Raw genomic sequence first — 72,089 nt, 5'->3', positions numbered from 1 at the left:
AACTCCGTTTCTCCAGAAAACGGTCCTTCCTTAAGTTGAACCAAAACCAATCTCCTGGTTCATTACTACCTTCTTGCGCCCTTGTTGGCTTGTTGGACATATTGTTTAGTCCTCCTTTTAGTTCAACCGTGCCTTTTCATGAATCATCTTTACAAATTCTGCCTTCTTTTTGCCATCTAAGTTCACACGTTCACTCAAAGGTAAAGGAGTTAAATTGAAAGGTGACAATGGGTTAAAGCCTTAAACAATTTCAAATGGTGAAGACTTAGTTGCAGAATGTATACTTCTATTGTAAGCAAATTCAACATGTGGCAAACAATCTTCCCATGTTTTCAAGTTCTTTTTGATAGCACGTAACAAAGAAAACAAAGTTCTATTTACTACTTCAGTTTGACCATCCGTTTTGCGGATGACAAGCAGTAGAAAACAACAACTTGGTTCCCAACTTTCCCCACAGAGTCTTCCAAAAGTAAATCAAAAACTTTGCATCCCTATCGAAAACAATGGTCCTATGCATGCCATGTAACCTAACAATTTATTTGAAGAACAAATCAGCTACATGTGATGCATCATCGGTTTTATGACATGCAATGAAGTGTGCCATCTTGGAAAATCTATCTACCACCCCAAAAACTGAATCTCTCCCCCTCTTAGTCCTAGGTAAACCTAAAACAAAATCCATAGAATTATCAGTCCAAGGTTCTCTAGGTATTGGCAAAGGGGTGTACAAACCATGGGGTTTCAACTTAGACTTAGCATGTTTACACGTGATACACTTCTCACAGATTTTTTCCACATCACGTTTCATATGAGGCCAAAAAAAAATGATCATGCAAAATTCCTAAAGTCTTAGCTACACCAAAATGACCCATCAAACCACCACCATGAGCTTCTCTCACAAGCAAAGAACACATAGGCACACAATTTATTTTCCCGATACTAAAATCCATCATGCCTATAAAACTTACCAAACGCCACTTTTTCACATGCATTGAACACATCACCAAAATCAGAATCTTGTGCATACAAATCCTTAATGTATTCAAAGCCAAGCAATTTTGTATCTAAAATGGAAAGTAAAGCATACCTTCGGGACAATGCATCAACCACCACATTTTCCTTACCTTGCTTGTATCTGATCACATAAGGAAATGTTTCAATGAATTCTACCCACTTGGCATGGCGTTTGTTCAACCTTTGCTGTCCTTTCAAATGCTTCAAAGATTCATGATCTGTGTGAATCACAAATTCCTTTGGCCATAGATAGTGCTGCCAATTTTCCAAAGCCCTTACCAAGGCATGCATCTCCTTATCATAAGTGGGGTAATTTAGGGTTGCCCCACTCAACTTTTCACTGAAATAAGCAACTGGACGGCCTTCTTGCATCAAAACAGCTCCAATACCTATTCCTGAAGTATCACGCTCAAACAAGCAAAGGTACATTAGTTAACTTTTCTTTGATCAGATTAAATGCCTTTTCTTGTTCTTTCCCCCACTTAAACGGCACATTTTTCTTGATGACATCGGTGAGAGGGGCGGCTAAGCTACTAAAATCATGCACAAACCATCTATAGAAGTTAGCTAAGCCAAAAAATAATTAAATGACTAAATGTAATGTATTTAACATAACCATCCAAGACCAAGTTCATTCCCCTATTTAATATCCTTGGAACTCAACAAGTTCACACCCTTTAATGGTCAAACCATGCTGGTCACGTTTTTGCATGCTAATTAGCCTCTTCAATTACTTTGATGACATGGACTAAGCCTTGGTTATTATTTGAGCCCATCTCGGTCTTTTTAGAATCAGCCCAATTCTATTGGATTAGCCCATTTAATTCTTCCTTGAAACGTTTGGCTCTATGTCTTGTAATTGGGACACTAGGAAGTGACAAAGGATTTTGTGCAACTTTAGCTCCATTCCCATGTGTAAGATCAGCATGTCCAGCTCCCTGGTTTGCATCATTAGCTCCTTGGTTTGCATCACATCCTACCCTAGCTAAGGAGGATTAATTGTTTTTATTTGGTGTTTTGGGTGTTTATTTTGAGACAATTTATTATTTTGTTTTGGATAATTTGTAAACACTTTATAACTCTTGGATTATTTTTTACTTTATTTACCCTTGTCCTGCTGAGACAATAAGGGAGAATAATTAAAAACACTTCTTTGTAATGATGCTAATGAAACAGGGATGCTGATTATATCCAAAGTCTACACTTCTGTTATGTACTTCAAGAAGACTCTGTGCAGATTTCAAGACAGTGAAGTTCAGTCTCTTGCATCCGTCCAGACGACGTGGTATTCCGTCCGGATGCTCATCTGTCTAGCATCATTCGTCTGGAGGACGAGAACTTTCAATCTGGACTCCAATCTATGTCTAAAAGCTTCGAACTGTTCTCAGTTGCATCCGCTCGCACGTCTCAACAACATGTCTGGACGCCTTTCAGTGTTCAACAGGTAAAAAGATTTATTTCCAAAACATAGATATGGGAAGAGAGCTACAACCGTCCGAATGACGTAGTTATTCCATTTGAACGCTATCCTTGATAAGGCAAGTCGTGCAGAAGATGTTCAAATGTCCGGACGGTAGTCTCCACTGTCTGAACGATCAGACCTTGTTATGGAAATTGCGTACTACAGAAGTGCTACCGTTCGGATGCTAGGGCAATATCATCCAGACGCGGCTCTATTCAAGAAAAAATTTCAGCAAATTTGGAAAGTCGGTTGCACAGTTATCCGTCCGGACGCCTCAGCTACCGTCCGGGTGCCGCCTAGAGGAAATTGTCGCAGACTCGATTTAGGTCTTCTGTAGCCTATAAATAGAGGTTCCTAGGCTTGTAATTTGTAAAAATTCGATAGTGCGTTCCATAATGCTTAGAGATAATATTTTAGGAGTCGCCTTTAAATTCTGCATTTAATATTTTGTTACATATTATCACACACACGGTTAATTAGAAGTCATAGTTTATTTTCTAGTTGGTAGATCTACAAAGGGAGAGGGGGTTTCTGAAATGGCCCGAATTACAAGAATCCAAAAGGAGCTTCATTCTCTGTTGGAACAGGAAGAGATTCAGTGGAGACAAAGGGCAAAGGAAAATTGCCTCAATCATGGAGACAAAAATTCTAAATACTTTCATACATGGTGAAACTGGTTGGACTAAGCCAAAGGAGACAAATCAAGAACTAGTTTCTGAAAAAAAAAAAAAAAAAAAAAAGTTCACGACTTGCTAATGATAAAGCCCTCTCTTTCACCGTCTAAATCTTAGAAACAACATAAGAGGGCGCAAAACTTATTAAATCTGCCAAGCTCCAAATGTTGATTTTCTAGATTTGAAGAGATTAAGATGCTTGAAGATGAGACATTTAGGGAGTTTTATACTAAGATGAGCGACCTGTGAAACTCGATGGTGAGTCACGAGAAGTTTGTCTCAGATGTTGAAAAATAAAGTTGACTTTTAATTTACCAAGCGTGTGATAGTATGTAACAAAATATTTAAACTACAGAATTTTAAAGAGACAAATATTTTGTTGATGAAGTGAAAACTCAGTTAAGAGTAAAACCACTTCAGGCCTGCCAAACCCAGGATTTCCACTATTTAGAAGACAAACCTAGTACATAAAAAGTAACACTCACATTCCCTGGTGCAGTGATCGTTCCTATTACTCTGACCCGAAACCCATCGTGCACGCTTCCCAACCAAGTCTTCTACTTGAAGGGTTTTTAGTGGAATCCTTTACCTTAGGGTTCGTCCCTAAGATAGACTTCACACGAACACAGCAACGGTACTTGGCAACAACTAGAGAGTAAGCGGATTAGCACAAGACTCCTAAAATATTCTCTCTAAGCACTGAATTCTTGCAATTTACATGCCTAGAAGCCTCTATTTATTGAAGACTTAAATTGACACTGATTCGGATTGCATGGCTAGTCTAGGCGCCACTTTCTTTCCTTTTATGTTGTCTTTTGTTTCCTTCTATATGACTCTAGGCGTCCAGCTCTTCTTTCCTATTCTAGCTCTTTTTTTTTAGGCAAGTAGGGATTTATTTTAGCTTTGATTAGGAGGGTGGGCATCTAGCCTTTATTGCCTTATATGTCTTGTGTGTTTTAGGAAGGTAAGGATTTCTTTCCTTACCCATTTTCGGCTTTAATTAGGTTTCAGGGTGTTTATTTTTTATTTTTTTTATTTTTTATTTTTTTTATTTTTTATTTTTTTTTTCTTTTCTTGTAATGTTTAGCCCTTTAAATAGGTGCATAAACAATGGAAAAGGCAGACATTGATTATTCATAAAACTTGTGAGGTTTATTCTCTTTGGTTCTTTGAAGAACTACGCGAACTTATCGGGATTTCCCGTGGCGTTAATCTCGACTTATCAAACGGAATTTCCACCACCGTTTGTGGTGTCTTCCTTATACGGAGGTTCTTGTTTGTTATAAACAACGGGTCGAGGTCTTCCATTTGAATCTGTCCATAGAACGATCTTGGGTTCCCTTTCGTTGTTGGGTCTCGTTATTCTTGACGGGGTTCACACCAAAGGAGGAACATACCCAAGACCAGTCTTGTTGGGTAAGCCCTTCTGAATAGAGAGCATGTGTGTCAGCTTCTCGTCAGTAACCCTCTCCAAATGTAGCTGTGTTTCCAGAAGCCTATCATCTAGATCATTGATTGGTATCAGCGTAGTGGTCTTCTCAGTCTTTAGGCTGTTTAGCTCTATGTATTGAAGTTGATAGGCTGTCTTCATATCTTCTTCATCACTGTTCTCAGAGTAGTTGGATTGAGAATCCTCCTTTACTTCATAAGGGGCCACAAAAGTTAGAAACTTTTCTTCCTCAAGAGTTTCTTCTTCTTTCTCAGACTCATCACCGAGAGTAGTATTAAAGGCCTTCCCCTTTATTTTCTTTAGATTTTGCACATTCAATCTTAATATGCTCGAAGCCTAAGCATTCATAGCATTGAGGTCCCCTTGGATCCTCCTTCTCAGCTTCTTCCGGCTTAGGTGTTTGGGGAGCCTTCTTCAGTCTATCAAAGAGCTTCTTCCTGAACTTATGAATCTCTCGAAGTTCTTGGCTAACATTACCAGACCATCTTCATCAATGTTAGAGTCTTCATTAGATGAGACTCTAGTCTTCTTCTTGGATGCCTTGGCAATGGTCTTTGCCTTTCTAACTGGATGTAAGGAATATTCATATGTTTGAAGAAATCCTACCAACTCTTCAATCTTCATCTCCTCCAGATCTTTGCCTTTCTATGGTTGTCACCATAATCTTGAAATGCTCAAGCGAAGATCTTAGTATCTTTCGGATGAGTTTTACATCCGAGATTGACTTCCCAAGACTCACCATCGAGTTTCTTAGGTCGCTAATCTTAGTGTAAAACTCTCCGAATGTCTCTTTTTCGAGCATCTTATGCTCCGTTTGTTTCAACGTAAAATGATTTCCTTCGTAAAATGGTTTTAGGGAAGTCTTTTTTTTGAAAAAAAAATTTCACTGAAAACATTTTTCGGTGTTTGGTGCGTACGGAAAATCACAAATATTTTTTATATTTTTATTCAAAACATATAAATATTAATGTAAAATAATATAAAAATCACCAGAGACGAGATTCCGTCACTGACCGACAGGATTCCGACCACTTTTACCGGATTCTAGCTATAGGATAAAGGTCGGAATCCGGCCCAGAACTGCCGGACTCCGGCATACTGACTGGAAACTGCCAGAACCGCTGGAATCCGGCCGTTCTAGCCTGGCTATTTTGGCCAGATCCGGCCAGCAGGTCGAAATCTGGTCTTTCTGGACAGATTCCGGCCAGCCGGCCGGAATCTGGCCGTTCTGGCCATATTCCGGCCAGGTGGCCGGAATACGATCAGTTTGGTCGCCGAAATCAGGTCCGACTGGATTCCGACGACATTGACCTGAGGTCGTCGGATTTCGATACTGGAGAGTCGTGCGCTTATTTGAGTACCAGTAATTTCGTCTGTATCCTCTGGTTTAATCCAACCAGTTTCAACAATTTTCCCAACGTCAATTGATTTTAAAAAGAAGCGCATCCAGGCTTTCCAATAGCTATAGTTCGTCCCATCAAATGGCGAAACAGAATTAAGATTTTGAGGCATGATAAAAATAAAATAAGAGAAGTAGAAGTCAAAGAGATTACACTTAATAAATAAATCTTAACCAGAGTGTACCAAGCTCTGATACTAATTGAAAATAAAATATGACTTCGAAAATACCAAGTGTGTGTTCGTGTGTAACAAAATATTTTAAATACAGAAAATAAAGGAGACAAGATATTTGTTGACGAAGTGGAAATTCTATGAAAAGAAAAACTACTCCGGGGCAGCCAAACTCAGGATATCCAATATTCAGAAGACAAAACTAGTAAATTGAAATTAATACTTGAAAATTATAGGCCTATTCACAATGCGGAAAATAAAGAGACATATTTTGTTGACGAAGTGGAAACTCAATCAAGAGAAAAAACCACTATGGGATAGCCAAACCCAGGATATCCACTATTTAGACGACAAAGCTAGTACATACTTGATGCAGTGATCGTATCTAACACTCTGATGTGTAATCCAACACGAACACATCCCAACCAAGCCACCTACTTGAAGGGGTCTTCAATGAAATCATTTACCTTAGGGCGTTAGCCCTAAGATAGACTCGGTTCAGCACAACAACAGCAATTGGCAATGGCTTGAGAGAGGACGCTTCAGCATAATAAATCTTACAATAAAACTCTCTAAGTTCTTCCGAATTCAATACCGAATTCTTACAAACAACATGCCTAAGGACCTCTATTTATAGGCTATAGGAATCCAAATTCGTGTCTGACTTGAATTTACCTAAGCAGCGTCCGAACGGCAGCTGAGGGCGTCTAGATGGACAACTGTGCAACCGGCTTTCTAAATTTGCATGATATTCTTTCCTAAATTGAGCCGCATCCGGACGGTGTTGCCCTAGCGTCCGGACTGTTGCACTTTAGTTGCACACAATTTTTATATCAAGGCTTTGAACATCCAGACTATAAAGGCTGTCATATGGACAGTTAATCTGATGCACGCAATTTCCATATATGAAGCTTGAGTGTCCGAACCATGAAGACTGATGTCTGGACGGTTGAACTTTGTATGCAGGACTTGCCTTATGGAGGAGAGCGTCTGGACGAGAACACACATCGTCCAGATGGTTGCAGCTGTCTTCCCATATCTGTGTTTTGGAAAGAAATCTTTCATCCTGTTGAGCACTGAGATCGTCTGGACATGTTTATGAGAAGTCTGAAGGATGTAAGCTGAAACAGTTCGAAGGTTCTCGACACAGAGGAAGGTCCGGACGAAAAGTTCTCGTTGTCCTGACGGATGATGCTTGGATAGTTGAGCGTTTGGACGAAATATCACATCGTCTGGACAGATGCAAGGGATCCGATTTTTTTTAACTTGGAATCTGTACAGAATCTTCTAGAACCATAACTCATAAGAAGACTTCTGAAAATGATTGAACCCCTGTATAAAAACATCATTACATGGGACAAAAAACTCCCCCTTTGGCCATTCTGGGACAAAAACACTTGATCGGTTTAAAAATACATTCTCGGTTCAAAACAAAAATTATTTTCCGTTTTTGTCACAAAATGACAAAGGGTAAAACAGAATAATAAGAAAAACCACAAAACAATTACTTCCCCAAAATGTCTCAGGAAGATAAGGGTAAACAGAATAATAATTATTCAAGAGTTAAAATATTCAACAAATTATCCAAACAAATAAAATGTCTCAAAATGACCATCATCCTCGTCATCACTACTACTGCTGGATGGATGATGGTGCTTAAGGCACTCAAGGATGTCTAGCTGACTCTACTCCACACAGAGGTTGACCGAGTGAACCTCTTGCTGCATAGTAGAAATGGATTGCTGCATGGATGAAACTTCCAGCTGCATGGAACTATACCACCTTGAAGTGTAGCTAAGCCTCAAGGATCTGAGCATATCATGCATCCTGTTGTAGAGGCGATGGAGCAGTTTGAGAGGAGGATCCTATATCAGGTACCTCAATATGAATAGGAGGGGGCTGTGGAGAGTCATCCTGATCCACTCGCCTCAGCTGGGCATTTGACTTCATCAATGTCTGCTTGCTGATGGGATCCTGTATCTTTATCTTCGGCTCTCCAGCTATATATCTGCTTGACTGCAGAATGATCTGAGTGAGCAAGCACCCAAAGGGGAGGCTAGTATTATTCTCATCTCTGGCCTCTAAGATAACACCCATAATATGCTTACACAGGTAAAAAGGCAAGTGCAGACAGATGGCATATACAAACTATGCCCTCTTGAAAATCAGATTACTCCGCCTAACAATAGGCCAGAGATTGTGGTAGATGATCTTTGCTAGCATGCGGTGCGGGGAAGACAAAGCACTAATCTTGATGGCAGTAGATCGCTCGTCACCCTGGGGAACCTGGGGAACCTGGGGAACAACATGAAAGAATTCCCAGAGCTTATCCAGAGAAGGAGGGCAATACATACTTCATTATAAGAACTAGTAGAGATTTGAAGAACTGGCACTCCAATGATCTGGCTGATAACCTGAGGATCAACCATAATAATATGCTCAGCAATGGTAGACTGTAGGATAATCCCATTGTCATCATTCCGAACCACCTCGAGATTTGCATAAAATTCTCTGACCCACCTGGTGAGCACAACACAAGCACAGTTGTGGAGGTAGCCCCAATGATAGGTTTGGATGATCTCATTTGATACTATCTAGTGGAGCAACCATATGATCAGTACAAATGACATTCCTCTCTGGAATGACTACCCTATTCATAATTCTGGCTCTAAAGGCTGCCACATCCTCCTCTGTCCTTTGTCGGACTCTACGCTGTAGAGTGTCAGGAGACATGGTTCTTAAAAGAATTAGATTCTTGTTAGTAAAAAAAAGTCCAACATTATAACAGCAATAAAATAAACTTTCCAAAAATTTCAAATAGTAAATAACTCAATACAGTCCAAAAGAATGCCAAAACAAATAGTCCCAACACAGCAGATATCACAGATATGCAATTTTAATCTCAAAACACATTCTCCAAAAGATTTTATATTCTAACAGTTAATAAATCACTGAAAAGAATAAAAGGAACTGAAAAAGTACCTGGAATGGAGAGAAATAACCACAAAAAGACAAAAGAGGCCGAGATTATGCACTAACCCACGATAAAAACGCATAAAAGGACAAGAAAAGTGCAAGAAAAACGAGACAAAAGGATGAGATGCGGTGGCTAGGTCTAATCCTGTGATATATAACCTGTACGTTCCCCGTCCGGACGCCCGTTGCCACATAAGCATGCGATAGGCCGCGTGCGTCCGGAGGTGTAATCTGACCATCCGACCGTCTTAGCCGCCGTCCGGATGCTTCACACTGAAAAACAAAAACTAAAGGAAAATTTGCAAAAAAAATTATTTTCCCTATTTTGTCAGCTCCAGAATATGCAGAGATATAAATGAGAGTTTTAGAGTTTAATCAGATATGAAGTTCACTGATACCTCAAAAAGCAACCGGATTTTCTAAAACAAGAGAGAAAATCAAAGAAAGATCGGTCAAAAGTCAAACCTTACTAGGGCCTAGCCACCCTCATCTAATACACTCTCCCTAAGATGCGGCACCTAAATGTTTTACTTGTACCATGAAGGACAAGATATAAATTCAGCATAGAAGCAGTGAATATAAGCATATAACAAGTAATTCAGAAGAATAGCTGCTTGTTTCTTTTTTATGCTACCCAGAGAGAATGCTAGAATTTTTAAACTCTAGGTTCAACTAGCATATTGGTCAATTTGACCATCTTATCAAAAACACCTCTTTCATTAGAATTTTTAGAAGCAAGAAGTCAGAAAGGAAAAAATATACCTTAGGGGAGCCTTACATAGTGCATATTTTCATCGCATGAGGAAAGTAACTATCCAGCTTTTACATGCACAAGAAAAACTTGACAAATATATGGACATAAACTCTCAATCATACCTAAGCATGGTCAATTAATGCACAATAAACTGAGTCATCAAGCATAAATACAAGCAATATTTGACATGCCAAGAAAAGAGAAAATAAAATTCCCTGCATTTTCTCCCCCAATTTTATTTTTATTATTATCATTATTATTTATATATATATATATATATAAAAAAAAAAAAAAAAAAAAAAAAAAAAAAAAAAAACAACAACAACAACAACAACAAAAACATGCTATATGGAAACAACATCATAAAACTAGCATGCAAGGCAGAATCAAACCTGTAAAGGATAAAAAATAAAAAAATAAAAAACCAATACAGATAAAAGCTTGACATGTTTTTTGTCTTCCCCAAATAGTACCAGCAAAATTCTCTCAAGAGAAATAGGGGGCAAATAGCTGTGGTTCCAAAATTGCACAGCAAACACAAGATATGACAGGTGAAAGATCATGCAATGCAATTAAACCTAATGCCCTAGGATTAGGAACCAAACCGTAGGCATAAAAATTCTCACAAACTAGGTGAGTCCATTCTCCCTCAAGGGGTGAATGTCTTATTTCTTCCTGGCCCATGCCTACCTTCCTGTCTGTGTTTGTTGGCAGGACTTCATCTAATGATCCATCCACTGAATCATGCTCTGCATCCAAATAGGTAGCTCCTTGCGGTATTGATCATTCTCCACTTTCTGCGACTTTTTAAGGTGCTTGGATTTGCCACTTTGATTGGCAAGAACAAATCTTTGCTGAGGCCGGGGAGCCTGGAGCCGTGGGGCATGATGCCTTAGGACTTGATGCCATGGGGCTCGATTCCATGGAGCCTGATGCCATGAAGTCTGATACTGGGCCAGAGGTCCTGTGCCAAAATTTGCTTGTCTGGGCTTTGACAAGGGAGCACTAGGGTCGGACATGCCCGCTTAATCCACAGTGATAGCATATGGGAGATCTTCTAATGGTAGGAAACTTTTGAGTGATCGGAACATCTCCATTGATTTTGTCCTTCCCTTTATCCACGATAGTAGTTGGAGGCTCGGGGACTGTGGGCTTTACAAAGATAGTCTTAGAAGTATAAGGAATGTTAGAGGGAGGAGCTACATACCCGAGTCCAGTCTTGTCTGTCGGACTCTTCTGGATTGACAACATATGAGTCAGCTTTTCATCATTGACCCTCTCCAACTGTAGTTGTGTCTCTAGTAGCTTCTCCTCTAGTCCCCATATCTTGAGCAATAATGAGCTTTTTTCTGTATGTAAACTATTCAGCTCTTGAATGTGCTGCTTGCGTACTTCCCTCAGCTTCTCGAACTCTACATAGATGGTTTTATAAGCCTCCTTGAGTTCTTCCCCATCTTCATCAATGTGCTCTGTGTAATAAGAATTCCCCTTTTCTACATATGGAGCCACAAAGACTAGTAATTTCTCTTGCAAAGGAGCTTCTTCTTCAGACTCATCACTGAGAGTCGCATTGTAAGCTTTCCATTTTCCCTGCTTGAGATTCCCACAGTCAGCCCGTATATGCCCAAACCCTGAGCCTTAAAAACATCTTGGGCCTCTGGGATCTTTCTGCTCAGCTTCCTCAAGTTCAAATTCCTCATTAATCTTCCGAAATTTTTGGCTAGCATATCCACAGCTTTTTCTTCATCCTCAATGTTGTCTCTAGATGAGATTTTGACCTTCTTCTTGGAAGCTTTCAGGGCAATGGCCTTCACCTTTTTGATCAGGGGCAGGGACAACTCATCAATCATCATTTCTTCCAAGTCTTTGCTTTCTTCAATTGTTGTCACCTTGATTCTGAAACACTCAAGCAAAGATCTTAAAATTTTACGGATGAGTTTTACATCTGACATGGGTTTCCCAAGACTCACTATTGAGTTTCTTAGGTCGCTCATTTTGGAGTATAACTCTCCGAATGTCTCTCATCTTCCAACATTTTAATTTCTTCAAATCTAGAAATCAACATTTAAAGTTTTGCAGATTTAACAAGTTTAGTTCCTTCATATGTTGTTTCTAAGATTTACCATGCTTCTTTGGCGGATTCATTGTTTGACATAGAGCATTCATACGGTGAAAGCGCTTGACATAGAGCATGGAAGGCTTTATCATTGAGAAGTCGTAAGTTTTTATCAGTGACTGATTCGGGAGTTGCATCTGCTGGCTTAGTTCAACCAGTTTCAACAATTTTCCAACAGTCAATCGATTTTAAAAAGAATCGCATACGAGCGCTTTCCAATAGCCATAATTCGAACCACCAAAGGCAGGAACATTATTAAGATTTTGAGACATTTGAAATATAACACTCAAGAATTGAATCTTAAACAGAGTGTACCAAGCTTTGATCAAATGTGCGTAATAGTGTGCAACAAAATATCACAATGTGGAAAATAAAGAGAGATATTTTGTTAACGAAGTGAAAACTCATTCAAAAGAAAAATCATTCATGGGTAGCTAAACCCAGGATATCTACTATTCAGAAGACAAAACTAGTACATATACAGTAACACTCACATACCCGATGTTGCGATCGTATCTAGCACTCTGACATGTAACCCAATACGAACGCTTCCCAACCAAGTCACCTACTTTAAGGGGTCTTCAATGGAATCCTTTACCTTAGGACCAACCTCTAAGATAGACCTCAATTCAGCATAGCAATAGCACTTGACAACAGCTTGAGAGATGAGGCTTCAACACAATAACTCTTACAATAGAATTCTCTAAGCTCTACGGAATTCAATATCGAATTCTTACAAACAACATGCCTAAGCGCCTCTATTTATAAGCTACAGGGTTCCAAATTAGCGTCTGACTCGAATTACCTAGGCGGCATCCGGACAGCAGCTGAGGGTGTCCGGATGGACAACTGTGCAACCGGCTTTCCAAATTGGAACGATATTCTTTCTTGAATTGACTCGCATCTAGACAGTGTTGCCCTATCATCCGGACGGTTGCATGAAGTCCGGAAGGATGTAAGCTGGAACAGTTCGAAGGTTTTCGACACAGAGGAAGGTCCAGACGAAAAGTGAATTTCGGGAGACTAATGAAAAATGACAAATTCAAGAAGAAGTTCATTGAAAGACTTTAGGCCCCTAGAGAATCTGAGCCCAAAGAAGCTGAGAAGACCCTAGAGGTCCCAGATGTTTTGAATGCTCAGGCTTTGGGCATATTTGAGCTGACTGTGGGAATCTCAAGCAGGGAAAATGGAAGGCCTACAATATGACTCTCAGTGATGAGTTTAAAGAAGCAAACGAAACTCTTCCTCAAGATCAAAAATTTATAGCCTTTGTGGCTCCACATGAAGACCAGGAGGATTCTCAATCCAACTACTCTAAGCACAATGATGAAGACGGGGGAGAACTCTAAGAGGACTATAAAGTTCTATGTATAATTCTTGAAGTTGAGGGAGACGTGCAAGCAACACATTCATGAGCTGAACAGAGGAGAAGCAATTGGAGAGGGTCACTGATGGGAAGCTGTCAATCCAAATGAGCCCAATAGACAAGACCAGACTCGGGTATGTAACTTCTACCTCTGTTATCCCCTCTACTTTTTAAGACTGTATTTGTAAAGCCCACAATTCCCGAGCCTCCATCCGTCTTCTTGGATAATGGAAAGGAAGTTATTGGTGGAGATATTTCAACAAGTGCTAAGGCCACTCAGAAGCCTCCTACCATTAGAATGCCTCCTATATGCCACTACTATGGGTTAAGTGGTCACATCTGACCCCAGTACTCCCTTCTCAAAGCTCAGAGATTAATGGTCAAGAAAGAGTTGCCAAGACATGCTACATTTGGCACTAGACCTTAGGCTCGGCATCAGGCTCCACCGCATTAGCAGGAACAGCAGTGATTTGTTCCTGCTAATCAAAATGGCAAATTCAAGACAAACAAATCAAGGCATTACATGAAGAAGCCACAGAAGCTTGAGAGCGACCAATTCTATAAAGGGTTGCTCATATGGATGCAGAGCATGATAAAGTGGATGGACCACCAGATGATGGTCTGTCAACAACCACCACCAGGAAGGCAGGTATGGGTTAGAAAGGATGAAGACATTCACTCCTTGATGGGGGGAATGGACTCACCTAGATGGTGACGGTACACTTGCCTAGAATTTGGTTCCTAATCCTAGAACATTAGGTTTGATTGCATTGCATTACTTTCTTCCTGACATATTTTTGTTTGCCTTGCAATCTAGGAAGCATTATTATTTTATCCCCCTATTTCTCTTGTTGTTCTTGAGAAACTTCTACAAGTACTGTTTGGGGATGACAGAAAAAGCACGTCGGGAGGCTGCTTTTCTGTCTTGGTAATTTTGAACATCTCTCCTTGGGGGAGAAAATGCAGAATTTTATTTTTTTTTCTTCTTTTGATAGCTTTTCAGATATTGCATATGTTTTTGCCTGATATCTCAGTTCATTGTGCATTGAATTGACTATGCTTATATATAATTGAGAGTTTATATTTGATATCTGCTAAGTTTTCCTGTGCATCTTAATGCTAGATAGTTGTTTTTCTTATGCGATGATAATTTGTGCACTATCCAAAGCTACCCTGAGGTACATTTTTTTTTTTAATCTGACTTTTTAGCTTCTGGAAATTCTTATGAGAGAGATTTGTTTTTTGCTGAGATGGTCAAATTGACCAACTCGCTAGTCGAACCTACAACCTATAAATTCTAGCATTCTTTCCAGATTGCAGTACCAAGTGATAAAAAAACATTCAAATTTCAGATATATGGATATACAAAAAGATCCAATGCTTATTATGCTATAAATCTGTTCTTAAACTTGTCCCAAAAGAAAAGTCTTGCAGCTTAGGGGGAGTCTATCAGATGAGGCTGGCTAGGCCCTAGTAAAATAAAGTTTGACTTTTGACTGATCTATCTTTGATTTTCTCTCTTGTTTAGAAAATTCAGTTGCTTTAAAGTCATATCAGTGAACTTCATACCTTATTGAGAAAGCTTTCATACCCATATGCATTGCATAAGTTGAGTAGTCTATTTAAAATTTCTATCTACATGGAAATTTATGCTGATTGAATTCTTCACTTTCAATTATATCTTTGTATAATTTTGAAATGCTATTTGGTTACTTTATCAATTGATTATACATGTGTTTTTCTACAACTTTAGAGAACAATATTTTTCTACAAATTTTTCTTCAGTTTCAGACTTTCAGTGCGAAGCTTCCGGACGGACCTCCTCTTGGGTTCGAACGGTTGCGGCTCAATCGTCCGAACGGTTAAGTGACTCGTCCGAACGCATGCAGTTCTGCTGAGTGCTGATTTGGCGGTGGCCGTCCGGACGGGTACCCTACAGGTTTTAAAACTGCGCCTCTTTCTCTTTTGCGCCTCACCGCTACCTTTTTCTTTGGATTTTTCTTGAGTTTTTGCTTGCTTTGTCTCATGTCTTCTCACGAGTTCTCAGCCCTTTTGTCCTTTTCTAAGTTTTTGTCTTCATTCCAGGTACTTTGGTATTTTTCTTATGTTCTTTTCAATTTTATGAACTGTTAGAATATGTTTGAGATGAATATTGCATGAAATTGACTATTTTCTTTGCTGCTGAGATTTGGATATTTGTTCTGTCAGTTATTTGGACTGTTTTGGGATATTTATTGAGTATATAATTTTTTTGGGAAGTCCAAATTACTGCTGTTATAATGCTGAATTTTTTTTTTTTTGGACTAATAAAATTTCAATGGGATTATTTTTGGCAACCTTCTGAGTTAATCTTTGTAGAACTATGTCTTCAAGCAGTTCTAAGTGCAGAGTCCGTCAAAGGACAGAAGAAGGCATAGCTGCTACTAGGGCTAGAATAGAGTCCAAGCAGATGTCATGGTGGCACCTCTAGACATTATTGCTGATATTATCCAGACATATGACTGGGGATATCTCTACAACTATGCATGCATAATGCTTCCCAGGCTGGTGAGAGAATTCTATGGGAACCTGGAGGTGGTACAGGACGATGACAGTGGCATTATTCTTCAGTCTACTGCTCAGGTGCATGTTTTTCAGGTTGATCCACAGGTTTTCAGCAGGATTCTTGGTGTACCTGTACTTCCCATATCAGCAAATCCCTTCAACGAGGTTTTGGAGCCTCCTACCTTGGAGCAGCTTAGGGATTTCTTTCATGCTCATCCATAGGGCGAGGTGCGAGCACAAACTCACATCAGAATCGATTTCTTTTCTCCCATTCACAGCCTGCTCGCAAAGATTATTTAGGACAATCTCTGGCCCACTGTTCGCAAGAGTGAGCTTTTATTGAAGAGGGCTTAGTTTTTATATGCTATAGTGATGAGGATGCCTTTTTGCTTACGCAAGCACATCATCAACCTTATGCTGGAGATGAGAGATGATCATTCTATAGGGCTTCGTTTTGCGTTCTTAGTAACGAATATTATTCTTCAGTCTGAGCTAGACGTCTCTGCAGAGCCCAAAATGAGAGTACAGGACCCTCTTGGCAATTAGACTCTCATGAAGTCAAATGCCCAACTGCAACATGAAGGTAATGATGAAGCTCCTTAGCCTCCTCCTGTTTAGTTTGAGATGCCTACTGGAGCTTCCTCTTCTCAGACTGGTCTTCTGCCTCCTCAGTATGATGCAGGATTTGCTCAGATTCTGGTTGCTTTGGATTTTATTCAGGGGGGGGGGGGTATGAGTTCTATTCAGCAGGAGGTTCACTCTATCAACCTCTAAGTGGAGCAATGCCAGCTTGACATTCAGGAGTGTCTCAAGCACCATCATTCGTCCCTTAATGACGAGGATTGATTTTTATTCTTTTTGGTGTATTGTTGATTTATTTTGAGACAATGTTACTGTTTTCCAGTTTTGCATATTTGTAAACTTTTATAACACTTGTTTTATTTACTTTGTTTACCCTTTGTTTACCCTGGTTTTTCTATACTCTTTTTTACCCTTTGTCATTTTGAGACAAAAAGTGGGGGAGTATTTTTTGTTTTGGACCGGAAATGTATTTTTAAAACTAGTCAAGTGATTTTTGTCCGAGAATAGCCAAAGGGGAAGTTTTTAGTTTGGGTTGGCTGCATTTTGTTTGACAAAATCACTATTATGTAATGTTGACATTTCTCTAGTCAACCCTGAAACGAATTTCTCTATTCACCGTTCGGACGCTCTCTACTACCGTCTGAACGCCGACTAGAGAAATCCGTTTCAAACTTGTTTTAAATCTGCTGAGTCTATAAATAGAGGCCTCTAGGCATGTATTATTTACAGAATTCGGTATTTAATTCTTTATAACTTAGAAAGTATATATTATGGAGAAATTGTGAAGATCCGCTACCTCTCAAGTTGTTGCCGTTGTGCTGCTGGTGTGCTCATAATTGAAGTCTGTCTTAGGAAGAAACTCTAAGGTAAAGGAATCCATAGAAGACCCCTTCAAGTAGGAGACTTGGTTGGAAGGCATTCACGTTAGGTTTCGTGTCATAGTGCTAGATACTGTGTGTACATTCACATGGTGTGCTAATACAAAAGAAAATAAAAAAATAAAAAAATCGCACACTCAAACATACCTTTTATTTTGGATAGCATTTTTGTAAGGACTTTTCTTGCTTTCAAATAGTTTGTAATTTATACTCCGTTGTTTCGGCGTAAAATGATTTCGGCATTTTACGGTGTTTGGTAGGGGCGAAAATAATGGTCAACGAAAATCATTTTCGGTTTAACCGTAAAAGCTTCTTTAATTTTTGGAAAACGATTTACGGTTTTAAAAACCGTAAATCGTTTTCCGAAATTAAACTTTTAATCCTTGCACGCATGTTTGATATCCGATTGCCAGAATCCAGCAATGGTTGGTCTTCAGAATCGAAGCGGCGCTAGAATCTGGCAACATCCGACCAGCGGAATACTGACGGCACCGGACTCCAGCGACTTCCGGCCACCGTCGCCAGATGCGGCGAACCAGATTCCAGCCAGATCTAGCCAAAATGGCTAGAATCCGGTAGGATTTAACCGAATTCGGCCATTGATCCAGCCAGATCTGGCCAAAATGGCCAGGATCCGGCAGAATCTGACCGGATCCGGAGGAGTCCGGCCAAACACGTTCGCCAAATTCCGGAGACAGTTGCATTTTCGTGTTTCATGATTTTTTCGTGGGTAGCAAATGCCAAAAAAAAAATTTTGAGAAAATTATTTTTTCTAAAAATGATTTCGTCGAAAATATTTTTCGACGGAAACCATTTTACGTCGAAACAAACGAAACACTAGAGTATTTACTTTAAAGTTGGCTCGGGAGTATTATTTATAATGGATATCATCCCAGCTATCATTACTTTCTTCAATTCATGTATGCCCCCACAAAATTAATTTTTATTAAAATAAATATGTGTCCATAATATTCTTTAATGAATCAAGAAAAGTGGATCTAAAACTTTTAATTAAATATAATAAAATTTAATGATAATATGAATTAATTTGGTATGTTGAAGATAATAGAAGAAAAAAAGAAGATAAATTTTTTGAGCAAACATGTTTTGATATAGCTTGATTAATGATTGGAGTTTTAAAATAGATAAGTATAGGTTCAATTCCTTGGTGCATGTGACGCATGAAGAGCCGAATTACCTCCTTGTTTGAAAAGAGGAAAAAAGTTAGAGGGTGGAGATAGAGATGAATTTGGTTGGTCACTTGGTCCAATCACCACACTCGGCCTCCGACGATGACACAATTATGCACTCACCACCATCTCCACTCACTTTCAAAGTCTGATACGGCTCTTAACACCTCAGGATGGACAACTACTTTTTCTCTCGATAACCAATGTCATGTCGCCAAGACCCCACGACCACTAATTCCTTCCCTTTCACTTCTTACAACATAAAACATCCTTCCTTCTTCTCAATCATTCAACGTAGTGGTCCACTGGATTCCTCAACTTAGGTTTTTCATACAACATACTACTTGATAATTAATTTATCTTAATCAATTTAAATTGATAACAAATTAAATAATATGTTCAATCATTTAACCAATATATTATTATTGATAAGAGACCTATTATACACCACATTTTTATGTTACAATTAACTATCTTACAATACTAAGAAAGTCTTTTGCTAGCTAGTGCTCTAACAAAGAACCGCACTGACACCAGTCGAGAATGCTGGTTTAGATCGTTCATTTTTTTCTCTTCTTCAAATTACAATTTAGAAATATTTTAGAGCGATAGTGAGTAAAAGAGTGTTGCCAATTTGTTTTAGAAAAATTGTATCAATTTATAGATGATAATGTCAATGTTGACTTTGCCTCAATACTAAAGAAGAAACGGTCGCAATCTTGACGGAACGGTAGTAAAGCAAACTCATATCTCGTGGTGGGTTGTGTTGGATAGGTGAGTGGCTCTCCAAGTCTATATTGTTTAGGCGAATTTCTTTTAAGGTTAAGGTGGGGTGAATTATTTATCCATTTTTTATTTATTTTTGTTCATTGTAGTTGGATGGGTCTTACTTAACCTTGGAGTTATGTTGAGATATGTTAGAGGTTGTTTGGTAATGGGAAGTGTGCGAATTATGACTTGTAAATCTTGGCGACAAAGCTTGAAGCATAAGTATTATGCTTGGTTGTGCTTTTTGTGACAAGTACAAAATCACATTTTTATTACATAATTAGCTCATGATACTGAACACATGCATATTATTTTCAACCAATTTTTAGATTTTTTTTTCCTTCAAGTAACAATAATAACTGATCTAATAGTTAATTGAAAATGAAAAATGAAATTTGTTGTTTGCTTGCTGTTTGTTTTTTGTTTGGGTTTTTTTGCTTCACCAGTATTAATTACTTTATACCCTTATTTTCCCCTTGCCTTTATATAGTCTATTGCCTAAGGTACCTTTGAGAGCTAAAGTTGCCTAACCTACCCTCTATACCTACCACTCAATTGCATAACATCATGATCATCATCTCTCTCAGCTAAACTTGCTGGATCATTGATTCCATTTATAATATTGAATAGTCGATTTGTTACACTAGCAAGAGAGAAATGATAATTCCCTCAAATTATATGACGATCAAAAGTAGTAATTGAATACTTTTTATTTAGTCGATCGATAAGCATAGGTAAAGTAAGGACTATATATATAGAGAGAGAGGAATGTGTTTTTTGTACAATTCAAATGCACAATTCTTACACAATATAAAAAAATCAATAAGATTTATGTATATGGGTCCTACCATAGATGAATCTCACCAATGTATTTTGTATTGTATAAGAATTATATATTTGACCAATATGCATGAATCTCACTAATATTTCTTATGTTGTGTAAAAATTAAGAATTTGAATTGCATAAAAAAACATTTTCAATATATATATTCTGTTGCGTGCAGTACTTCCAATAAGGTTAATGAATGAGTCATTGTGATGTCATTGGTGGAAGGGCAGATGCGGATATGAATTAGGTGCAACCAAACAGTAGCATTCTTGGAAAAGGGCCTCTACGCCTACGCCCTCTTTCTCCTTGTTTCAACTTTCTACTCCTTTTCTCGTTATCACCCCACTACACTTTTTTGGCTTTTTTACATACCCTTCTTCCTCCACTGTCCACACATTAATATTTCAACAATAAGAAAAAATATATACAATGACACATGAACTGTGATCTCCATAATTCCCAACATTTTAAACCTAAGAATAAGGTGTAAAGTAGGCTACAAAAGTGAGTTACTTTCTAAAATCTATTTAACCGTTAATTACATTATATATACCTTCAAATAGAATTTTCTCCATTATTGTTGCTACTTATCAGTCATTTAATCTAGTTTTAGGGATAGTGACCTCTACTCTAAATATTTTACATGACATTTTAGTTTTAATCAATAAAGTTGTTTATTTACTGATTTATTTAACAAGTATTGGACATATAAACGGTTTAGATGTATATTTTAATATACATAAATCTTGCGACTTATAAAATAATGTTTGTAGTTGGTAATAAAATATGTCATTTTATTTGATAAGACTGCATATAACACATCAATCATGATAATTTATCTTAACCATGTGAAGTACAGACTTCATATTGATGTGTTAGTATGGATAAAAATGCATTAAACAAATCACATGAATTGTCATTCTTTTATAACACTGTCAAAATAATGATGTGAAACTTGCGACTACTTATTACATTAATTTTAAATCCTAAGTGGATCATGAACTCAAATATGAAGTGTCACTTTAATATAATTAGGAGTGAGATTCTCGACGATCAAAATTTCTGTGCGTTGGGTGGTCAAATATAATATTGTAGGAAGCCACTTGTCAAGAAGGAATCAAAATCTTTTGGTTAAATCAAAGACATAAGAAATATCCCCTTGAGATAAATTTGTTGAAATTAATTATGCTTAGGCCTCGTTTGGTTTGCGGAATGAGTATTTCATTGGGAAATGAAATAGTTATTAAAGAATAAAAGAGACTAAAATGGAATGATTATTCCTACTCTTAGTTTGGTAAGAATTCATATACTTTAATTGGAATTCAATCAAAATTACTAAAAAAAACTCAACATTATTCTTTTTTTAAAAAAAAATAAAAAAATTTGAAAACCTGTGGGTGGGTGGTCAACCACCAACTAAAAGGGCCAGGGGTGGCTACAACCACCCCTTAAGTAGTCTCCGGGGATGGTCGTTACCACCCTTAAAGCCAATCGGGGGTGGACAGGACACCCCCAGGAAGAATCAAGGGTGGCCTGGGCACCCTTGAGGGACTTTGGGGGTGGCCTTTGCCACCCCCAAATGGTCCGGGGGTGGTGCAACCACTCCCGGCTCCTTATGTGGCTAGCCAATTACTCATTAGGATGGTTGGCCAGCCACAGTTAAGGGGTTTTTTTTCATTTTAAAAGAAGAAGAGAAAATATAAAATAATGAGTGATTTTTTTAAGAAAAAATAGTCTGTTCCTGTAGGAATGAATAACTATTCCTCATTTTTTAAAGGAATAGGTATTCATCTTTGTATGAGAATAGATATTCCAATGGGAATAACTATTCCATGGAATAAACACTTACCAAACAAAGGAATGACTATTCCATAAAAATAGTCATTCCAATCCAATGGTCTATTCCGCAAACCATACGATGCCTTAGTCTTTGACCAGAACATTTTAGTAAGACTTACTAAAATAATTATGTACATAGTGAAATGAGATTTTCCAAGTACAAAAATAATTAAGGGATAAAATTTGGTGCTCAATGATAAGATGTAATGAATTAAGTGATAATTATTCTATGACTTTAATTTGATTACAGAATATTTCATGAAAGAGTCAAATGTAAAATATAAGTATAGTTAAATGATTAATTGAATAATCAAAAATAAATAATTAGAGTGCAATTACAATTGGTTAATAAAACTAATTATAATTAATAGTAACTTATGACAAATCATGCGATGACATAAGCCTATTAAGTCCTTCAAACCAAAGGAAATTAATTTCGTGACACAAGTCTTGTAGAAGCTTCTTGGTCTGTATTGCACAAGAGGAGACTAAGATGAAACCCTAGGCAGCCGTGTTTTTAGCATGTGGAGGCTAGGTATATGCTAGCATCTTCCACAATCATACATGTGAAAGAGAAGACTTAGAGGTTCTAACACCCCACCTCCCAAAGCCGTGTTCTTGAACAGAAGAAAGAAGACAAGAAATTCAGCCATTGTTTTTCTAAAGGATGCCGAATACCCTTTGGTATGTTTTTTTTTTTTTATAAACATAATCTATCCATGTGTTCTTGGTGCGTGATTGAGATTATTTTGATGTGCATATAATGTAGTACATGATCCCAAAAAATGGTATCAGAGAGGGCTTGAAAGAAGACATGGCACAAATGAAAGTTTGTGAAACTTCATACTTGAAATTACTGTTTCAAGGTTTGTTTGTGCTGCTGTCCGGAATTGTTCTGACAACCTCTTACTCGAGGTTGACCTCCCTTATAGAAACTGAGTTGGAATCCATGTATTCCAACAAAGTCTTAACTTGTTGAAAATAAATAAATAAATAAAAATATAAAATTGTTAGGATTTAGGTATTAGTAAGAATTTAACAGAATTCGCAAAAATACCCATGTCTAAATGTTTGAAAATTTTTATAATATTTTTTTAAAAAAAATAAACATATTGGTATTTTGAGAATTTTGATAGAATTTAATAGAAAAATTCTAACGAAGGGTTGAAATTGAAAAAAAAAAAAAAAAATTTGAAAGATTATCCTAAATTGACAATTTTTAAAGTTTGGGTACACTTCTTCAAAAGTAATAAAAGATCAGTGGTTATAAGTGAAATTTTTCCCATGAATATATAATAAACATGATGGTTAAAAATTAGGGAAAAATATAAAAAAAAAACCCCGTGAACTAACGGTAAATTTTAGAATAGCCCCCTGAATTTTTAAGTGTACTAATGTGACCCATCAAACTACCAAAGTATGCCAAAAATGCTACTTTGTCGAAATATTCTTATAATACACTTATTCTCTTAAAAACTAAAATATAAAATGAATAAAAAAAAAAACCATTTTTTTAAAAATAAATAAATTTTTTTTAAAAAAAAAAAAACTATTAATATAAAACTAAAAAGTTAAAGAAATTAAAAACTTCAAAAATTAAAATTTTTTAACGAAAAAATTAAATTTTTTTCGTAAGAGTGGCTCATGTCATTATTTTATTGGTATTAACGTTGAAGACCTTTGAATTGTTTTTTATTCCGTAGTGAGCGATTTGTAGACCAACCACATGGATTGATTTTACATTTATTCTTTCTTTTCTTTTTCTTTTTCTTATTATTTTTTTTTTTTTAAAAAAAGTATAGTTTAGTTTTTTTTTTTTTAGTTTTTAAGAGAAAGGGGTATTATAGAAACATTTCGACAAAAGTGACATTTTTGGCTTACTTTGATAGTTTGATGTGTCACATTAGTGCACTTGAAAATTTAGGAGGCTATTCTAAAATCTAGTTCTTTTTTTTTTTTTTTTATATATATATATATATGTTTTCCTAAAAATTATCGTTGAATTATAGAAAGTTATTGTAAATAAAAGATGTAATTGATAAGGAAAAAAAAAACACAGAAATATATGTTGGTTTTCAAATGCCTTACTCAAACATTGATTACAACTTTGGGGGCGATGCATTTAAAGGAGGAAAGAAAAGCTAGTCCAAGTCGTTTAATACTAAAATTATGATTATCATTATTTGTATATCGGCACACTCCAAGCTAGGGGTGGGGCACCCAGTTCATTATGGTCCACGACCAAACCCATATATCCATGTGTGCCACGTGGATGCAGCATGTAGATGATATAAGCATGAAGTGTGATGATGACCCACATTATGATATAAATAAAAATAAAAATAAAAATAATTTATATAAATTAGAAAGAAGTGAATGAATCTGACACTCTCTCCAGCTTTCTCTTAGATCCCGTTATTTGGAAATTATCTTATATAACACGTTTTCCGTTATTCCGTTACCCCGCCGCCTTGAAGAGAAGAGAAAGCACCCCCAATTCTATTTTAAATTAAACTCGATCAGAAGTGTCAAACGCCTCTGATGATAGCCACCTTCTATCTCACGTCAGAATCTCTCTCTCTCTCTCTCTCTCTCTCTCTGTGTATATATATATATATACATACACATATATAAGCAATATCATCCATAGCCAAAACCAACCATCCCATTCTATCATTACTAAAACTACTTTTTCTTCCATTTCTTGTATTAATGGGAGATAACAATGTTAACCTGCCCCCCGGTTTCCGATTTTACCCAACAGATGAAGAGCTTGTAGTTCATTTCCTTCATCGCAGGGCAACTCTCTTACCCTGCCACCCAGATGTCATTCCCGATCTTGGTCTTTATCCATATGATCCATGGCAACTTGATGGTACGTGCAGAGATTTGTAACTTCATATATATATATATATATATATATATATATATATATATATATATATTCTACATTTATTTTTTGATTTTTTCTTGCATGCATGGAATGGAAGCACTTTCGATAGAAACTATTTAATTTGGATCAGTTTGTAGGGAAAGCTTTGGCGGAGGGTAACAAGTGGTACTTCTATAGCCGGACGACGCAAAATAGAATGACAAGTAATGGTTATTGGAAGCCAATGGGCATTGAGGAACCGGTCGTCAATACCTCTGGCAACAAGGTTGGAGTGAAGAAATATTTTGTGTTTTTCGTCGGGGAAGCTCCATCCGGCATCAAAACCAATTGGACAATGCAAGAATATGGTCTCTCAGATTCCCCTGCTTCTACCAGTACTACCAGATCATCCAAAAGAAGAGGGCATTCAAAAATAGTTAACTACTTCACTTGTTTCACTCTAATTCCTAAATTAATTCAAACAAGGGATCCTTTATTAATTATCAATTCGTTGTTTGTTTTGAATTTTCCAGGATTACAGTAACTGGGTAGTATGCCAAGTGTATGAGCGTGACGAAGACGACGACGGAACAGAGCTCTCATGCTTGGACGAAGTTTTCTTATCATTGGATGATCTTGATGAGATTAGTTTGCCAACTTAAAAAGTTCCAATAACTCCATGTGATCCAAGTGGTCCGTTATCCAAATGTACATCTTCATTAATTATTGCAAATTAGTTAAATGAGATGTCTAAATTAATACCATTTGCCGTATCATGTCATATATTTTTCGGTTGGCTACAAAGTAGAATAGAGTACTAATTAGTCTTATACACCATTTTTTATCTCTTTTATCTCATTAAAGTTGACGTGGTTTATAAAATTACCATTCCAATCATAATTTAAAAAGTCAAATCAACTTTAAAAGATAAAAAAAGAAATAATAATAAAAAAAAAATAAAAATAAAAATAGTGTATAGCATTAATTGCGTGATATCGGATTAAATTTTAATCCCTTACTTTGTCTTTGTCTTATATGAAAAGTTTTGAACTATATATGTTTGGGATAGGGACTAACTAGGTTGTTCAAGATTGACTTCACTCCATAAAGTATTATTCAGATAATGATCTACTGTATGAATCAAGTTTAAATAATCTAGCGATTTGAATCAATTTATTATTGTCAAACCAAATTAATCCATGTTCTCAAGATAAATTTATGGTATGAGACTATGATCGGAACAACCTCCAACTACTCTATAAAATGACCTAGCTCTTACATTTGGAAAGTCGAACAATCTCACATCTGACTTCAAAGATGGGAACAACCTCTGCACTCTGGCGCTGCAATGAATAACAGTTCTCTGCCCATCACTCAGAAATGGGGGCTTGACTTTTTGGAATTACAGAAGAACTACTTTGGGTGGTTCAATTCGATGTTGTCCAAAGAAAAGTTAGAATACCTAACTGAATCAGTGGATAGTTCCCTTAACTTTTGATAATGAATTCCATATATATATATATATAAAAAGAATTGCACAAGTAACATTGTGCCTATGATTGATTCTTAATAGAGAATAACTTCTATTAGGCATCGGTGCAAACCCACTCTTTTTCAAGCTCCAATTGGAGTTTGACACACCAACTGGAAACACCAAATAAAATGAACATGAAAGCACGATGTTGGTATAGCTTTCGGTTTGGTGACATGTTGCATTTTGATTCGCTTTCTCCAATATCTACAAAATAGTAAATCGCTTGTTGGGGTTGCCGACTGGATCACACTCTGATGCCTAAGTTATATTCTGATAGACAATTTCAAGAAGTATCGAGAGCAGAGTAAAGTCAGAGAAATTAGAGTAATTTCGTACATGGGTTACCAGCATATTTATAGGTACACAGTTCTGAGATAATTAGAATTCTCTGATACAATTCCATTAGGAGTTTGATCCCGTAAAGACCAAGAAATTAAGTGGGGAATTTAGCAATTAATAAATCATATTTATTAAATAAGATGGATTAATATTATATTCTAAGTGATGTTTATGTTACTGAAATAAAATAAGTCTAGGATAAAATAATAGAATTATAATAATAATAACAATAATGGATCCTAATGGAATAAATAATTAATTGCATTGATAAAATATAATTGGATTAAGTGTGGTGTTCTATATTAGTTACTAAAAGATAAGATTTTAATATAGTGGGGACCCTGTTGTAAATATTAAAAAAAAAAAAATGGGGCTTTAAAATAAAAAATGTAATCACTCTTGTCACGTGTCAGCATCCGGTTAGCTGAGAGAAGATACCATTATCTTCTCCCAACCACACAGAAATTGCCACGTGTCCTCTCTCTTTTCCTCTTTCCTTTTCTTTTCCTTTTCTTTTCTTTCTTCTCCTCTCTTCCCACGCACACCCGCACGCCCTGTTCTTCTCTCCTTCTCTCTTCTTTTTCTTCCCCTCTCTCCCACTCGACAGTCCCTTTTTTCTCCCTACTCTCCCTCCTCTTTCACGCGTAGCCCCTCCCTTGTTTTCCTCTCCCCCGCTCGGCCGGAACTCTTCTCCCTCTCATTTCTGTTGCACGCCCGGCCAGCATCCCTTCCTTTCTCCCATTTTCTCCCTTCTTGTCTCTTCTACCCAACGAACCGGAAATGGAGATTGAGACCGAGATTAGGAGAAGCTGAAACACTTGGATCGTGTGAGAGTGAGAGAGAGAGAGAGAGAGAGTAGAGGATGGCCTGGCTAGTGGTGGTGCGATTTTGGAACTCGGTGGTCAGGCTACTGTCAGGATGTTGTGGCAGCAGCAGGGCCGTGAACTTCAGCCCTGAAAATTGAAATTGACTTCTAAAAATAAATAGCAAGTGTGTGCACAAAGTGTCAACAAAAATAACAATGCGGAAAATAAATGACACAAGGATTTTTGTTAACAAAGTGAAAACTCAGGATGAGAAAAACCACTTCGGGGCAGCCAAACCCAGGATATCCACTATTCAGAAGACAAAGCTAGATACAAAGCAGTAACACTCACATACCCCTGATGCAGTGGTCGTACCTTGCTCTCTAACGTGTAACCCAACACGAACGCTTCCCAACCAAGTATCCTACCTGAAGGGCTCTTCAATGGAATCATTTACCTTAGGGCCAACCCCTAAGATAGACTTCAGTTATAACGCTGCAACAGCACACTTGCAATGGCTTGAGAGAAAACAAATCAGCTCCGATAACTTCACAAAACAACTCTCTAAGCTCTGAAGGAATTCAATACCAAATTCTTGTAGTTCTAAATGCCCAAAGGCCTCTATTTATAGGCTGAGGGTTCAAATGGGCGACTGCTGTAATATGTATGGACACCGTCTGGACGGTGAACCTGAGCCGTCCGGACGGACATCTGTGCAACTAGAATTTTCGAGATTTTCGTTGAAAATCTTTCTTGTTTGAGAGCCATGATGAGTGCCAAATATTGTGTATTTGGACCCCTTGATTTACACTAGTTAGACCTTTAGCCTTGTTATTTTATGATGCTTTGGATAGTTTTTGTGTTTTTATGTTCTGTAGGTCAATAAGTGAGGAATGGCAAAAATTCATATGGAATTGCTTGGAAAATTCAAAAGTTCTGAAGAACTCGATCGATCGAACTTAAATTCGATCGATCGAATTTTGCCCGAACTCGATCGATCGAATTAAAGTCGATCGATCGAAATTTCCCAGAACGTATTTTTGCAGAAGCGCGCCAGAACACCCAATCAGGAGCTTCTCCATGACAAAAAGCAGTTCTCCCTCTAATTTTCACAGCAGAACACGTTGGTTTCATGACCTTGGTTGTCTCTAGCAAGAGAGGAACCCTAGAGGGGGTTAGAGGAGTCATTTTACATGGGTTTCTAGCCCTAATTTCCTTCTATAAAAGCCCTCATACCTCATTGTTGGGAGAGTTCAGAGAACAGTAGATAGGTTTAATTTCGTGCATTTTGTTTATCTCAGTAGCTTTTGTTCTTAGACACTTTCTCTTTGTAAAGCTTTTCTTTTATTTCCATGTTTGTTCTTCATTTTCTTGTGGTATTCTTAGTCATGGAAGGCTAGTAACCTCAACTAAGGTTGAGGATGAAACATTTCCATTGATGACACTCACACTCTTGTTATACTACTTGCACATTTGATGATATATCATATTTGTTGTTCAAGTTCCATTCATTTAAATGCCTTATCTTTTGCAATGAATGTGGTTGTTGGTAGACATAGGACATTTAATGTGTTTCAACCGATGGATACATTGTTTTATCGGTTTGAATGATGATATCCATTGTGATTTGTTCACTAAATGGATACATTGGATGATTTGATTTCAAATGGGTACTCTTTGTGATTTATCTTTGAGTTGGATTCATTTAATGGTTCTAAGTTTTATGGTTGAGAAACTTGAATGACACCCTAAGCTTAATGTTCTTTGGGTGTTCAAGTGGAAACCAAAAGTGTGAGTTGTTGGATTTGGTTTGGTAGATTCCTTAGCCTTAGTCCCTTTTAATTTGCATATTTCATTTCATCTCTTTTATTTAGTCTTTTGTTCTTGAATCAATCCTCAAACCTTTGGAACTAGGTTAAAATGAGGTTGATTAAACAAGACACCAACATTTGACCATTTTCCTGTGGATTCGACATCGCACTTGTACACACTATATTGCAAACGATTCGTGCGCTTGCGAGTACTCATTAAAACACACATCAAGTTTTTGGCACCGCGTCCGGACGGTGAGACACTGTCGTCCGGACGGTCGCATGTCCACTGCAAGTAATTTCCATATTAGGCTTTTGCTCGTCCGGACCAAGGGGGATGGTCGTCTAGACGGTTGATCTTCAACATGCAATTTTCCATATCTGTGGTGCGCGCGTCCGGACCATGATAGGCAGGCGTCTGGACGGTTAAAGCTAAATCCGAAATTTCCATATCAGATGCACGCGCGTCCGGACGATGGCAGACTGGCGTCCGGACGGTTGTATTTGAATTACGATTCTTGCCTTATGTATGAGCGTGTCCGGACGGGAATCCACATCGTCCGGACGGTTGCATCAATCTTCCCTTATTTGAACTTGAAAAGAAAATCTGAAGCTGATCGATTACTGGACGTCGTTCGGACAGGCTGCTGAGACGTTCAGACGAATGCAAGCTGAAACAAAAGGTTTCGATGCAATGAAGGGTCCGAACGGAAATACACGTCGTCCGGACGGATGGAATAGTGGACAGATGGGCGTCCGGACGGGATGGCACAGTCGTCCGGACGGCTGACAGGGAACCGACTTTTCTAACTGCAGAATCTTCTGAAACACTTCTGAATAGCGGAATCCCTTGTAAAAGCAGCATCTTTACATACAAGTGATTTTGTCCAAACAGAATGAGGCCAATCACAAACTAACATGCCTTGTTCAGGTGAGATTCCTCTTTTTCTTCCTTGGTTTTGCTTAATTTTCTGTTAAGAACCAATTGGGTTATTTTGCTTGGGGCCTTTGATGTTCAAATTTTGGGTGATTTGTTGAGATTGGCCGTGTAGCGCTTGGAGTTGGGTTTCTTGGGAATTTTGGGGTGATGGCCGGATGATGATTTCTTTGTGGTGGTGCCGGTTTTAGTAATTTTAGTTTGTGTTTTGGTTGTTGGAAAATCGGTTGGGTTTGTTGATGGATTCTCTAGACTTGTTGAAGAAACCAAATGGGTATTGTCTGTTGATTGGGTGATTTTCGATGGCTGTAATTTGATGGGTGAGTTCGTAGTTTTGATTTGTATTATTTTTATGGGTTTTGATAGGAACCGATTGATGAGGTTGGTTTATATTTTTTTTGTTAGAGATTGAATTTGATTGTTGTTTGGATTTGTATTGAATGTTTAGTGTTAATTGAAAATGGTGGAAATGTTTGATTAGTCTCTCGTGGTGGCCATGAATTGAGAAAGTGAGTTTAATGGGTGTTCTTGATGAGATTCTAATATGGACTTTGGATTTGATAATTGGATGATGTTGGATCTTTGATTGGGCTCCTATAGTGAAGGGTGTAGTTTTATGGAGTTTTTCATGTTTATGCTTGGTTGATTAGTATTTTGGTGTTGATTTAATAACTCTTGATTTCTAAAGCTAAGTGATGTATGGGTTGAATTGTGTTAGATTGGTTGAGGGTTGATTTTCATAGAAAATTGATAAGTATGTGTTGAGGCTCTAATTTAGTAAGGGACTTATTTATAGGGTTATGTTAATTTGTGAATGTGGCTATGAAGTTTAGAATGTTAGTAGGATCACTTGATTTTATTTATGAGTCGTGATGTGTTATATGAAGGGGTTTGGTGTGGAATTGTGCACCGAATGGTACTCTAATTAAGGAAATTGGTTAGGTCGGTTTGTTGAAATTGTTGGAGGGTAATCTTGGTAGCATTTGGTTAATACGTTGAGATAAATTAAAAGAAGAGTCTAAGAGAAGGAAGTGAAACAAATGGTGAAGTAAAATGAGTGATAGTAGAGATGTAGTGGACTAATAGTAAATTGAACCTATGTATAATGCTTAGCTTTTAGGCCTATGTATATGCCTCAAGTTTTTGTGTGTAAATATTGCAATATGAGATCGTAACCTAAGCTAATAGGTGTTACTAAATTGGAATGCTATAAGATTTAAGTTCTAAATCTAAATTACCTAAATGGTTAGTAAATTAATAAGAATGTTAAAGAACTATATATTACTCAAATAACCCTAAGTTTGTAAGTATAAGTTAGTAGACTTATAGAACATATAAATGTAATATATAAACTCATTATGTAGCAACTTAGTAACTAATTTACCTATCCATATACACATAATATTTAGGTGTATTAATGGATTAGGCTTAAGTGTTATGCGTATATGTATATATGTATACATATACATGTATATGGCTTAAGTATGAATATCGTTAACTTAGTAAATAAATGAAAAGCTATAAAAAGGGTTAACAATGGTAATATAATACAACAATAATAGATAAACTAATGAAAATAGTAAATATATCTTTGTAATAATAAACAAGATACGATACGAGTCTAAACCTAAATAATAACCTAATAATAGTTTAGGATATTTAACTAGACTTAGAAGCGAGTAACACGATGTGTAGGCACGCGGGTAGTGTCATAGAATGAGTCTCATAGCATAGTCTAACGTTATAATGTTTGTAGGATAGTGTCCGGATTGGAGACTTCAATTAATTCTCCAATGTAGAGTCCAAGTGACTAGAATCCGAGGAGATGTTCAAGTTAAGAGTCTAATGCAGCCAGGTGATATTTTACTCACTGAGAAACTGTTACTTTTATATATTATAGAATTGCAAATATATATATATATATTTATGTTGTTTTATAAATCCAAACTAACTGTATGTTGAATATATCTGTTTTGTTTGATTTGAGTACTTTATAGTATGTTCAAATATAACAAGGATAGTTTCAGTATAGTGTGTTGCATGTTTTGGATGAAATATTAAAATGTTTAGAAAAGTATGATTTATCAGCATGATACAGTAAGGCAATATTTATTGGTCAAGCACAGAGCATAGAGCATGAAGCATGCAGTAACCCAGCAGTAACACAATAGTAACCCAACAGCAGCCCAGTAACAGCTTAGTTCAGCAGTTTAACATCAGTACAGTAGCATGCATAGCATATATATCATTGTAAATTGTGTGATGTTTTCATGATATAGAATATTGTAGTTTTTATGCTAGACGTATTTGTATGCCTAAGAGTTTTACTGGCAAAGAACTTATGTAGACTTCTATCATCTAGTTGTATGATTTAAGAACATTGAGCTTGGACGTACAAGGGTATTGTCATGGTTCGGTATGAGTAATACAGTGTCCTGGGAGTAGGTAGATGAATTGTCGTGGTACATCAGTAAGAAGTGCCTGGATATCATAGTTTTACTCTAGTAACCGCATGGACAACTATGTGCCATAGACATGAAGTTGTAATGCCCTAGGATTCGGTGTTAACTATATTCGGAAAATGATAGTAAGCTTGTACTAAAGAGCGAGATGGCATGTTTTAAACTTGATGTACTGTGACATTATTGGTTGTGATATCAGTGTGACTTGGGAGTAGGTAGATGGATTGTCGTGGTACATCAGTAAGAAGTGCTTGGATATCAGAGTTGCACTCTAGTGACCGCATGGACAACTATGTGCCATAGACATGAAGTTGTAATGCCCTTAGGCACAGTGATATCACAGTTAATAACGTTAGATCTCTGTGCATTTGAGCTACCAACATAAAGTATTATTGTAGGTGGGTGTATACGTGGTTGCGTCCAAGCCATTGGAACTTCTACGTATGAGTCCAACTACATAGTATGTTTTAAATATTTTCTGATAGTCGGTGTTTACTATATCAGCTGTTATAGTGTACACGAGACTAAAAAGGAAAAGTTGGTTCATTGCGAAAACTCAGTTAGTTTAATATCACTGAGGTCTCGGTATTACGTACTGAGACCGTGAACTCACTCTTTCACCTATACGGATGTGGGAAACCCCCCATAACCGTATATGATGGAAACATGCTTCCACATGCATCGCCAGTAGCCTGTACTTCTGAGGGAAGCAATGAGTCACATATGATGGAAGCATGCTTCCACACACGTCACTAGTAGCTTGCACTCTTCTTCTTCTTTTGCTCCTCCTCCTCCTCCTCCTCCTCCCATTACATCTTAGAAAAAGACAACCATTCAAGATCATCGATATCCATGCATGATTTGAACTTTGTTTCCCTTTTTTTTTTTCCTTCTTTCTTCTTCTTCTTCTTCTTCTTCTTCTTCTTCTTCTTTCTTTTTTAGTTCTTTTCCAATTACATCTTAGAAAAAGACAACCATTCAAGACCATAATATCCATGCATGATTTGAACTTTGTTTCCCTTTTTTCCTCATCAACATATCGATCAAATATGACTGTAGTATGTTGATTTATGCCTTATAAATTGTTGGGAATAATAGGCCTTCAAGTCAGTATCGACCCAAGGAGAATTGGCGGCCGAGACAGTAGGACTCATGGGTAGTCCACTCTCGAGAGATAAACATCGAGTAGTTATCCTCAGGAAAGCTATTCCTAATAGTAATTGAGTCTCGGGAATGCAGACATCACGGGACTGAGAGTCAACATAGTCAGCCAAGGCCCGGGACAAGCATGTCTCGGGAACTCAGGTACAAACTCCACCCCAAGTCAAATTGAGGAAGAAGTCACAATCCAGATCTCTTGGGATCACATTCAATTTCGGGAAATCCGAGATTGAAACGAATTCCAAATTTGTCGCCAAAGATCTCACTTGGAGATTGATATGGAAAGAATCCCAAGATTGGAGGATGGAGGAGTCCGAGTCTAAGTCAGACTCTGACGCCCAGGCCAAAGAACACGAAACCCTAGTAGTAAGGGTGCTCATCATTCAACCTATATAAATAGGCTCATACCCTAGGTATAAAGACAGATTGAATATTTTATGCATAGGATATACTTTTATCTCAAAAGCTAATTTAAGCATCGGAATGAGACCCCCCAAAAGGGTTTCTTAATTTTATTTGTTTTACAGGGATGGTGGGAACGTGAAGAACATCGAAGAACTTGCAATTCACACTATACCGGAAACTGTCCCAACTGTTTGACATTGTGTGTGTGAACAATTATTCATTTCTCATATTAAAAAAAAAAAAAAAAAAAAAAAAAAAAAAAAAAAAAAAAAAAAAAAAAAAAAAAACTGTCATGGTGATGAACACACGCTTTGGAAGCCAAGCCAACCATAGAGGAGATCCCAACCGGAGCAGATTCTTCAGCCCAACCCGAAACCAGGAGTTCATAGCAATCCACAGCCTCCACCGTTACCTCCTCGAGCGGTGGAGATCAAGATCGCATAGCAGCGTTGGAAGCTCGAATGGAAGCTTTGATGCAGCATAATGCAAATTTGCTGCTTAGAATTTCAGGACAATCCCCGTTGTGAATAGAGATGAGCATGAAGAAGAAGAGCGTAACAGCCATACCAACATCCACGACTTCGAGAGAAGGATCATCGGGAGAAGGATCGTCGGGAGGACGATCACCAAGAAGACAACTTCCAAGAGGATGATCACTGAGAACAATGGAAATGAAGGGCCAACCGTCATGGAGACCGACGAGAGGATGCAAGAGATATGAGCAGAATTGTTGCCGAGCTAAAAAGAAGGTGCACATATATGGAGATGGAAAGGAAGGACAAAAGCAAGTCCATAGTGGTGGACAAGCTCTTGTTAGGTACTAGCTCACCCTTCACCAGACGGGTAGCAAACTACCGACTACCCGAGAAGTTCAAGGTCCCTTAGATCTTGAGTTATGTTGCAGACGGGGGATCCTCTTGATCACTTGGAGAATTTTTGAGCTCATCTAGACCTTCATGGAACACCCGATAAAGTGGAGTGCTGAGCCTTGCCTCTGACTCTCTCTAGGAATGCGTGGGATTGGTTCAGGAAGCTGCCTCTCAATTCTGTTGATAAGTTCAAGGAGTTGAGCAAGATATTCTTGACAGAGTTTCTAGCTTTCTGGGCATGGAAGAAGCCTTCAGGATACTTGTTAAGGTTGCATCAGCGCAAAGATGAAACTCTTAAGGAATTTATGGTCTGATTCAATTGATAGAAGATGGCGGTTGAAGATCCAACCGAGGATATGGTTTTCACTGCCCTCTATCAGGGCATTTCACCTGAGGAGCCTCTAATGAAGAAGTTGGCCTGGAAGCAACCGAGGACCCTGCAGGGCCTGATGGATAAGGTAGAAAAACTTAAAACACTTATTTTGAACGATAACTCATCTGCCTATTATGTTTATTGCTTTGCACATCAGCTTCAACTGAGTTTAGTTGCTTTTGCTAAAAAATCACATCCAAATTGCAACTTTTTTTTTTAGCTTGGTTAATAGTAGTACTTTTAATGTTATTGGAGCATCATGCAAACATCGTGACACACTTCGTGAAAAAGAAACTGTTGAAGTTGTTGAAGCACTACGAAATAATGAAATTTCTACTGGTTGTGACTTGAATCAAGAAATTAATCTAAAGAAACTTAGAGATATGCGTATCAGTTCTCATTATGGTGCAGTTGTTAGCCTTATTCTCATGTTTTCTACTGTCATCGATGCGGTGGAAGATATTGTGGAAGATGGTATATATTTTGAACAAAGATCAGAAGCAAATATACTAATTTAGCCACTCCGGACTTTTGAATTTGCTTTCAATTTACATTTGATCAAAAGTGTTTTGGGGATTACAAATGAGTTATCTCATGCATTACAATGAAAAGATCAAGATATTATGAATTCAATGAAGTTGGTTGAAGTTTCAAAGCAGTGTTTACAAGCTATGAGAGAAGATGGATGGAACTCCTTATTTGAAGAAGTTTCTGTGTTTTGTACCAAAAATATTATTGTTATCCCAAATATAGATGACTTGTACCAACCTTGATCATGGTGAAAAGCTCAAAACATGAAAAATTCACATCATTATCATGTAGAGCTTTATTATTTTGTTATAGAAATGCAACTCCAAGAACTTAACAATCGCTTTAATGAGACGAATGCTGAATTATTACTTTGTGTTGCGTGCTTGAGTCCAGATGACAAGTTTGCTAATTTTAACAAGGAAAAATTATTTCATCTTGCTCAATTTTATCCGAATGATTTTTCAGTAGTTCAACTTATCACATTATACAACCAACTTACAACATATATCATTAACATGCGTTCTACTTATGAATTTGCGACACTCAAAGGGATTGGAGAACTCACCGAGAAGATGGTAGAGATGAAAAAAGATATCGTGCATCTATTGGTTTATTCATTGGTGACATTGTCATTGATTCTGCCAATTGTGACGGCAATTATTGAAAGAGCATTTTCAACAATGAATATTATTAAAAATTGTTTACATAACATAATGAGATATTAGTGGATGAATGATTGCTTGGTCACGTACATTAAGAATGAAATATTTAAGACAATCAGTAATGAAAAACTCATGCAGCGATTTCAAAGTTTGAAGACTAGTCGATGACAACTTAATTAATTAACACAAGGCGTGACAAAATAAATTGTAAGTTACATTTATATGTTTTAGAAAAATAATTAAATTTTGTTGAATTATTTATTTATTGAGTTGGTTATAGTTTTTAATATTTTTCATTAGTTTTTGTTCAACTTTAATTTTTTTTTATTCATAATAAATAAATAAATCTTGACCCGCCCGTCACTGTGGCTAAAAAGTTGGAAAGAATTAAAAACAAGGAAGTTGCATCTGAAAGTAGGAAAAAAAATTGCATCTTATTGAGTGATGAGGGCGCCCACAATCCATTTCAACTCAACAAAATAAAGTTGCAAAGAAAATGATGATAGAACAATTAAAAAAAAAAAAAAAACCAAACGTGATTGTTTTACGCTAAGCTGCCCAGATCAGATCCCATGAAGAAGAAGTTGCTTCATCTCACGAAGGAAAGAAGAAAATGCTTGAGACAGGGGGAGAAGAATGCCTTCTACGACCCCCGGCCCCCTTCTTTTTAATATAAAGTATGACATTAACATTCAGCAAACAAAACATGTCATTCAGCGACAACTTACTAACTTCAAGTAGATGCGGATGCAGTTAGTAGCATTATTTACATGGGCATTCACATAATGCAGTTCCTACATTTATTGGATACTGGGCCATCTTACTAATTATCCCCATAAGCTTTCTGTTAGGAGTGTGAATTCGGCCAGTAATCGGGTACCAACCGGTAACTAGGAACCTGGTTTGATACCCGGTTGAAAATAACCGGTAACCAGCTACTCGGAGCCGATTACTGGTTTTAGCATTTTAATATACCCGGTTATAACCAGGAAACCAGGTATATATAAATAATAAAATATTTTTAAAATTTAAAATATAACTGGTTTAGTTAGGGATAGCTTAGCCTTGGGGTTTTCACTTTTCGACTTTTCGTTCTTTAGTTTTCCCCTACGCCTCACTGCCTCAGTTTTCCCTTTCCTTCCTTTCCGCCTCACTTCGACCTCCGACTTTTCCCTTTCCGATGCCAATTGCTTCAGCCTCACCCTTTGAGCGCAAAGTTTCAAGATCCAAATCTGTTTGGCGTGGAAGCAAGAGCTTCTCCGGCAACTTCTTTGAGAGAATCTCCATTGGTTTTGGAAGAAGAGGCGGAGCTTTCAAAGCTCTCCCAAGAAAGCCGTTCGTTTCTTCATCTCCAAGGGTTTGTCAACTCACCGACCAGACTTCTTGCCCCAACCCTGGCGAACATACCCCAGATCCTCTCTTTGCGCATCTTCTCTATTCTCTCTCAGTCCGATCTCAACCTCTCGAGCTTCTTTTTGATGGCCCTCAACCCCTCTATGAGCGACACATCCAACGAGTCAATCTTCGTGGCAAGAGTCAAGTAGATCGCACAGAGATTTCTTTTTTCTATTCATTTTTCATTATTTATTTCTTTAATGATTTGTTTGTCTTTGGATTAGATCGGTTGGGCATCGATGACTTTGAGGTGGAGGACAATGTCTCCGATGCTGCTTGTTTGCTGTTTTGTTGCTGAAAAAATATCATCAGCTAATTTTTTTTTTTAAGAAAAAAAAAACATTGTACTCTAGATTCACGTCCTTTTTTTGGTACAAAGGAATCAAAATTTGCTCGAGTTAAAATTTCAATTGTTTGTAAATCAGGCCCGGATAACCGGGTACCAGCTAGTAGTTAACCGGCTACCCGGTTACTGGAACCGGTTGGCAATTTTCAACAACGGGCTACCCCGGAGCATGTTACCGATTTTAGCCAATAACTGAGAACTAGCTCCGAGCTTTCACCCCTACTTTATGGTTTATTTTCTTTGCTTTTCGATCTTCTTTCTCCCCAGATTGTCTTCGAATAACTCTGATTATTTCTTAAAATTTTAAAAGGGGACAATGGACGGGAAAGGTGGTTTGGGTGGGGACGAGCAGATTTGGATAGGGTCCTCAATGCAAAGTATGGGTGTTGGTTGGTTTTGAAGACTTCAGTGTCGGGAGCTCTTTGGTTAGGATGAATGAAAAAGTGACAAGTGGGTTGGTTTATTTTAAAGGTTCAGTAATAATCACCAAAAAAAAGACACGTTACACATACATTTCTTCTACATCTCTTTTTTTAAATCAACGATTAAATCTATAAAAGTCACGTGAAAATCCTACATATCCAATCGTTGACTTAAAAAATAAATGTACTTAAAAGATCATTACTCTTATTTTTAATTTTTATATATAGAGTGGCAGACATGGCGTGAAAGCTTGAAGCTTTCATGTCAATTAAATGGTTGCTTCTCTACTACGGTTTTAATCTTTCTTCTCTTTTCTTTTCATTTTTTATTGAAGCATTTATTACTTTACTATTTGTTCACAAAAGGGTTTGATAGAAGATGTGGTCAATCAAGCTCTAGAAGAAGTGGGGCGTTGATAGCGGTAGACTGGATGATTATGAAGAGGAACGAAGTGATACCTAAGATGGGTTGGTCGGTCATTCACCAGTTTTAAAATGTGAAATTGGCAATGGAAGAGAAATGGAAAACATGCTGATGTTGAAGCCTTAACAAATTGAAAAAGGGAAAATAACAAGCTCAACCTATGATATTTGCTTCAATTGTTTCACCTTTTGAAAGTCGAGGACATGAAAATTTTTTTCCACCTCCCAAGCCAGTTGCGACATGCAATTAAATGTTGACTTGGCACCCTTTTCATCCATCACTTCGCTTGGAAAAGGAACGCGGGCCTCAAACACACCTTTCTGAGGAGAGAAGAGCCGCATGTCAAAGCCTAACCGATCAACCCATATCACCTTTGCCTCTGACACCTGCCAAACAAAATTATGCTTGAACAAGGTAGTAAATCAAATAAACGGTTCCATCTCTGATCGATGGTCAGTCTAGTCAGATTCCCAAACCAACTTCTATTTTCATGCAACATTATTTAGTCTCGACACTAGTAAAAGCAAAACAAAAAATCCTAGGTAAAAAGACATGGACTTCAACAGGCACATGCATATACTTGTTTATATTAAATCCCTGACCAGAACAACATTCAAATCAAATAATAAATGATTCTTGACAAATCTAAAAACAAAGCACAAGATGCCTGATGTTTGGTACAGAATCAAAACATTAAATTTAACCACGGATGGAAGCAGGAATTTAATCTTGGGAGTTGGGAGAAGGAGGGGGCGCCCCCAACTTCGGAGTATAATTGAATATAAATTAGAAATTGGACGGGTCAGATCTGGTATGTGAAAAATGTTGAGGGGGCACCATGACAAACTACTAAGAATTGACCCCGGGGCAGGATGTTCAAGAATCAAGGCCCTTCCAAAGCTCAATGAGGCTCTACCCGTGAATCCAACAACACCCAAAAGGTATCATGCACGAATCAATGTAGCTCCCTCTATTCTCCAAATATCAGAAAGGGAGAATTAATAGTCAGACAGGAGTTATAAATGAAGCCATTTCTTAGCTAGTCTCTCAATCATATATAAAAGAAAGACCAAAACAGAAGAAGACAAGAATAAAAGCAAATTATTTCTTATATATATATATATTGAATAAGTGATCACAAGAAGCTATTGCGGAAAACTATTAAATTAAGCAATAAACTATTTCAGGCTTTCAGGTGGGGAATGTGGGTCCTGGATGGGCCATATGACCATCTCACACCTTTTGTCTGGATCCACACGGTAGAAAACAAGGGAAGGATAGGGTGTGTGGACTGCCTGGCTACAAGGTTGCAAGTGGGTTCAATTCAATTCTGGGCAGTGTTGAGGCTGCCTATTGGTTCTGGGATGTAGTGATTCACGGATGGAGAGGAGCTGGCGGCCTGACTGGAAACTGCATCTGTCAAAAAGAGGAAGGGCTACTACCCTTTCAAATTTGCCTGCATACTTGGTGAAATCTTCCTACACCTGTTTATGTGGCCAATTGGTTTACCAAGCACGAAATGGGTTTTCTGCAAGGGGTGTCAGTGATGAGTTTAATAGTATTGATTTTTTCTTCTTTTTTATAAGTAACCGAAATTCATTAAAAACAGTTAAAAGGATATAAGTTGAATATCTAGGGTCAGGGTTTGAGAAAAAAAAAAAAGGAAGAAAAAAAGCGGCTGTGAAAAAATGTCCTTAAAAGATGTAGATTAAAAATATATTTTAAGGGTGTTTTAGGAAATTTGGTTTTATTCCATTCACCAGCGTATTGTACCGTACCAAACAAAGGAATACATATTCAGTGTTTTTTTTTCTAGTGTTACAATCAAACTAAGAAATATGAATAACTATTATATTCTATATTCTTCTATTCCAAGTAATAGGTGTCCCTTTTTCCAATAGAATAGTCATTCCGTGTACCAAACGTGCTCTAAAAATGATTTTGCATAAAAAATGAACAAGTTATGCAAGAAAGCATCCACCAATGATACAAAATAGTGAAATTTATTAAAAGCAACATTTAGTCATCCCCATACATCAGAATGTGCTAACTCAAGGGTTCGAAACCTGACTAGGAACCCTAGTAAGGAAGGACACATGATGATGTTTGCCAAATTTCCAAGACTCAATGGAAAGAAGACACATGACTAAGATAATTAACACTTTAACATAGGAAGAGATTGATGAAAGACAGCAATGCGACTGAAACAGAGATAGAGAAGGCTGGAGTGTCCAAGGTAGTAAGGTAGTGTTGAAGATTTGCGGAATATTTGATTCACCGTGATTAATTCTTATTTATGTTGATTTGATCACGTTGTAATACTTTCCATATTAGGTTCTAGGTTTTTTCTATTTAACAAATGTAGCTGCATGGAACACTATGAGCAATAAGAGTAATTCTCTTCTTTTCTCAATTCCTTTTTCTACTTGCTATCAGAGCCAAATTTGGTTCCTATTTTGTTTGTTTTTTTTCTTTTTCTTTTTTGGTTTGTGTTCATGTGTTCTTTGCTTCTCCGCTCTACTCATGTGTTCGCAAGAGTTGTTGGTTGTGCGACTAGATGTTATCCTCCATCATCTAGGTCGAACCACCCACAAAAGGCACTGTCGGCGTTCTCTGGACCATCCCTCCGGTGCATAGTGGTGACTAGGTGACCGCCCGATCCATCACAAACACGGGACAATGTGTTTTTGATGCATTGATTGTGAACAAAGCCTGCCCGTTCGGATTTCTCGGCAGTTTCTGGCTAGGTCTGGAGTTTTTGCAACCTACCGGAGCACTTGGGCGGCGGCGCATGGACCTCTAGCAACGGCAAGGTGACTTTCTTTTTTGAGTGCAAAACGATAGGTCATTTTGTAGCTATTGGAGAACGACATTTTGTTCTGTACCAGCCTGTCGTTTAGCACTAGGCAAAACAACATGTCGTTTGGCAATCTGCCAAATGACATGTAAGCCCTAAACGACATGCAGTTTAGCAAAAAAAATAAAAATGATTACAAATTAATCAGTGTTGATGAGTTGGTATTATGGTTGATTTTTAGCTTTTTAAAAAAATTAAAAATAAAAAATTTAGCCCACTGGTTGTGTCGGAGCAATTTATTTGGTTGGATGTCTAATTTAAAAATGTCGGTTAAAAAATGTCAAAGATAAATCAGACGAAAGGGGTAAAGAGTCAGGTGACCTCCTATGATGAAAATCTAACTCTCAAAATCACAACTATCAAATTGGATGGGCTCAATTATATTGCTAGGTCACAATTTGCTCTTTTGTTTATTAAGAGCAGAGGGAAGATGGGACATTTGAATGGCAAAATTCAAGAACCAAAGCCCATGAGGTTTTTTCCTACATCCAAAATGAGGAGAGTCATCATAGCACCATGCTTCATCCTAGTTCACAGACCCAATCTGCTCTCGTAGGTGCATCTCAACGCACTTCGAGAGGTGATTTCATAGTTCGAGATGATGGTAGAGTAGTGTACATGCAACCTCAGATGACAAAGACAAATTATTTGGTGACCATTGTAATAGGTCACAACATACTCTGGAGACTAGCTGGAGACTTCAGGGCCATCATCCTACCCAAGGTTGTGGGGGTTGCACAGGTGGAGGAACCAAGCCTCGGGCCAATTATACTTCCATAGTTGAGATGGTCGTTCCCATACCCAATACTCATCCTTCTGCCACTGATATGGGGGGCCTAAGTAAAGACAAGGTAGAAGCAATCCGTCAATTTATGTCTCGATTGAACACACATGTTACTGCATTCTCCTCCTTCGCTCTTACAAGTAATTTAAGCAATGCTCTAAATGCATATTCCACTCCCTCTGATGATTTGGGTCATTGACTTTGGTGCCTCTGATCATATGACTAGTATGTCTCATTTATTTTTGCCATATAATCCTTGTGCAGGCAGAGACAAAGTTAGAATAGCTGATGATTCTATGTCGCCAATGTTAGGTAAAGGATCTGTTTGTCACCCCCTCTATGACCTTGTCATTTATCCTTCATGGTCCTAATCTTGCTGCTAATCTATTATCCATTGCACATATTACCTTTGAGTTGAATTTTTTAGTAATTTTTTACTCTTACTATTGCTTCTTTCAAGACCTAGTCACGGGGAAGATGATTGGCAGTGGTACCTTGAAGGATGGCTTGTACTATCTGGACTCTCAGCCCAACACACAAGGTCGGCTCACATATGCTTATCATACGGCTCGAGCGGATGACTCTGTAGCTAGAATCTGGCTCTGGCATCCGATTAGGGCATCCTTTTTCTTTTTAAGAGCGGTTGTATCCTTATCGGATTCGGCATGGAGCGAATGACAAGGTAGCTTCGAGCCTCTCTAAGAGGGGGCATTTTGAAGTGAAGCCATACTATATAAAGCTTTAGATACTCAAGAGGGTTCTTCATTTCCTTTGAAGAGTATTTGGCGTTTTAAAGCTCCGTTGCGGGTGTCATTTTTTGTGTGGACAGCAGCTCTAGGAAAAATCTTGACGCATGACAATTTGCGTAGGCGAAATATAGTGGTAGAGTGGTGTTGTATGTGCAAGAAAAGTAGGGAATCCATTGACCACCTATTATTTCATTGTGATGTCGCACGGGATATATGGAGCTATTTTCTTATTTTGTTTGGGGTGGAGTGGGTTATGCCCAGACGGGTGCTAAATTTGTTGAGTAGCTGAGGCAATTCGTTGGGTCGTGGTCAAGTTAAGCAGATTTGAAAGCAGGTTCCTTTGTATGATGTGCGGTCTCTAGCGTGAGAAGAATGCTCGGCACTTTAAAGATGTAGAAACCCTGGTGTTGGAGCTGCGTTGAATTGTGCTTAATACTTTATTTTTATGGGTCTCGGCTCATCACAGTTCGAGTAGTGTTACTTTTGAGGAGTTTTTAATTTCGTGCTCTTCTATTTCCTACTTTTATGGGTACTTTTGTATATTTCATGTGTATTAGAGTTGCACCCCTCTGCGCTTTTATAATGAAATGATATTATTTATAAAAAAAAAAAAAAAAAAAAAAAAAAACCACACTAAGATTGTTACAACCACAATTAGTGTATTTGCGAGATTCTCAACCACCTGATTGACCACCGCCCTCAAATCTTGACCACCTCAAGAACCACATCAACTTCTACCACCACATTCTCCACATAAGCCATTATAACAACCACAAGTTGCAAAAAAAGTGAATTGGTCGCTATTAGGACCACTAGAATTACCACTTTTGAGCATTAGAACATTAAAGCCAAGAAAATGCTTGATGAAGAGAGGGAAGCTCATAACTAGTCAAAATTTGCGCACAAGCAAACTCATATTTTGGCTCCAAGCCATGAAGAAAGAGAAGAATGTCAATATCATGATGCTGTTTTTCTATATACACACAAGGTCAAATGTAAGTGGTTGTAACATATTTCTTTTTTTTTTTTTCACAAGAATAATATTTCCTCTAAACTCTGAGTTATCTATATGCTCTCAAAGTATTGGGTACGCACCTAATACATCTAAGTACATTCTCAGTATCAAATTATATGTGCTCAAGGCGCTCCCAAATAGCCTTTGCAAAGCGAAGATGTAGTGGAGTATGTTGGGAATAATCTCACATTGGCCAGGCCCATATTCTGAGCCACAAGCCTGACAACCCATGTCTGTTCAGGCTAGAATCTGGGCCCAAGGCCTACCTGATATAAGCCAGCAAGGATGGATATTCAGAAGTCCCGGGCATTGTATTGCCTGGGAGGAACACAACGGACAGGAAGTCCGTTACGTGTGACCCCGGGTATCCCGGAAGCACACCCTGCATTGTCGCGGATACTCTGGAACCGCACCTCGCCCTTGATAATCTGGGATTTATGTTAATCCCGGATTATCCTCCGTAAATCTCGCCTTGAGATTATTTAGGAAAGAGTCCAGATATGGAAGGCGGGCGGTTATGAGCAAAAGCTTGACCTTGGCAACGTTCCTAAGGTAGGAAAGGAGAAAGAGACAAAACCCTAAGGGTAAGAAGGTAATTAACAATCGACTTATAAATATGCTAGGACCACAGGTATGAACCTAAGACTGCAATTTAATACACTTGCTCTCAATACACACTCGGTTACTGACTTAAGTATCGGAGCAAGGAATGCCGGCCAACCCCCTGTGTATTCTCTTCACTTTGTTTGTATTGCAGCGATCGGACGACAAGACCACCAAAAAGGAGTGAACTGTCACGGCCATACTGGAAACTGTACCAACAGAGTAGAAAACCGATACTCAATTCAATTCTTGTAAGCATGAGGAACATGATTTGATTATCCTCCTAGAGCTAAAGGCTAGATGAATCAATGATTTTTGTCTTTTCGAAAACTAAGTGATCCAAAGGCCTTTGCCTCTCAAAAAGACAACAAAATATATTTCTTTCCATCAAACTTAATGGAAGTCCATAAGATAATTAAACATTGATGTCGAAGAAATGAGTTTAGGTTTAGCAGCCATGTTGTTCTATTAAACCCATTGATTTGGCTACAACCGACTAAATCAATTGAAAAAGAGGTGACACTAGCCAAAAAGATACTAAACTAGCCGAAAGCCAGTTGAACCGGTTAAAAAGAGGTTGTATTGCCCAAAAAACAGTTGAACTAGACAAAAAAGAGATGCCGGCTGAAAAACGATTGGCCAATCGAAAGGATGTGGTATTATACTTCCTATAATACCATTATCACATACTCTAGGTACGTAACAGGTTTCAGCCTCTTTAAGAGAATAATTAGGTTAGGTTTTTAAATAAGGTAATAGTCGTATTGTCTCTTGGAAGGAATAATAGATTATTATTATTATTAGGAAAATAAGGAGTCTTGCTCATAAAGCAATATCTCCAATAGGAAAATAAGGGATTTGTCTCCCTTTAGAATTAATATTTATTATTTAAGGTTTGTAATATTTATTTATTTATTTATTGTTTCCGTTATTCGGTTTTGTAACCCAATAAATAGGGGTATTGAAGCATGAATAAAGGCAAGCAGAAAATTATTATAATTCAGCTCTTGTAGTTGATTAGGAGTTTTTTAGGATTTCTCGAATAATCCTAACTTTAGGAGGCCCAGGGTACCTCGAATACCCTACTATCCTACACACTTCCCCATCCAAATTATACACCATTCATCCCCTGTTACGGAAGTCTGTAACAACTTGGTATTAGAGCCAAGGTCTTACAATGGTGGGTTACTATCTTCCAAAATTTGATGGTCAGAATCTTTCGGGTTGGATGTACCAGATACAACAATTTTTCAACCATTACGATACTCCCGATTATCACAGATATATGGTAGCTTCATATCATATGGAAGGTGAGTCTCTAACTTGGTTGGAAGAAATGAAATTGAGGAGAGCCTTTACAAATCTTACGGATTGGCATAGTTTTGTTAGACTAATACAAATTAGATTTGGACACCCCGCCAAAGATCCATCTTGCCAAAAAAATCTTCCAGAAAAACAACCATTGCCCAAAACCACAGCCCCATCAAAAATCAACCCATTAGTAGAACCACTGCCTAAACCCACAACCCCACCAACACCTCCAAAATTCCCACCATGTTCACCCATCACCCAGCCACTCCATCACCCACAGTACACACCCCCGAAAACCAAGACCGCCCACTGTCAGCCACAAAACAAAAGACCCAAACCAAGAAAACCACCCCTGTTGTGGAAACCCAATTTCTTCCACATAGATTGGTTCAGAAGGAAGAAACAAACAAGGTACAAAATGGGCAATGGAGGACCGAAGAAGAAGAGGCAGGTGCTGAGGGCCAACATCTAGGGCTTCAAGGTGCTGGCAATTCCGCTTTTAGCAAGGAAGAGGCTCAGGGAGTAGACCAGGCCGTGGCTCAAATCACCGTTCCTTGGCCGGCGGGAAGACCCAAAAGCTAGAACGATGGAGGGAGGTCCGACAGAGCAAGCTTCTTCACCGGGCTATTTTTCCGGTTACCGGCGGCCACCCAGACACCCCCCAGACGGTGATGACGCGAAGGACGAAGATTCCGGCATGAAGAATGGCAGCCTAGACCTTGCCGTCCAAAACAGGGGGTTCTTTCGGCGAGCTATGGACAGATGAGCAATTTCCAGCTTCATGGACAGAGGAGGCCGTTCGAGCTTGCCTTGCAAAGAAAGAACGAAGATCAAGTCCGAGATTTTCGGTTTTTTTGCTGGAAGAGAAGCAAGCCCGGGATGTACGGCTAGAGGAAAATTGCAAGAAATTTTTGCCAAAGAAGGGACGAGATTTTGTGGAACAAAGGGCAGCATGAAATCAGGGGGCAATATTTTGCCTAATCTGTCCCTATATTTAAGATTGTTGTTGAGAGAAACAAGGAATCTATGGGTGAAAAGGGGTCACGTGGCACTTTGATATTATGCCTTTTTTTCTCCACTGTTACCGCCACGTCAGCAGCAGCTATTGAAGCAATAATTCGGACCTTGAGGACAAGGTCCATTTGAAGAGGGTAGAAGTGTTACGTACCTAGAGTATGTGATAATGGTATTATAGGAAGTATATTTATGCCCCTTTTAAGAGAATAATTAGGTTAGGTTTTCAAATAAGGTAATAGTCGTATTGTCTCTTGGAAAGAATAATAGATTATTATTATTATTAGGAAAATAAGGAGTCTTACTCATAAAGCAATATCTCCAATAGGAAAATAAGGGATTTGTCTCCCTTTAGAATTAATATTTATTATTTAGGGTTTGTAATATTTATTTATTTATTTATTATTTCCGTTATTTGGTTTTGTAACCCTATAAATAGATGTATTGAAGCATGAATAAAGGCAAGCAGAAAATTATTATAATTCAGCTCTTGTAGTTGATTAGGAGTTTTTTAGGATTTCTCGAATAATCCTAACTTTAGGAGGTCCAGGGTACCTCGAATACCCTACTATCCCACGCACTTCCCTATCCAAATTATACACCATTCATCCCCTGTTACGGAAGTCCGTAACAAAACCACTGACCAGAGTACCACCAAAACTGGTTGAAAATCACAAGATAACCACTGTAACTGGCTGAAACGCCCCGGAGAACCGCTGAACCAGTTGAAACTTGCCAGATAACCACTGAAAATGCACGAAGCGCGTAAGAGAACCATTGTAATCGTCAAAAAACCCGCCAGAACCAAATATAACCAAGTTGACTCAAATCTTCGTGGATCCTTTTTCTTTTTCTTTTTTTCCTGATTGTGCCTAGGCTTGACCTGGGTGAAGAAGATTTGGACACAGACTAGGTTGACTCAGATTCGGGTCAAACCGGTTCGAGTAGGGCTTGGGTTTTGGTTTGGGTTTGGACTGGGCATGGGCTTAACATGGGCTCAACGAGACTTGGCTTCAATATAATGAGTGGATTGGGCTTGAATATGGGCTTATTTTCATTTATGTGGGCGGGTGTAATACCCCAACTCGCTTGGTTTTTAAAACAATAAACGGTTAGGGTTAAAAGTTTTCAAGTATGGTAAAACAAGCTTGAAACCCATTAGTTAAATTCATCATGTTTGGACAGAATTTTTGACCCGATTTTAGGGCCATGGTCCAAAAATATGCAAGTGTTTTGGAATTTTCAACTGAATTTTCAGCCCATTAAGGATGAATTTCAAAAATTGGCCAAAAAATGAGCCAAATTTTGGGAAATTTATTTTTAGCCATTAAATCAGAATTTTGAGTTGGACTTGTTGGATGATAGGCTAGACCAAATGGACTTGAATGGGGCCTTGGAAAAGCAATTTAAAAACCAGCCATTAAGCTTTTCGAAAAAAAAAATAAAAACCAGTCGTGAAGGGTTTTGGCACACATCAACCACACGGCTTGGCATGATTGGACCAAATTTTGGCCCAACCACATTTCACGCTAACTAACCTAGGTTAAGATAAATCATGGTTAAACGTTTTTAAACCTAAAAATCAAACCGATGTTCATTTTGCATGAACAAGCCATTTTGGCCATAAGAAGAACAAGAGAGACAGAAAGAAGAAAAAAAAAGGAAGGTAATCGACGAAGTGGAGAAGAAAGAAAAGAAAAGGAACAGAAGAAGAAGAAAAGAAAACTTTATGCTAAGCTAGGTGGATATCCTTTCACTTCAATTTTATTAAGAAGTTTTATGTTGCATGTGGTTGTTTTGTTGCTAAAACTTTTTTTTTTTTGATAAGTAATTAAAAGTTTATTAAAATGAAAACGTAAGGCGCCCCTACGTACGCAGGAGAGCCACAGCGGACCTGAAAAAACCCGAACAGAAACCCAGCAAGAAGCCCCAAAGACAAAACCTAAAAAACCGAAATAAACCCAAAAGACTTCCCACAAAAGAACCCAAGCAACGCACCCGAAAAAAAAATAAAATAAAATAAAAAATAAAAAAAAATAACACCCCAAGAGACAAGCCACAAAAACCCCCAAGGCATACAACCCTACGACCTATTGGCCTTGTCTTTCCTATGCCTCGAAGAAGCTTTAATGTCTCCGTAATTGATGAAACTTTGTAGATTCCGAAGCTCCCTCTTACTTTCGTGTTTCTTGCGCTCAATCTCGCCCCAGATTTCAAGATGCTTCTGTCTCTGTTCCTCAGTCACCAATGGATACATCGCAGAAATCCTCCCCCAAAGCTCTGCCTCCTTGCTCCAACATTCCTTCTCCCAATTCTGGTCGCAAACAATAGGTGGACCCTTCTTCTCCGAAGGGATCTTCTTGCCCAATTCAGTCGTACCAATGGATAACAGAGGGGCAACACCAAACCCTGGTACCCGACTAGGAACCTCCAAACCTTCAGCAGACTTCTTCTCTACTGGAACCGCAGGGGCTTGGACAGGCTCCTTTTCTACCGGAACGAAAGAATCCAACCCAGACCCAACCAGCAAGGGGACCAGAACCTGGAGAAGCTACCGGAGCCACCGGAAGCAACAGCTCTGGTTCCGGCAAAAAAGGATGCAATGAGGTCTCTGGCAGAATTCTCGACGAACGAAGCTAAAGGTTTCGGGATAAGTCGAGCTAAGCGGAAACCCGAGCATTTACAACCCAGACCAGTCCCAACAAAACAGTCCAAAATTTTTCTTACAGCCCGGCCCAGAGCCAAGTTAGACCCGTTGCCCAGCTTGCTCCACGTGCTTCTTTTTGAAAATTCGAATTTCAAATTCGAATGTGTGTGAAGCTTCTTACCCAACAGACAGAAATGCCAGTCTATGTCCAACAGTTCAGACGAAGCATGCCGGTCTTTGTCCAACAGTTCAAGCGGAGGTGATTCCAAAGAGAAGCAGTTCACTGCCGTTCTCAAATCTTCCTCTACATGCCTCACCGATGGGAGAAGATCCAGAACACACCACTCTGCCGACGCAACGCTCAACCTGGAGAGACTACCCCCCGTGAAATGCATCGTACCTGACCTCAACACCTCCACAAAGGAGGGACCCTTCTAGTAGGGAACCAATCCCTGCTTTGCCTCTGCTAGGAACTTTCTAATAAGTTTTTCTTTTTCTTTTTCTTTTTTTATTTTAATAATAATTTATTAAAAAAAAATGCATAGCCCTCGTACACAAAAAGTATACAAGAAACACCCACCCTAAATGTGTCTGATACCTAAAAAGTTAACAAGATTTAAAATACTCAAAGAGAAGAAAATTATTGACATAGATTACAACCCAATCCAAGAGAGATCATAAAAAAGATGATTTTTTTTTTTTGATAAGTAATAAATTTTATAAAAAAGTATAAGGCGCCCCTACGTACACAGAAAGTATACACAGGAACAAACAAAACTGCCCACAAGAAGAAACCCAAATAAACCCTCAACCCTAAGACCCTCAAACTCAAAACCCACATGGCGCATACTCGCTACAGCACGTGGGCCTTGTCTTTCCTTCGCCGAGAAGACACGCTAGCATCGCCATAATTAATACAGCTATTTAGGTTCGAAACCTCCCTCCTACCTTTGTTCTTTGGACGCGCAAGCTTTACGATCCGAAGAAGGTCTATCCTGAAACTCCAAGGAGGGATTCTCAACCTCCTCACCATTCGACACCCCATCCTTGTCAACGGCGGGGAGCTACGAGGAGCTACAACCCACATAGGAGGGAGAAACGGCCGTCACTATAGGTAAGTGAGGACCATCCTCAAAACCCTCCTAATCACTGACTTGCGCTAAAGAAACCTTCAACAGCTGCTGGAGAAGAGCATTCCTGAGACCTAGAGGGCCTTGACTTCAAAAAGCCCCGGCGGAGAAAACCCACATCCGCACTTGTCGTGGACTGGGTTTTCTTAATAGATTGAGACTTGAGAATCTCGTCCAGCATAAGGGCCAAACCATCGACAACTGGACTTGACGGAGAGAACTGAATAATCGGCAACACTTGGGGCTTCTTCACAGACTGCGGCCTATGCACCATGTCCAACGGAGGGATCACATCCATCCGAGAATCCTCGTCCAAAAGAAACAGGTCCCCCCTAAATCCCTCCTAAATGAGAAGCACCAAAAGAAACAGGCCCAATCACGGAATTTACTATGGACAGAGAAGACCACTTCAACTTAACTGAATCTGGCGCAATCATCCCAATAGAACTGGGTTGAGGTGCCAAAAAATCAGGACCAGTGCTCACCAGATCGAGCCCATCTTGTTGAACCTCCGAAAAAACCTCAGACCCAACCTCCGACAACCCCATCACCGAGCTAGCTCGCAGAAAAAGCATTACTCTCTGGGTCAGCCCCAAAACCTTCCTCCATCAAGACCTCTGGCGAAGAAATCAAACCAGTGGCTTCGTGGGCTCCTTCCCGACCCGAAGGACCACGCCCAGGACCTATGGGCTGCATGGAAGACCTAAAAATGAGCTTGGACTTCTGACCCGACGATTTGCAAACTAATCTAAGCTGGAAAAAGGGCTTCATACTGTCAGCCTTGGCCCAAAATCCTTTGGGATTAAAACCCAACCCAACTATACGACCCAGATAACTTTTGACCCGATATAACCCAAACCGACAAAGCCTTAGACGCTTCTTCAAGCATCGATTGACCACATTGCCCTTTGTCTTCTTCATTGCTGCGCAGGAAGCAGTCGACGACGACCCAAAGGACCAAGACTCAAAATCTCACCTCCTCTGTGCCATTCACCAACTCATTACAAGCCACCTTTAATAGCAGATGAAGAGGGATCACCGACAAAGACTTCAAACACACAATCTTCGCATCAACGCTAGCCGCCGAGCGTATGACTTCCGCATAAGAGCGACCGGACGAGAGAACCACCCCCTTTTGTTTACCCTCCGGAGCGAACACCACGAGTAATAGCGACTGATCCTTCGCCTCGAGAAACTCCAGCAACTGCTGCAGTGCAGCCCCAACCTGGGACCAACCCCAACCTTGACGGCCCTCCGATAGCCAAATCACCCCTTAGCAACCTCCCTCAACGAACACAACCACCTCAAGGAGGCGCCGATTCCTTTTACTCCAAATGCTCCACATTAAGAACACATGAATAACTTTCTAGATAACTTCTTTGGGATGTTCCCGTCATTGAGTCCTCCAACAATGCAGTTGGTCTTGGATGTTGTTAGGCATAGCCGACTAAACTCCAAATAAGTTGAGAAACAAGTGTCATAGATTGTTAGTGTACTCACAATAAATGAGTAGGTGATTAACCATCTTATCATTCTTTTTACATAGGCAACACCAATTTACAGGAGTGAAAGGGGGCCTTCTAAAATTATCAACCGTAAGGATTCTACCCCACAAGGACGGACCTGCATTGAGATCCCCAAGGACCATGGCCCCCATCTTCTAAAACAATTCAAATAATTCCTACTTGTGTAGTTTAGTTAAATAAAAAATAGGCCGAAAATTGTAAGCTTGGCCCCTGGTCTTGGCCAATTGGCCCCATCTAATAAAAATTTATGGTTTCGTCCTTGCTACCCCAAGCTATCTTCGATATAAGAACGCAATGCAGGGCGAGGCCTTAACCTTCCAAATACTTTTTCACGGGAACGAGCACAGGTCTCCAATCTATAAAGTGTTATAATGGCTTTTTACTTCAAAGCCATGGTTGCTGGTTGGGATCCACAACAATCTATCCACCTCCTCCGGATGAGTTGTTGAGAAGTATAACAAATTAAGGAAAAAGTCAAGAGATTCTAACTCTCAATCCTGGACTGCCCTAATATTCGAATTCCAATGAATAGAGGTTCCAGAGGAGGCCTCTTTGAATGGGAATTAATCATGCACAAAATTGATTAAGTTTTGGGTAGCTTAACAAATGTTGTCTTGATGGTTTTCTTTGCGTGTTCATAATAGATTATAGGGAAAAGTATACATACCCATCATTCAAACTACCATCTTACTGTCAATGTGGAAGAACATCAGAAAAGGGTGGGACACTGTCTCTGGTTTTGTTAGGTTTGAAGTGGGGGATGGGGTTATGACAATATTTTGGCATTATCTATGGTGTGGAAATACAGTTCTGAAGGAAGCGTTTCTTGTTCTCTTTGGTATTACCCGTGCAAAGGATGCCACAATTGCGGATAATATGGAGATTTTGGGCGGTTCTACTTAGTGGAACGTGAGCTTTGTTAGAGAAGTGCATGATTGGAAAATAGATGTATTTGCTTCCTTCTTCCAAGTGTTGCACTTAACTATTGTGAGTAGAGGTCGTGCAGATAGGCTTTGGTGGGTCTCTTCCAAGAGAGGCTTGTTCAAGGCCAAGTCCTTTAGCTCCCTGGCTTGCTCGGAAGGTAGTCGCTTCCATTAGAAGAGTGTGTGGCAGACTCAGGCTCCTTCGAGGACGGCTTTTTTTGCGTGATCGGCGGCCTTAGGCAAGATCCCTACAGTGAATAATTTCAAGAAGAGCCATGTTGTCATAGTGGATAGATGCTGCTTGTGCAAGAGAAATGGGGAATCGGTGGACTACCTTCTTCTTCACTACGATGTGGCTTCCACTCTGTAGAATTCTCTCTTCACTCGATTTGGTCTGTCTAGAGTTATGCCTAGAAAAGTTATCGACTTGTTTGCCTGTTGGTGGAATTCTGGAAGCCGAGGAGTGCTGCAATTTGGAAGATGGTACCAATATGCCTTTTCGGGTGTGTGGAAGGAAAGAAATCTTAGGTGTTTCAAGGACGTGGAGAGTTCCACGGAGGACATTTTAGCTTTGTTCTTTCATACTCGTATCTTTGGATGGTGGCTTTTCTATCCCCCTCTGTCGCTTAGTTTTGTCGATTTTCTTACTCGTTTTTCTATTCCTAATTAGGTGCTTCCTTTTGTATACTTTCGGTGTACTTAAGAGTGCCTTACGCTTTCGATAAGACTTTATTTACTTATCAAAAAAAATATAGTAAAGGTCACAAATACTGTGTTAGGTGCAAACCTGGAAGTCCAAATCAACATATATGTTGCAAAAGCGATTAACATCTTCCATGTTATTTGTGTTTATGTCATTCACTAGCTTTTCTGCAAAGTCGCGAAGAGGGTCAGGCTGTGCATTTTTATAATCTGATGAAGTGACCCATACACAATCCTGGAATCAGATTCAGACATCAAATTTACTTTTGTAAACACGTTCAGTATGTTGCAAATAGTTACCTATCTTAGAATAATAGCAAAGCTTAGCCAGCTACAGAGAAAAGACGTGCAAAATATATTAAGTGTCATAACATGAGAACATAAAATACCAATTTACCTCGAAGTTTTCTATCTGAAGTACCCGTTCCACAGCAACAACATATATAAGGTCTTCATCAACTTCTTCTCCAAACCTCTTTTTCCATAAGGAATGCAGCTGCTGAGAAATAGACAGTGAATCTCCAAATAAAAAGTTTGATTGAAGCAGTACATAAAGATAAAAATACAACACCATGTATTCAATTGCTTTTATTTGTTTTACACAAATTAATAAGAGACTGAAACCTTGTAGATTATATGCTGAAAATAAGCCAAGTGCAGTTGATTGGCACTATCACATGACAACGGAACAGAAAAATCCAGTGATGTTGACAGTGCCAAACCGTCATCCTACAGTGATATGCAGATACCTTAGCCTCAGATTGACCACATGACGCAGGAATGGTTATACATACCAACCCTAGTTACAATGGTTTAAAAATCAGGGACATGATCAAAGAAATAAACCTAAAAAGAAGAAGAGGGCAACAAGCATATGTTGCAGAGTGGCTTAGACAAAAGACCCCTGGTTGCAAAGGCTTGAATTTTAGGAAAATGATTAATGAAATCAGAATAAACAGAAGTTTTGGAGAGAGAGAGAGAGAGAGAGAAACAATGTTAGCAAGGCACTAAGAGGGAAAAGGCAAGACTCAATCATTTCAATCAAATCATCCCTCTCCACCTTAAATTAATACCTAGGTTCTTATGGAGATTATTTCACTAACCCTAGTAAACAAAAACTAGTACACAATGTACTTACATTAAAAGATAACCAGCATTCAACAGAAAGTAGAGAAACATCATGTAAAAACGGGTCAAGCCCTTCAAAACTCAATTGACCTTCACCAGCCATAAAGTCCACATCAAACATGGTGGAGCAGCTTTCCAAGCCAAATCTTCTTTCGTCACCTGAGCTTTGGATGCCAACAACCCAATACATCCAGAATCGATTTAAGAAGCACCCAATACACTGAATGAGAGAAAAATTAGAGACCAAACTCTCTAATAACAGAAAAATGCAACAACGGATGATCTTCTAATTACCATCACCCTTCCATAATTATCACCAGCTAACAAGATGATTGTTCATAACAACCCAGTTCACATGCATCCAGCACAACAAACGCAACCCAACACCTCACAATCAATTCAAGTAAACCCTACCCTCATCATATGGACCACTTATTGTTCAAGCCCATATCAAAACTAAAAGGCACATTTTCCTAATGAAAATCAGCCCAAACAAGAATGAGTTGGGGCTTGGTGTGGCCTACTAAAAGTATTAGCAGCCAAATGGTCATTTCATTTGTTAGCCCCAAATCACCCATCAGGCCAGATGCAATGGATAAATTGCTGAAGCACTAAGCCTTGAAAGTACAGTCAAGCTTCTAACATTTTATCAGGGACATGCTACACTTACGTCACCACAAAAAACCCATTTGGTTCACCAAAGTGACATTACTATTGGAGAAGGAAACTTTTGTGATATGTCGCTGATTTTATTTTATTCTCATTAAATACTTTCCATGTAAGATTTGTTTAAGATATTTTTTTTGATAAGTTAAGATTTGTTTAAGATATGCAGCTGATACGATTTGATTTCCTTTCCATACATGTTCTCATTTATTGTAATTCCATATTAATCTGTGTTGCTTCTCTATATAAACAAGTGTAGATGTATCATTGAGGTATTGAGAAATAATAAGAATTCTTCCTTCTTATCTTTCATCATGGTATCAAAGCTTAGGGTAAATCTTTTCCTAGGTACTCTTTGTTCTTCCTGCATCCCTTCTTTTCTTTCTTTTCTTTCACCAAATCTGGTATTGTTGTTGATCGAAGAAGACTGAGGCTCTGGGCTTATGCCTGTGTTAGGATCGCGATGGCATCAAAACCATCGTCATCAGTGGTGTGATGCTGCCGTCATCGCCATGGTTGGTTCCGTCATTGATGGGTTTGGTGTAGCTAGCAGAACCGTAATCAAGGCTGCTGGGTTTTAGGTATTTCCTTGTTTTAAAAGAATGAATCAGGGTGGTCGGTTGGTGTATATATCTGTGGTGGTTGGTGACGTCTCCGGTGGCCGGAGTTGCAGGCAGTGGCAGATTCATACTCTCAGTGACAGTTGCAGTGGATTTTGTGTGGAATTAAGCATCGTTTGGCTTTTCATCCGTTGTCGTCGTCGTGGTTGCCGGCACTGTTCAAGTGTCACCAGAGAATTTCTGGTGAGTTCCGGAGAATAAGAATACTGTTTGATGGCGGGTGCTTACTGTTCCTTATCCAGGATAAGGATATCCATAACCTAATTCAAGCTATTCATAATCCAGGTAAAGGATAGTAGAAAGGTAGAGAATAATAACAAAGGAGGAGAGAAAGAGAATTGTATTCTTATTCCTTGATAATATTACTTATCAGAAAAAGAAAAAAATAATAATAATAATGGGAAGAGAGCGTACAATTTGCAAGAGATCTGAGCCAATGATTTTAATCGATATCATAGCCACAAACATGTTTATGTAGAAGGCTAAAATCCACAAGTAAAACATATATACAGATGTATGAACACAAAACGGTTTGGCTCAGTCTCATTTAGAAATGAGCTTGATTTCAAGCTTAGTTCGTCTCACTGAAAATACAAGTAACTGAGCTATTTTTAAGAGCCCTAAACATTGATGAATCAGGAAAATAAATTTGCATACAGTGATGAAGTTCAAGCCCTGAAAATGCAATCAAGTTCCTAACTATTAATAAGGGTCATTCTGCATTTAGGTAACGAGTAAGTTACCTTTCTGTTCGCCTAAATGGTATCTCTTTTCTTGGTGACGCTTGAAAGTTGGTTAGGGCTTTAAATGCCTAAATGGTGAAAAGAGAAGAGAAAAGGGAGGGAATTGAGGGGGATTATGCGTTGACGATAAGAAAATGATTCAAAAGCATGGAATCTCACTCCATCAATTTGGGAATCAGATTCTGAATGTCAGAATCTCAGTCCTTTTTGTTTTCAAATTCCCTTCATGCTTATGCACCTCAAACTTTTAATTACCTCAAGCATTCAAGTCAACCTTGAGATTCCATTCCTATTCCAGATTCCAGAAAACCAAACAATATGTAAGAGACATAAACCAATGGAGAACATTAACGGTCAAGTTCAGATTCTATACGGCTATGTGCAGGCAACATGTTTTGAACATAAATAGATGGGGAATAACTTTTCTTAATGTGCAACATCTACATGATCCCCATCTAAGAATCCCAATCATTTAGATCTTAACAAGCACCAAACTAGTAAAATCCCTATATCCTGAAGCATTCAGTGCATGTTTCCCCTCATTTGAATCTAGACAAAAGGCAAAGCTATTTTTCATAACACAAAAAATCTAGACAGTATCGAGTTCAGATATTGGGCCCAACTTTTTTTATGAATAATAACTTATTTTTTGAAATGAATAATAACTTATTAAAGAAGAGGAAAAGCTCGCGTACACGAAAAGTTAACAAGATCTACAAGACCAGAGGAAGAGAAATTAGGAACAAAAGATACAGTCCAATCTAGAAGAGAAAACTCAATGAGGATTTTAGTTGTTGCACATTAGACTCGCGGTCTTCGAAAAGACGTCAATTTCTTTCTCTCCAAATGCTCCACATTAGTAAAGTAGGGATGACTTTCCATGTGGATTGTCTCTACCTTGCATCTTCCAACAATGAAGTAGCTCTAGAATATTGCTAGGCATGACCCACAAGACTCCAAATAAGATGAGAATCAGGTGCCATATCTTGCTAGTAAACTCACAATAAATGAGAAGGTGGTTTACGGTCTCCTCACTCTTCTTGCAAAGACAACACTAATTAACAAGGATAAGACCCCACCTCTGAAGGTTATCAATCGTAAGAATTTTACCCAAAGCTGTCAACCCAAGTGAAGAAAACGATACAAGGTGGAGCCTTCACCTTCCAAACACTCTTCTATGAAAAAAGGGAAGACTCTCCAGACTCTGTAGAAGAATAGTAATAGCTCTTCACTCCAAACATATGATTACGAGCCGAGGACCAACACATTTTGTCTGTCTCTCTCGAGTGGGTTTTTGATGTGTATAATAGACCGAGGAATGCAACAGGGAACTCAAGCTCCTAATCCTGGACCGCCCTAAGAAAAGTCAAGTTCCAATGGACATAAGTGCCAGAAGAATCCATGTAATCCGACACTAAGGCCTCTTTGTCCCAAGCTATAGAATAGAGTTTGAGGAAAAGGAACTCGAGAGTCGCTTCTTCGCACCACATATCATGCCAAAAACGAAGGCAAGATCTGTCTTCTACTCTGCTAGGAGACCAAGTTCGAGAAACACCCTCAACCATTTCTAATATTCCTCCAAACACCAACCCCCTCTCTGGATTCCATACTTCTCCACAATCACCCGCTCCATAAGGAATTCTCTTCTTGAGCAAATCTCCAAAGCCATTTACCCAGTAAAGCTTTATTAAACAACAAGAGCTTTTTCACACTCAACCCTCCTCTAGGAACTAGGGAGCAAACAAACTTCCATTTGACTAGATCGAGCTTACGCTCTCCATCAACACCATCCCAAATAAAATCCCTTTGAATACACTCCAATATTCTAGCTATACCAACTGGTAAGTGGGAAAGGGACAACAAATACATAGGTAAGCTGGAAAGAAAGCTCTTGATAAGAGTAAGACGGCCACCTCGAGACAAATAGATCTTCTTCTAACTAGCCAATCTTTTTTCCATTTTCTCCGCTACCCCATCCCTAATGGCTTTTGACTTGAAAGGAGCACCCAGAGGGAGACCCAGATACTTCAACGGTAGGGAAGAAATACTACAGTTCAGAATGTTAGCCAACTCTTCCTCATTCAGTACTTGACCCACCGCAACTAAATTTGGCTTCCGAAGGTTGATCTTCAAACCCGAAATAACCTCAAAACATTGGAGGATGTGATCCAGATTAAGTATCTAGTCTCGGTCTACGTCACACATAATAAGAGTGTCGCCTGCAAAAAGGAGATGGGAGATCTCCAAAGAGGTTGTGTTATGGAGGTTGACATGGAATCCAGATAAATAGCCAAATTTGGATTAACAGACCAGGGATATTTTGAAAGAAAATAGAATAGTTATGAACCCAAGCATCAACCAAACATCTCCACAACCATAATGCCACAGCTGAACTAGTAGTAACACTTCAAGCAAAGAAGAAAACATGAAACTGATAGCAGGGTAACAAATGTTCAAGAACAAATAAGGTACTTCACATTGCAATCAGTCCCTAAGCAGCCCTGAGAAGTAGAGAACTCAGTGAAAGATAGCCAGCCACCAGAAAGGTCTTGCAAAATCCTTCCAGCAGACCATGATTTGATCATTTTGAACTCATGCAATGCAAAAATTAAGTGTCACAGCTTTTGTCAAAATATTTACTTCTTTACTTCGGAAAAGCTTGAAAGTTACTACAATCTTATTATTGTGTCCCTAATGTGAACAAAGCTATCATCATTGCATCAATATCTTCTCAAGTACAAATGCTTTAAAAAGAAAATCAAGCAACACTTTTGCTCCAGATCAATAATAGTGAATAGGATCCATTTGGTTTAGTGGTTTCATAACTTACGATTTAAAAAATATCGATTTCAAAACACAATTTTTGAAAATGCATTTAAGTGTTTGGCAAAATTACGGTTTGGCCTTTAAAATCGCAGTTTGGCATACAATTTTAAAGACACACAACTTGCTTGCAATTTGAAAACGTGAATTTTTATATGTTTTCAAACTGCCATTTTTTAAAAACACACTTACAAACGGAACACTTTCCGCAATTTTGGTTAAAAATGACTTTTGGCAGGCGATAATTACAGGCCACACGGACTCTAACAACTATTTATAAATCTAGGCGATTTCAAAAACTTATACAGAATGAGGCAGAATTATACACCTTCAAGACCATCCTGTCTTCTGGTTTGTCAAGGCTGCCTTGAATTGTGCACTGAGTCGTCCTCAGTCCACATTGCTCTAACTGCTTGAAAGAGGTTCACAATAACACATCCTTAGTTCAATTATATGCATATACATAAACTGGCATCCCATCAACCATAACACGCATAGGGAGAGAAAATACAACGAAAGAAGCACCTGAACATGGAGACTGGACCTTTTGTCAATAGAGAACTGCCTATTGGAAGCATTCAAGCACAAAACTGGAGTCCCTTCTTCGTCGACAGCGAAGCGTACGCCAATACCCAAAGGCCAATTCTCTTCGGTCAAAGTAGAAAGAGTTCCCACTGACGCCAGCTCCATAATTGTCCTCGAAACCTCAGCTGGGAACGGCTTATTGCGCCTGAGTTCCAAATGCATCGGCTCTAATACCACTGAAAGCGAGCATTTTAGAGCCCGGAACAGAGACTGGCGAAACGGGTTTGGTTTTGGTGGAGTGAATTGGGTTTTGGTTATGGGTTTTGAAAAAGTGAGGGATGGAGCGAAGTGGGTGGCTAGAGATTGAGTTTGGAGAAGCATTTTCAGGGAGAGCGCAGGACTGTCAAGACAACTGGGACTTTTCCTAAAATCTGGCAGAAGATTGCAAATGGTTTGAGAGAGAGAGAGAGAGAGAGAGAGGGGCAAAGACGATAGAAACCGACAGGCTGGACAAGGGGGAGAGATGGAGGATGACGTTGATGATAACTGGTTGAGTAATGTTATATTACACGAAAATAATTTTCTTTCGTACACCTTTTTTTCATATCTCATCAAGCGGACGTAAGCGTTTTTTTTTAAATGTTTTATATCATTAAAAAATAAAAAAATAATTAAAAAAAAAATAGAAGAAGAAGAAGAAAGATACAACATTAGATCGCTTGATGAGATATGGAAAAAAAAAATGTATAAAAGATGTAAGAAAATTATTACCACAAATTGGATACTGCCATTAATATCACCAATATTGCTCTTGTGCCCAAAGTCTCCAACCTAAAATGTGTGATTGATTATCGATCGCCTCATTAGTCTTTGCAATGTTTTATACAAATTAATCTCTAAAGTGTTGGCCAATAGATTAAAGAAGTTTCTCTCCTAGATCATCTCACCCTACCAAAGTGTTTTCATCCCAAGCAGACTCATCACTGATAATGTCTTGGCAGCTTATGAGACGCTGCATATAATGCATACCAACATGCGGAGTACGATAAGTTTTATGGGAATCAAACTTGATATGAGCAAAGCATACGATCGGGTAAAGTGGTGTTTCCTGGAAGCAGTAATGAGAAGAATGGGGTTTGCAAAGAAGTGGGTCCAATTGATCATGGAATATGTCAAAACAGTCTCATATGCAATCTTAATCAACGACAAAGAGGTGGGTAGTATCCAACCAACACGAGGCTTGCGGCAAGGGGATCCTTTATCCACTTACCTATTTCTTTTATGCGTAGAGGCACTCAGCTCTTTACTCCAACAAGTTGAGCATAATGGGAGCATCACTGGTCCCTACATCCAAACGTGGTCCCTGTTTAAGTCATCTTTCTTCTTTGCTGATGATAGCCTATTGTTCTGTAAAGCAAACTCAGTTGAATGGCGTCGGCTGTTGAAAATCTTGGACAAATATGAAGTTGCCTCCAGACAAAAACTTAATATGGCAAAAACCTCTATCTTCTTCAATCACAATACGAGTGAGGCAAAATGGCAAGAGATTACTAGTCTCTCTAGTATTAAGGGTACCCAACGATATGAAAAATACCTTGGTCTACCTACTCTTATTGGACGATCACAGGCTACAACTTTCCAAAGTATCAAGGATAAGATATGGAATCATCTCAATAATTGGAAAGTTAAATTTTTATCACAAGTTGGAAAATAACTATTTCTCAAAGCTGTCATTCAAGCAATTCCTACCTACAGTATGAGTGTTTTTTAGCTTCCTACAACTTTATGCAAGGAAATCAATTGGCTGATGAAGAAATTCTGGTGGGGGCATAAGGAGAATACGTCAAAGATCCATTGGATGAGTTAGGAACGGATGGATTTCCCCAAAAACAAAGCTGGACTAGGTTTCAAAGATCTGGGAGCTTTTAACAAAACACTCTTAGCTAAACAGGTATGGCAAATGCTGCAAAACCCCAACTCTATGGTTGCTACTATTTACAAAGTCAAATATTTCCCTAATCTTTCAATATTGGAGGCACCATTGGAGAAGACCTTCTTTTGCTTGGCGTAGTATGTTCACTGCAAGAGAAGTGGTGGAACATGGGGTGATCTGGAGAGTGGGAGATTGGAAAAATATCAAAATATGGAGGGATTGCTGGTTACTTACCCCTTCCTCTTATACAGTCCAATCTACATAGTCTTTATTGCCTGCAGAAGCCTGAGTTTGTAAGTTGATGGACCCAAATACCAAAGGCTGGAATTTACCACTGATATCGGAGCTGTTCAATGAAGATGAGGCACGAGTCATAGGAAACATTCCTTTGAGTCCTATCCAAACACAAGACTGACTAATTTGGAGATGCACTAACAATGGCGTTTTCTCAGTTAGGAGTGCATACCACATGGGAAAAGAGAGGCTTGCTTCTGAAAGGGGTGAAAACTCATGCTCAACGGATGGGTCCACTATTTGGAAGACCATTTAGAATCTCAAAGTTCCAAGTGCCACAAAAGGTTCCTATGGAGAGCCCTTAATAATCTGCTACCAACTAAAGAAAATATGTTCAAGCGTAAGGTGGTACCTGATAAACAGTGACCTATATGCTTAAGGGAAGATGAAACAGTTACCCATATCCTGTGGAATTGACCCTCAGCTCAGGATGCAAGGGGATGTGGTCCAATTCGATTCCAAAAAACCAGTGGCATGGAAAAAAGTTTTCAGTTCTTATTTGAAGAAATTGGGTGACCGATGCACTATCGAAGAATTAGAGTTGTTGGCAGTATTGACACGCCACATCTGGTTTCACAAGAATACCCTTGTCCATGGAGGCATATTTAAAGCCCCATCGCAAGTGCTTATAGAGGCGCGAGCTTCACTTGAGGATTATCAGAGGGAGACTTCTATAAAACTTGAGAATCCTGAACCATCCATCCCCAGCTGGCCAGCTAAATGGGAAGCCCTTCCCCTAGGAAAAGTTAACAGGGATGCAACGACTGATAAGAAACTGTGTCGTGTGGGCTTTGGGACCATTGCCTGGGATAGTGAAGGCATTGTGTTGGCTGCTTGAAGTACTACCCTTTCTATTAGTATTGATCCCACACTGGATGAAGCATGGGCTACTCTTCATGCAATTCTGTTTATCAAGGAAATTGGGATGTTTGACATTCTTCTTGAAGGCGATGTTTTGTAGATTGTCAACGAGATCAACTCAGAAAGTCAGATTCTCATAGATTTGGGCACTTCATTCAAGGTATTAGATCTGAATTATATTCTTTGCGATCCTTTCATGTGCTTCATGTGTGGAGAGATGCAAACTCAACAACTCACTGTTTAGCTCGAGCGGCTATAATTCATGTCATAGATACTATATGGTTGGAAGAAACTCCATCCATTATCTGTGACATTGTTCATAGGGAATGTATTGTACCACGTCCCTGTTTTGGGATATAAGGGGATATGCGAACTTGAGCATAAAATAAATGAAATCAACCACAAAACAACTAAATATAGCAATGGACACAAGAACATAGCTTTAAAACTTACATTCTCATTTCTTTTATATATATCATCAGCAGTTAGTACATGGTAGGCCAGGGAATACAAGATTACAACACTGAATAGTTACAAAAGTAGGCTTGGTTCACGCTCTAATACATGGGGGTCTTTTCCCCTCCTTCTATGGTCGTCTAGCCTTGTAGTGTTCTACATTACCCATAAATACATAACAAAAGGGTATATAACAAAAATGAATCCCTGACCATTAGTTATTATATATCAAAACATACATGGACCCATTGGTCCACATCGGTTGGCCAATACTCTGGGTCATCATATGTGATCACCCCCAGGGGTACTCCGCCCAAAAGCACGATAACAAAGAGGGTCATCTGTAAGATTTGTAGGGGTAAGGGGCGAGTTCGACAACTCAGCAAGGGACACAACTTAACACAAGGTAGCATAAAATTCACAATTTGATATTTTTTATTTTTTAGAATTTAAATTTATAGACAGAAAATATTGAAACAAAACAAATAAGTGTATATGCATTCATCAATAATAGTGTGTAAGTTTTATTAACCACTGGTCCAACCACCGCATTTTAACAATGAGCAGGTGCACGTTGGGCTCGTCCAAAGGACTGGTCCCATAGGACTCATACGCTAATCATGTGGCAGGGGAGAGCTGTTGGGTTGGGAAGCTCCCTAGGTGAGGACCCCACGGCCGATAGCCCCACACTTTTGATGTGGTCGCCCCGCTACCCACCTCATCATAGGAAGATTCGGATTACCATTATGGCTTGGCGTCGTGGGATAGAACTTGTGTGGTATACGCAAAACATCCAAGTAAAAGAATCATAATCTCATCATATACGTAAGTTAAACATATACGTGTTCGATCACATTTTATAAGGGAATCATTATAAAAGAGCAAATAATATTAAAGCGAAAGAATCTTTTAAAAATTCCCGATATTTTCTTTTGAAAAAGGTTTTTAATAAAAATTGGTTGGGGTTTTTAAAGTTGTGTTCCCTTACCTGGATAATCCTGAATGTGATTATTTCCTCCTTCCTAGATTGGATCATAAGACATAATTTTAGAGGATATTCAAGAAATAAACAATTTTGGTGCACATGACACTTTGGAGACTCAAGGTAGAGACATATATCTAAAGTATAGTTTAAATTTCTAATAATTCTCAACAAATCATATAATCATTTTTTTACTAGGATTTGGTCACTTTTCTTTTAGTTCTTCATTCTCTTATAAATTATAGCAACATAATTATTAATCATTTGGACATTAACAACCAAATAGATTTATAGGAAAAAGGTAGCCATAACTAATTTACATAACGGGTTGGACATAAAAACCTATCACTGTTTGTAGGGTCAATTGTACATAGTAACATTTTTAAGTTAAAAATATTTTGTCATGTATAAAGCATGTTCTATATAAATCTACTGCTATACTATTTAGAATTAACAACAAGAGTGTGGTACTATGGTACTTTGCAATACAATTTCTCATAAAAACATCTTAATACTAAATCAAACTTTTAAGAAGAATTTCAATCATCATTCAGAACTAACAACACTACTCTAATCAGCAAGGCACAACCACAAATCCCACAAAACCAATATTCACACGGCTATGATTGAGAAATCAACATCCCATCTCCAACATACTTTAATCAAAACAACTTAATCAATTTTTTCAGAATTAATAACTCTTTCTAACTAAGAGATTAACAATCAAACAGAAAATTAAACTCATGCTATTAGTTGATAAACAAATTATCTTATTATTAGTTCAGTTCTTCTATAAATACAGTAGTCTTTGTATTTAGAATGCAGTTAATCAATTCAGATATTCATTTCACAAACTCAGACTCTTTCTCTCTTGATCTTTCTCTTCTTCTTCATTATCTTTCATCTGCATCTCAAGATTCTGATACATGCTATTATTCCAGAAATCGTCAAACTAACCCAAATCCAGATTTTAATTCTTCCAAAAATAACACCCGAAAATCTACACATTCAGTTTTCAAGAGAAATTCTCAAAAATTTCTCAAAGATCCATTCTGTTCTAATAACCCATAAGTTGAAATTTTAAAATCTAAGGGCTTGATTCTACTGAAAATTCTTCTAAAAGCTAGGAAATTTTCTCAATCAATTAACCTAACCCTAGAATAAGATTAGAACACATAAATTATTTCTTACAAGAAGGTGGATTTTTCTCTATTTTGGGAACCCAAAAACCGCTAGAAATCCGATCTCCGGTGATGTCGTCGGTGCGGGGTCGTGGCCTACTAGCCCGGCGTCGCCGTCCTCCCAGTCCGATGGCTAGCCCACCGATTGGGTCTCCTCCCCTCCCCCACTCTCTCGGTCTCTCCCCCATCTCTGCCTCCAGTCTCTCCTCTCTCTCTTGTCTCTGTGGTTTGGTAGAACAGAAAAGAAAACATGGGAAGAAGGGGAAAAAAACGAAAAATAAAGGAATGGGTCTGAGACCCCTTGTACGAGTGATAGGGAGAAAAGAATACTCGGAGAAAAAGAATACCTGTCAAGTCGGAATTTTTCTGAAGCTCGAGTGTCTCTGGTGAATGGATTTGCTACTAAATGCCTTCAATCGGCGAGAAGAGTAGTTTAAATAGAAAGAGAAGGAGGATTGCATGAACTCAACATGTAATTCATTGGACTAAAATGTGGTGAGGTTTTGCGAAAGCGTTGAAAGCTTTCAGACACGTAGGGGAAAAATTGAAAAGTAGCAAGGGGCATTTGCAAAGTGTCGATGGCTTCAAGCCATGCTGCAACACATACAAAGGAAGGGGACGCAACCTATCGCAAGAGAGAATAGGAGTGGAGGTGTCGTGTTTTCTTCTTATTCTTCACTAAAACAACCCCGCTTCAAACTTTGTGTTTTATTAAAACCACGTGTTGTTGTATATATACATATGTTATGTTTAATTATAGAAAAAAAATCATACAAGCATTAGAAGAGAATTCAAAAGAAATACCCAAAATCTTTTAGTCCCTTCTAATGATGCTAAAAATATTCTAAATTTTTATGGGGTGTTATATATTGTCCCTCACTTTTGACTTAATGGTCTTTGTTATCATTAAGATTTGAATCGACGAGAAGAGTAATTTAAAAAAAAAAAAGAAGCCAGTGACATAGCACATGCCACATGTGACTTATTTTTTAAAAAATAAAAAGCTTTTGAACGGCATGCGTGAAGAGTATTTGGTCAAAAATCCTTCCGGACCTTTCCCCAAACAATAACCCATTTCACCCCCAAAATTTCCCTCTACCGTGTGTCCACCATCTTCACCATCGTCTACCACTGACAACAACCTCCACCACCTTCCATCAGCTCCACCTTAGCTAAAAGATCAAAAAACAATACGAAGATAGAAAACCAAAAACAAAGAAGAAAATGTTTTATACAGGGGGTCTCATCTTCCCAGTTCTTGAAGTCCTATGAAGTGCTTTTGTCACAGACCCTTGTGTTGGCACACAGGGTCCGTGACAAACTTCACCCCCGGTTGTGATCACCACTGATCACCGTCAATAGTTGAAGAGCTTGGAGCGCAAATTTGGTAAGAGTTCTGCTAGTTTGAAATTGGCTATATTCTATTGGACAAAATCACTTCTTTGTAAAGATGCTTTTTAACAGGGATTCTACTATTAAGAAGTGTTTCCAGAAGATTCTACACAGTTTGCAAGTCAAAAATTTTGGTTCCCTACCAGCCGTCTGGACGACGTGTCATACCGTTCGGACGCCCATCTATCCAAAGCATCATCCGTCCAGACGACGTGGATTCCTGTCCGGACCTTCCTCTGTGTCGAGAAGCTTCGAACTGCTCCAGCTTGCATCCATTCAAACGATTCAGCAGCCCGTCCGGATGACTCTCAGTGTTCGATCAAGCTTCAGGATTTCTTTCCAAAATACAGATATGGGAAGATTCCTGCAACCGTCTGGACGACATGGATTCCTGTCTGGATGCGCTCATCCATAAGGCAAGTATTGCAATTCAAATCCAGACGTCTGGACGCCAGTCATCATGGTTCGGACATGCGTGCATCAGATATGAAAATTGCGTGCATCAAATCAGCCGTCTGGACGACCATCCTCCCGGTCCGGACGCTCAAAGCCTCTATATGGAAATTACTTGTAGTGGACGTGCGACCGTTTGGACGACAGGGCACCACTGTCCGGATGCGGCTCATTTCAGGAAAGAATTTCAGTTAAATTCTCGGACAATTGATTGCACAGTTGTCCTTCCGGACGGCCCATGACTATTGTCCGGACAGCACCCAATTTTTATCAAGCCAGACGCTCATTTGAACCATTAGCCTATAAATAGAGGCCCCTAGGCTTGAGAACAACAAGAATTTAGTATTGAATTCCATTAGTGCTTAGAGAGCTATATTGTGAGTTTATTGAGCTGAGTTGATCTCTTTGAAGCCGTTGATGTGTGTGATGTTGCTGCGCTTAATCTGAAGTCTATCTTAGGGGTTGACCCTAAGGTAAAGGATTCCATTGAAGACCCTTTCAGGTAGGAGACCTGGTTGGGAGGCGTTCGTGTTGGGTTACACGTTAGAGAGCAAGGTACGACCACTGCATTAGGGGTATGTGAGTGCTACTACTTTGTATCTAGTCTTGTCTTTTGACTAGTGGATATCCTGGGTTTGGTTGCCCCGGAGTGGTTTTTCTCATATTGAGTTTTTCACTTCGTTTACAAAAATTCTTGTGTTATTTAAATTCCGAACTGTCATTATTTTGTTAACACTTTGTGCGCACACACACTTAGAAGTCAATTTCATTTTTTTTCAAGTTCATTTCATTTTCTCAATACCCAATATCTCAATCTCAAGGATTTTCTCTCTAACATCTATTTTTTTTTTGAGTTGTTGGAGAAATGGTTGAATAACCTTTTTCCTGTCCCATTTCAATTGGTTCTATTTTGGGACTGCTTACGTGTGATTTTATAGAATATGAGTTTGGTATTTGAATTACTATGGAACTAGTCCATTTCTATTTGTTAAAAAGATACGATTTTGTGGAAATTTTGAGATGTGGCTTGTTGTTTATAAATCTTGAAAATAATTATTGACTTCTAATTTAACCAAGTGTGTGTGTTTGTGTGCAAACAAATATCTTAAATGCGGAATTTAAATAAGACAAGATGTTTGTTACGAAGTGGAAACTCTGTGAAGAGAAAAACCACTCCAGGGCAGCCAAACCCAAGAAATCCACTATCCAAAAACAAAGCTAGTTACAAGACACTCGTACTCACATAACCCTATGCAGTAGTCATACCTTTAACTTTGACACGAAGCCCATCGTGAATGCTTTCCAACCAGATCTCCCACCTGAAGGGGTTTTTTATGGATTCATTTACCTTAGGGCCAACCCCTAAGATAGACTTCACACGAACAGTCTTCGCTAAAATCCTTTCGGCGTTCGAACGGAACTCTAGAATATTCTGAAATACTGGACATCGTCCGGATGGCTTCCAGAGACTTCCCAAATAGTGTCGACTTCTGAAATCCAACTCTTTGTTGAATACTAATTGACCTAGCGTCCAGACGGTGTTGCTCTGACGTCCGGATGTCTTCATCGTTATCTGCTGGACAATGAGGGGAGTCCGGAGGCCTTCAAAGGCCTGTCCGGAAGGTTGCACAGGAACTGGTTGTTTTGTCTTGGATTTTGCAAGGACTCTTCATGGACATCTTCTTAGAAGCTTGTGATCAGATACTTTCTTTGATTTGAACATTGTTTGAATACATGAAGATTCTGAATTGAAATCGACCATCCTATTAAGTTGCAACCATTACAAAAAGTGTTTTTGTTTATCCAGAATGTAGCCAATTACTAACAATCTCCCATTTTGGCCATTCTGGGACAAAAACACTTGACCGGTTTGGAAACACATTCCCAGTCTAAATACCAAAAATAATTGAAAATAATTATTGACTTCTAATTTAACCAAGTGTGTGTGTTTGTGTGCAAACAAATATCTTAAATGCAGAATTTAAATAAGACAAGATATTTGTTACGAAGTGGAAACTCTGTGAAGAGAAAAACCACTCCGGGGCAGCCAAACCCAGGAAATCCACTATCAAAAAACAAAGCTAGTTACAAGACACTCGTACTCACATAACCCTATGTAGTAGTCATACCTTTAACTCTGACACGAAGTCCATCATGAATGCTTCCCAACCAGATCTTCCACCTGAAGGGGTTTTTGATGGATTCCTTTATCTTAGGGCCGACCCCTAAGATAGACTTCACACGAACAGTTGAGCACACACCGGCAACGGCTTGAGAGCTCGCGGATCTTCGATTCTCCCTAAACACCCTCTCTAAGCACTATGGAATTCACTGTCGAATTCTGTACAAAACACAAGCCTAGGGCCCTCTATTTATAGGCTTACAAGAAACCTAAAACTACTGAGATTCGGGCTCTGGCTGGCGAGCGTCCCGAAGGAAGTTAGCCTCGTCTGGACGGTTTTCTGCGATATCCTTTCAGACACAGTGCAATTCTATCTTATCAGGTTCACGTCAAGACGGCTTGACCGAGCGTCCCGACGGTCTTCGCTAAAATCCTTTCCGCATTCGAACGGAACTCTGGAATATTCTGAAATACTGGACATCGTTCGGACGGCTTGCAGAGACTTCCCAAACAATGTCGACTTCTGAAATGCAACTCCTTGTTGAATACTCATTGACCTAGCGTCTGGACGATGTTGCTCTGACGTCCGGACATCTTCATCGTTATCTGCTGGACACTGAGGGGCGTTCGGACGCCTTCAAAGGCCCGTCCGGACGGTTGCACAGGAACCGACTATTTTGTCTTGGATTTTGCAAGGACTCTTCTGGACATCTTCTTAGAAGCTTGTGATCAGATACTTTCTTTGATTTGAACATTGTCTAAATACATGAAGATTCTGAATTGAAACCGACCATCCTGTTAAGTTGAAACCATTACATAAAATGTTTTTGTTTATCCAGAATGTAGCCAATTAAAATACTAACAAATCTGAAATGGGGTATTGGGTCTTGTGTATCAATTTCGTATGTTATCTTCTAAAGTTCTCTAAGAAACTGTTATAGGTAGTGGCTGTTCGTTTTCCAGACGAAAGGTAGCGGCTTTGGTAAATTCTTCCTTTTTGAGCTCCCTCCAAGTATATTTATATATTTGTATGTATTATGTGTGTGTTTACGTGTATTTATATGTATGTGTTGTTGGGTCTGTGTTTTTGTCGATAAATAGGTGCTAAATCAGGGTGTCGATACTAGTTCTAATGTAGTTAATTTTTTTGGCTTGTAGTTGTTGAGAGGTGTTGATTGTAGATAGGCTATTTTTGGTTTTCTGCAGAGTTTAAACACTTTACATGTATAGTGTGTTCTTTAGTTCATTGCTAGGAAGTGTTTGTAGTTCCAGTGATGCAGCGTAAG

The 72,089-nt window shown here is 38.7% G+C and overlaps 2 protein-coding genes across 13 annotated transcripts; one reads left to right on the top strand and one right to left on the bottom strand.

The window, feature by feature from the left end:
- The first annotated feature begins 24,528 nt into the window (after positions 1-24,528).
- On the top strand, positions 24,529-25,650 carry LOC133882572 (NAC domain-containing protein 104). The gene is made up of 3 exons (XM_062321775.1): positions 24,529-24,889; positions 25,045-25,322; positions 25,420-25,650. The coding sequence occupies exons 1-3, from the start codon at positions 24,727-24,729 to the stop codon at positions 25,546-25,548; spliced, it is 570 nt and encodes a 189-aa protein (XP_062177759.1). The 5' UTR covers positions 24,529-24,726; the 3' UTR covers positions 25,549-25,650.
- A 13,742-nt stretch (positions 25,651-39,392) lies between these two features.
- On the bottom strand, positions 39,393-61,694 carry LOC133882521 (glutamyl-tRNA reductase-binding protein, chloroplastic). 12 transcript variants are annotated; one of them, XM_062321710.1, is made up of 6 exons: positions 61,130-61,690; positions 60,933-61,016; positions 55,763-55,972; positions 55,022-55,123; positions 54,710-54,859; positions 39,393-39,749 (listed from the first exon to the last, which is right to left on the bottom strand). In XM_062321710.1, exons 1-6 carry the CDS (start codon positions 61,508-61,510, stop codon positions 39,522-39,524), a joined length of 1,155 nt encoding a protein of 384 aa, XP_062177694.1. In that variant the 5' UTR covers positions 61,511-61,690; the 3' UTR covers positions 39,393-39,521. The 12 variants fall into 12 exon arrangements, with proteins under 12 accessions (XP_062177694.1, XP_062177696.1, XP_062177698.1 ...); XM_062321712.1 differs by lacking the exon at positions 55,763-55,972 and adding an exon at positions 55,249-55,353 and having other exon boundaries at positions 61,130-61,688; XM_062321714.1 differs by lacking the exon at positions 55,763-55,972 and adding an exon at positions 55,249-55,353 and having other exon boundaries at positions 55,022-55,120; positions 61,130-61,688.
- Between the last annotated feature and the right edge of the window lie 10,395 nt (positions 61,695-72,089).

Source organism: Alnus glutinosa, chromosome 11, assembly GCF_958979055.1.
Source record: "Alnus glutinosa chromosome 11, dhAlnGlut1.1, whole genome shotgun sequence".
Taxonomy (NCBI): domain Eukaryota; kingdom Viridiplantae; phylum Streptophyta; class Magnoliopsida; order Fagales; family Betulaceae; genus Alnus; species Alnus glutinosa.
The sequence above is the reverse complement of the archived record's forward strand: the minus strand, read 5'-3'. Positions and strand labels throughout refer to the sequence as shown.

Excerpts from the sequence above, each read along its gene's own strand:
- LOC133882572 (XM_062321775.1), top strand. The coding sequence starts at position 24,727 with ATGGGAGATAACAATGTTAACCTGCCCCCCGGTTTCCGATTTTACCCA. Across the intron at positions 24,890-25,044 it reads TGATCCATGGCAACTTGATG|GGAAAGCTTTGGCGGAGGGT; the intron begins GTACGTGCAGAG and ends ATCAGTTTGTAG. Across the intron at positions 25,323-25,419 it reads GAAGAGGGCATTCAAAAATA|GATTACAGTAACTGGGTAGT; the intron begins GTTAACTACTTC and ends TGAATTTTCCAG.
- LOC133882521 (XM_062321710.1), bottom strand. The coding sequence starts at position 61,510 with ATGCTTCTCCAAACTCAATCTCTAGCCACCCACTTCGCTCCATCCCTC. Across the intron at positions 55,124-55,762 it reads AATGCTGGTTATCTTTTAAT|CAGCTGCATTCCTTATGGAA; the intron begins GTAAGTACATTG and ends TCTATTTCTCAG. Across the intron at positions 39,750-54,709 it reads ATGTTGATTTGGACTTCCAG|GTGTCAGAGGCAAAGGTGAT; the intron begins GTTTGCACCTAA and ends TTTGTTTGGCAG.